Here is a 72089-nt window from a genome sequence, read left to right as displayed (position 1 = left end):
TGGTTGGCTGCCGTGCCAATCTGCTCGCCACCTGTCCTGACAAACTCCAGCTCCGGTCACCGCCGGGTCACGGTCCAGTTGTTGCTTGTAAGAGTGGGTGTCAAGCGTTTGGTACCGATGAACTGTGTTGTAGGAACTACTATCATAGCCCACAGACGTGTAGGTCTTCGACCTACTCTCAGTTCTTTAAGCACGCTTGTCCTGCCACGTTTACTTATGCACATGACAGTCCATCTCTCATGCGTAAGTGCTCGTCTCCACGTGAGCTCAAAGTCATTTTCTGCCACTAGACAGAAGAGAGACTACGAGATATGCATGCATGCCCCATCTTAATTTCAGTCGGTTTAGTTCTTATAATGGGAAAGTAAAAAAATAAAAATAAATAAATAAAAGGTCCGGTTAATGTGTGCCGGCAATCCATTTTTAGAAATATTTTTTTAGAATTGAAAAAGTAATTCAATTCCTGTGAAAGTTTTTTCTAAAAATGAAAATTATTTGTGTCCTTAGGCATACATTAGCAAAATCATAAATAAATATACTTTTGGGTTGTTATTTACATTTTGCTGTGTCTTATGTAATGGGCTTATATGGTGCAAACTGCAAAGCCTCTTTCTTTTAGGATTGGAGTGGGGATGTAATCTTTTGGGGTTTGTCTAATGCATGTATAATGTGTATTTGTGTAATTATTGGTTGCTTCTCTTCTCTCTCTCTCTCTCTCTCTCTCTCTCTTCCCTTAATGTAAATACAACAACATAGTGCTTAATTAGCCAGTGGCTAATGAGCAAAAATTGCTCTCTTTTAGTCTCACGTAGTAAAGTTCACACTTCAGACATATAAAATGGTACTTCAATTTAAAATATTGTAATAGCAGCTGAACGGGTCTCAATAGTTATGAGTGCTTGTCCGCATGATTAGTTTTTCTGGACTGTGGATAATGTAACGTATGAACTTTGTAAGGGTTGATTGTCTGTTTCCAAGAGCACGTCCTTGGTGGTGAGAGCATACTTCTATTTATGGGCCTTGAAGTCCAGCCCATATAGCAAAGAAAATATGGGCCAAATGCCTAACCCATGTAATGAATTAATTGCGGGCCAAGAGCCCACTAACTTATGAAACAAAAATAAATGCGCTAATACTTGTTGGGCCTAATATTATATATATATATATATATATATTATTATATTTATATTGTTGTGCAATAGTAGAAGCTCTAACATCAATAAACATATACAAAAGATAACAATATTTAATATGGTTCGGTAAGGACATTAATCAACACTCACAACTCACACATACAATACTCATAAATCTCACCAACATAAAGGCCTAATATACTCAATAACTCACACTCACAAAACAAACAACTCTTAACACACAACTATGGGTAATCTTTCAACCCAAAATAATCTACTATCTACTTCTAAGAGCTTTTCACCTCTCCTAGGAACCTTGGGCAAAAGCTATCAAATAGCTCTTCAAAAAAACTCACTCATGTTCTTCTAAGAACCTTTCACCCTCTCCTCGCCTAAGAGAAATTTTGGGTATAAGTCATCAAAGCCTTTGCAACCATGCCTATTTATAAGACTTCAATTTTATTCCTTGATGGACAAAATACCATTACTTCTTCAATAAGAAATATTTTCTTTCTATGACAAAGAGAATCTTTGTCTTTCACACTAAGTAAATTTCTTGTCTTTTATGCCAAAGAAACCCAAACCAAAACTAATTAGGAATTTGAGAATATATATATATATATATATATATCTTGTCAAAGATCAAAAAGTAGCCCTCAACGTTAAAACCCCATTTATGTTCAAACGGAGAAAGCTTATTGAAACATTCATATATGATTAGGATTGAACAACCATTTAAGCAAATGTCTAATGAATGTGATCAAACAGTACAAGTAAGCATGCAAGAAAGATTTCCCCTTCAAATGTAATTTAATTAATATGCATCAATGCTATTTTATCAAAATTCAAAAGATTGATACGGTCTTGATTTAAGGAAAGCAATTTGAAGGAAAAAAAAAAAAAAAACTCAGATTCCTGTATTCCTTAAATCAAACCCTCTCAATTTTGTTCTCAGTTACTTTCCTTGATAAAATAGAATCAAGTTTGACACGTTTACCAAACTTTCTATTTTGGCGATAAGAAAGGTTGGGCTACTTTTCTTTCTTTATATTCGTTTGAGCGAAAGCCAATCCTAGCAAACTCCCTTTTAAATGTCAACGTATGGAGTTGTTAAATTACCAAATGTGGTGGCAACCATCAATTTGCATTTTTTATACAATTTTATTTGGAAGAAGCTAATGGCATATCTGGAGTGGAGCAAACGTTACAACAAGTGAATTTAGGAAGAATTCAGAAAATAAATAAATAAATAAATAAAGAGGCTATTTTGGAAGGCAATCTTATTTCTTTTGGCCAAATTTATTTGTACTGTTGCTAAGACGAAAGTCGATTCTAACCTAATCTAAGTGTATATATGTGTGAAACTTCCTATTAGAGATTTGAACCCCAGCCCTTACCCCCCACACCCCACAAGCATTTATATTTATGGAGTGACCACCGCACCAAGAGTGCACGGTGGTGTGGTTTATTTATATTGAACTTCTCATTTTCTACATTAAATTAACTCACTTAGCACAAAAATTAAAAAATTTACATTAGATGAAACACATGGTGCAAAATTAAATTCTAATTAAATTCCAATTTTTACATTGAATTAATTAACTTGGTACAAAATTTTAAAAACTTATATTAAATAGGACACATGACACAAAATTAGACTCTTATTAAATTTCAATTTAAAATCTAATTGGATTTTCTCTCAGTTTTACCTATTAATACACACACACACGCACTACTTTACTTACTGATTTTATATTTGTTATTTTTGTGCCTTAAATTTGAAATTTGTGATTATGTAATTGGTTTTGATGAGAAATTTAGACCCCGGTTGATAGAATTAACAAGTTTTAAACCCAAGTTGTTAATTAGATTTATTATGAATAAACATTGTTAAAACAAACAAATATCAATATCATGTTAATATCTTGCACAGCGGAATAGTAAATAAGACAAGATATGATGACTTAGGAAAACTAATAAAACTAACTAGTTTCATAGTAAAAAACTTATGGAGAAACAGTCTTGAAAAGCAATTCACTATAGTAAAGAAAAGTTTCAAATCTAATACAAAACTTTTATCCCTAAACTCTACAATCCCGTAGATGAATTTATAGCAGAAACCTTCTACCGCTTCAAAATCTCTGAACTCTTCAATATATAAATGCCACCCTTTTGCACAGATCCCAGTACGTGACTAACCAATGATACACAGATCCCAGTACATGACTAACTCTTGCAACTTGAAGATGTTATTAGCTATAAAGTTCTTCACTTTATCAACAATGAAGATCAAGAAGTACTTGGTTACAAAACCCTAAAACGCAAAGATGTAATAGTTTCTTTTAGAGAGAATAAGGCACTAGGTCACTTTCTATATGTGTTCTCCATATATGACGGCCTTTAAAAAAAGTCTTATATATGTCTAGGGTTATTTGAAAAAAAACCCTACACATATATGTTAGCATGAGCCAAAAATCATATTTGAAATTTTGATTTCGTAGATCTTGACAGATTCAATTTCTGTTGAGTTTTCTTTATTAAGTCTCGATAGATACTGTTTCTGTCGAGCTTCTATCAAGTTTTAATAAACAGTTTTTCTTCACTTGTTTCTTGATCCAATCTTCATGGCTTTAATACTTGACTTGAACAACATATTTCTAGAAGTACTAAACTCATCCTAGATATACCCAATTACAAGTAAAATGCATTTTGTCAAAAGATTAGCCAATTACATAGAATACGTCCTTAACAGGTTTAAATGATAATAAATTGATAAACTAACTGCATAATTAATTTGGGGTCTAAATTTATTGTGTCATGATCCACTTGATCGAACAAAATTACCCCTATTCTCATTGATTCGAATCAGGGTTCCTCTTTTATTGTTACTAATGTCGGGATTGTGTGCTAAAAACGATTAGTTTGATTTGGTGCAAAATACTCCTCTATTTTTATTTGACTTACTTTTGTAGGAAAAAAAAAATGAAAAAACTTTAAGAGTAACATGCAAAATTTACTCTTAAGATTTGAGTTAATACAAAACACTACAAAGACTTTTTAAAAATATTCAATTTATTCTCTAAGTATAAACGATAGTTTTTATTTTTATTATTATTATTTTTTTATACAAGATAGAAATTCTATCTAACCTAATCTAAGTATATATGTGTGTGAAACTTTCTCTTGAAAACTTGAATTCCAGCCTTTACTCTCCGCTCCACAAACACTTATACTTGTGGAGTAACCATCGCACCAGGGGTGTGCGGTGGTCAAATGATAGTTAATACTATTTGAAAGTTTTCTTATTCCTCCAAGCCCTCTACTTTACCTTTTTTTTTTTCTTTTTTTTTTTCTTTTTTTTTTTTTTTTTTAAATATCTCTGCTTTTTTTTTTTTTTAAAATATCTCTGCTTGCTATCCATTTAACATTTGCTACCCAAACGTTTCCTCACATATATAATTGCCACAACGCGGTTACCATGAGACCAATGCAGACAAGACCAACTATTGAACATATGCTATGGAGTCCAAGTTCTTTGAAAAGATTCCATTCTAACCCACTATTGAGATACCAACTTTGAATACACTTGATGTCAAATTTCCTATCCATCCTATTAATTTGAAAATGCTAAAGATAATGAAGCATGAACATAACTAGTAACCATACAAACTAGAAATTAGGTATGGTGAGAAAGAACACAAACAATATTCAAGACCATTTGCAAGGCTAAAATGGTCATATACCACTGTTTGGCAAAATATTTAGCAATATAATACTGTTTGTGAAATATTTAGCAATCTACCACCTTTGAAACTTAAGTTTGTGAAACTCAAGTTTACCATGTAACTCGAGTTCTTTGAAAAAAATAGCTTTTAAATTTGCCATGCTATTTTTTATGGAACTTGAGTTACATCAAAAATTTGTGGAAATTTTCTATGGAACTCGAGTTTGTGAAACTCAAGTTACACAACAAACTCGAGTTTTACAAACTTGAGTTTTAAAAAAGTGGTAGATCCCTAATTATTTCGCAAATAGTGGTAGATCTATACATATTTTCTCAAACAGTAGTACTTGGCTATTTTGGCACCATTTGTAATTAGAGAATAAATTTGATATTTTTTTAATTTCTTAAATAATAGTTTTATATTAACCCAAATCTGGGTTTTTGTATTTTACCATTTTAGTCACCATTAGAATAAAGTAACAAAAGCACTAAACAAACCTTAAGAAAAATATTTAAGGGCCTGTTTAGTTAGAGTGTTTGAACAACAATTTTTAGTTTTTGAACACTGAAAACTGTGGGCTAAAAAAAAAACAACACGTTTGGTAGAAGTATTTTTTATTGGAGTGTTTGATTTACATTACTCATTTTAGAGTGTTTAAATACTGTATTTAGAAAACTCCTCTTATCAGTTTTCAGTTTTCAAAAACGTTGCTGAATAGCACTTTTGTAAATATGTTGAAAACCATGGGGCCCACTTGATTAGACAAAACAGAAACTAACTTCTCTCTCCTCAAATTAAAAAAAATATATATTAAATGGTATTGTGTTTGTCAGCTATTTGAAAATAAAACACACACATACCAAACACATAATTATGTTTTTTCACACACTGAAACATGGTACCAAACACATTTCTTGATTTATGAATACTGTAAACACGTGTGTCAACAACACTTTTCAAACCACAATTTTAACATCATTTTAAACAATGATATTAGAAATCTCCAATGATATTAGAAGTTTTGAATAAAGACTAGGTAGTCATTTAAGACTTTAAGAGCACTAGCATTCAAGGATGTAAAACAAAACCTATTTTGCGTCCTCAAGCACCACTTTATCTTTTTTACTAACTTATTTTACAATAACACCTACATCTCAGTTCTTATTTTTACATTCAAACGAATAAAATAATATAAATTTCCTAATAAAAGAAATACAAAACTAGCCTATCTCTCTTCTTTCCCATCTTCTTTCTCTTCCTCTTTGTCTCTCTCTCTCTCTCTCTTTCTCAACTATCAATCACACAAACCCAAACCAGAACAACCCCTCCACTGCCCACTACCACCACCATTTATTTACTGTCTCTCTCTTCCCCTCCAACTCTGTCTTTCTTCCTCTTTGTTATTAACTCTTGCTCTAAAACAAACCAAACAAAGCAACATCTAGCAAACCCACACCTAAATTGGCAAGCAACCCACCACCGTAAAGCAATCCAAAACCTAAACAACTAGTCGTCGCCGCTACCGCCATTGCAAACAAAACCCAAAACCCCCAGCAACCTGAAACTCAAACAAACCTTAGCAACAACCGATTCGAGCCCAGCAATAATCGATTCAAACCAACCCAGCAGCAATCGATTCAAACAAACCTAGCAACAACCAATTCAAACCACCTATTCAAACAAACAAACCTATCTATCTATTCAAACACACAAACAAACCCATCCACCGATTCAAACCACCTTTTCAAACAAACAAACTTATCCACCGATTCAAACAAACAACCCATCCACTGATTCAAACAAAACCATCCATCGATTTTAAAAGCTTAACTAGTATGAAACACTATAACTTGCTTAGACCCCCATTTTTAATTACAGCTTGATTAATTTTAAGCTTAACACACTTGATGTAAAATATATGTGATTAGCAAATTAATTAATCGAAGCACTCAACAATTGCATTGATGAACAAATCAATGTAATGCTAAAATGGAAAGGGTAATGGGTAAAAGAATAGCAAACACAAGATAATACCGAGACATGTTATCAAAGAGAAAATTGAAGAACTCGGCAAAAAATCTCTCGACGACCCTCTAAGTCGAAATGATACACTAGTGAATAAGTCGGAGTACAAGGATACCAAAAAGAACCTCCAAGCCTAATCTACCTAAATCACTTGAGCTCTCCAAGCTCTAGCTACCAATGGACTTCTTAAAGTTTTATCTTCACTAGTTATCCAAATTCCGCAATACCGCCCGATTGCATTCGCCAAACCTCACCAGCTTATTTTAGCAAATACCCGATGCTTCCCAAGTTCCAAAACACTCTCTACACTCTGAATAGGTGTGGGTTGTGTTTAGGTACAAATCTCCTCTCACGGTATAACAATAGGAGGGGGGAAGAGAAGAGACTGCAAGGATTTCTCTCTTGAGGATGTGTAGCTCTTTCTAACAAGGTAGGTGTGTTGTAGAAACCTTTCTAGGGTTTTCTTTTGAATATACTCCTTACAATTTTGTGGGTAATAAGGGTATATATAATATGAGTGAAAGATATAAGAGTCATACTTAAACATCATTCAAGCATGGAGTTCACGGGTCACTCGTGAGTTAGCCAAGTCGCGAAATGACTTGCAAAATACAACCTAGGACTTGACTCTTCAGCTTCCAGCATGCGCTTCTTATATGACCTTTCACAAGTCGTTCACTCCCGAGTCAGTCGCAAGCAAGTTGCGAACTTCACTATCATGAGCAATCTTCACCAATTTAATACTAAACCCATTACAAATAAATCCCACAAAAATACGAGAAAATAAGTTAATGCAATTACAACAGTTTTAATCATGGAATAAATCCAACATAAATGTTATGTGAAAAACCATGATTTCTCCTTTTGGCTATTTCGTAACAAAACACCTTATAATAGACTCTAGACTTAAACGTGTGTTTGGAAACAATGGCAAAACTCACTCATACCTAAATCTAAAACTTGTGACGAATTTGGAATATATATACCTATAACTCGAAAAATTTGCACAAAACACATTAAACCCTCAATGTAAAGCAAGTAATAAAAGGATAAGTAAAATGTAACAATAAATCACAATCAAGTAAACATGATGTGAAACAAATGAGCAATTTGATCAAACACCAAACAATCGTATGGAAATGACTACAATGATCACTTAGCAAAACAAATGATCATCCAAATATGCAATCAATAAAGCACAAGACAAAAGGAGTGTATGCATGTCCAACACATAAATACAATGCGATGAGAACAACAAAGCATAGATACTAAACATAACTCAAAGCACCATAAACATAAACAAGAAAACAAACAAAGAGTAAAACAAAACAAAACATGGTTTTCTTAATAAAAGGATGTTTTCTCCCCTTTGGTATATGCATCTCCCCTATAAAATTTATCCCCTATAAAATTTCTCCCCCTACGAATTTGCACAAAAATCATATAGAAATGACTATACTTTCCTATATACTCTCTAGTATACTCTTTCCCTTTTTGGCATGAATAGACAAAGGGCCAAGAAGAAAGAGGGAAAGAAAGAAGAAATGAACAAGGATAATAATGCATGAGGGGTACATGATGAATGAATGAAGCTTAAAACAAAAGACAAAACGCCTTAAAAACACAATGCTACAAAGCATAAGGTAATCATAACATGCTAATGATGAGGAAACAAGATATAGACCAAGATATGGTAAGGGTAGCAAAGGTGCGTGCATAAGGTGACTATGTGCAATGCATGAACAAGGCATGAGAAATGCACATGTGAGGTAAGGTATGTAAAATATACAACCAATAAACCATTAAATCTCCACTCCTGAAACCCAGCCACCACCGATTTAATCCAACCAAAAATGTGTCAGACAAGAAAAGATATATTAGAGAGAGAAAAAGAGAATAGAGAGAAGATGGAGAAGATGGAGAAATGGAGAAGAGTGAAATAGGGAGAGCAGAGGGAGAAACGGAGAAAGTGAAATAGAGAGAAAAGGGAGACGCAGTGAAGTGTGAAGACAGAGAAGAGGGAGAGTCAAATGAGAGAGAGAAGCGGGAGAGTTAATAAAATATTAGTTTTTAAGTTTACATTTTGTGAACAGTGAGGTTGCATATATGCAACTTTACTGTAGTAAGGATGGAAAAAATTTTAGGTTTACAAAACCAGATGGAACATAGTTTTAAGGGTTTAAGAGGTAAAATAGCAACTAGGGGATTTTTACACCCTCAAATGCTAATGCTCTAACAATATTATAAAAAATTCATAATTGTTAATTCAATCTAATTTTGAATTTGATCCTACTTCAATGTAGGCTTTTCGTTAGTGGCTATCCAATTAAATTGCGCCATTAGACACTCCAACAGACCAAAACAATATAATTATGATATTTTTAGATATTTAAAATTAACAGTAAAGCTTTAATTGATTTCAACATTGAGTAAAATTGATCAATAAAACATAAATCATGTTATCTTTTACAAGGATAATTAAGTTTAAAATTGATAGGGGTATTTTCGACAGAGGATTTAAACCCCCAGAAGCGTCATTCTAGGGTGACGACGGCACCTGCATACCCATTAGCTCCACATAAACCAACGGGAGTCCTAGGCCAACACCCTAAACAATTGATAACCCATCGAAATTAGGCCGACAGAAGCCGACGAGAAGCCCTTTAGGAGCCGACGGGGAGGGGTAACCGACGGGTCCACCGTGGCCTGGCTTGGTCCCCACGCATGCCTATACATGGAAATGCCTTGCGCAACACACCAAATAAAACCCAATACACACCCATATCTCCCTTATATGGAAAGAGAACCTGAAATCTTGGAAACCCTATACGCCAAGCCCTTTTTGCAAGGAAAGATCCCTATATACAAGGAGTTCCAATTCACCGCTCATTGCTATATAAACACTAGACCTCCTCTTCTCTCTAGTACGCAAAAAGCCCTAGCTCTCTCACTATAGAGTTCTTAGAAATTTCTCATTCACTAACTTGACATTTGATGGGTTCTTGGCCGGTACCACACCAGTGTCTTCTGTTTGGTCTATTTGTTCTTGTTCCACAGGTACCAATTGGAGCGCTTTGGAACCTACAACTCACTGATGATTTCAGAGCATCATAAAAAAAATAATCATGTGTTTGAATTCAATTAAGAAATTAATGTATTGTATCTGGGATATATTGACTAACAATCTGTTTGTCTTGAAGTAAAAAATTTACATGTAAAAATTTTCAGTAAAAATTTTCAAGTGTTTATGACAAATAAAGTTTTACAAGCAAACCACCAAAATTCACCACTAGAGTAATTGATGACTTGATGCCAATGGTCCAGTGACCAAAAATGCCGTTTCTACCACCAATACTTGCGGTTTGGTCATTATAATATTATATAAAAAAATTGAGCTTATACAAATAAATTATTATATTTTGAACTTAACTTTTTTTTTTTTTTTTTTGGGGGGATAAGAAGATAGCACTTTTATTCAATCAAAAGAAACAAAGACAGAATCCTAGATGATGGCTTGTACAATACAAGAAGGAGACTCCCCAATCCAAACACAAGAATCATCTAAGCTAAGTGAAAACTTTGCTAAAAGATAGGCAGGTCTGTTCCCTTGCCTCTGAACATGAGAAACATTAACCGAATGAAACTTCGAGTTAATCAGCTGCATACCAAGAGATTGGACTGACCACAGAGAGCACGTACAATCACCAAAGAGTCCCCAAAGAGCATTTACCTTAACTTATTTACCAGATAAATAAGTTTAAATGAACTTGTTTAATACAAATTGATTTTTTTTTTTTAATATTTATGAAGTACTGTATTTACAATACTTTCATAACAAATCTTATGTATTAAGTTGTTACTGATTTTAATTTGAATTCACTATTAAAATTATTTTTTGTCATTAATAACAACCTGTAACAACCTACCACTTAGAATTTATTGTGAAAAATGTTGTGGACATAGCATTTCTCTCTGTTTTTTAAAATATTATTTTATTTATTGTCTAATATTTGAGCTTAATTAATACTGTTATAATGAAAAAAATATCAATATTGGTTAAAATTTGGGGACATTTTTTCTACTTGGGGCCTTAGGCGACCCCAACATTTGCTTCTAGTATAGAGCCAACTCTGTATGTATGTCCGGTTCATGTGTGTGTGTGTGTGTGTGTGTGTGTGTAAATGTCATTGTCCATATAAATGAGCAAGATGAATGGTAAAGATCATGAAAATTTGACAACTAATTTTGACTGTATCTATTGTCAAAATTTTAGTATGAAAACCAAATTCTTTTTTTTTTTTATTTAGAGGGAAATTTATTACGTTAGTTGGTTTACAAAATACACATGTTTTAAATTATAAAAGAAAAATAAAAAAATTACATACCAAACACAAGAAAATATTCTCAAGTTCATTTTCAATGTCGTTACCAAACACCAGAAAATAAAATAGTTTTTCAAAAAATACTCTTTGAAAAATAAACTATTTTCCTGAAAACGTTAATACTGAAACAGAGCGTAAATAATTGTATAGTTGAATTTAATTAAAGAATTTGGGCTACACCATATAAGAAGTTTGACCTTACATTTTTCTCATTTGGTTGATGTGATCATTAGTTATATTTTAAAAATTATAACCCAAAGAACCCACGGGTCCAAATCCGTTTAGCTCTTGGTCAGACCCATGGGTCCCAAATCTGCTAGGTTTCATCCCATCTCCCAAGGTTGGTGTAAATCCTAATCTTGCTTTAATTGTTTCTCAACTCTTGAATCAAGACCGCAATGGTTGGGATATTGCTAAACTACGGAATTTCTTTGAGGATTCGGTGGTGGACATCATTATGCAGGTACCTTTGCCCTCTTTCCCTAGTGCTGATTATTGGTCTTGGACCCTCACAAATTCAGGGAAATTCACAATCAAATCTGCTTACTGGTTGGGCAAAATTTCTTCCCCTCCTTTGATGTAGGACCTCTCTCAAGGCCAAGTGTGGAAGTCTAGGTTGTATGAAAGGCAGAAAATGCACTTATAGAGAATTGCTGCAAATGTTCTACCTACCAAAGATGTCATTAGTCACTTTGCCAATGTTGAGGTGGGGTGTCTTCTCTATAACTTGTCTGATGAATCATCTCTCTACTTATTTGCACTTTGCCCTATTGCTAAGTCTCTTTGGTTTCACAGTCAGTGAGGTGTGAGAACTGACTCACTTGGTCTTGCCTCCATTCATGACCTCATTAATTTTCTTTTCTCTCCTCCTTTTGTCGAGGAGCTTACTATGTGCCAAAGGGAAGACATCTTACTTTTTGGAGCTATTTTATGTGATGTTATCTGGAAGCAGAGAAATATTTCTCTTTTTGAAGGTGTTGCTATAAAGGTTGAAGAGATATCCTCTAGAATCTCTAAATTATTTCTTGAACACAAGTCTGCTAGGCCTTTTGTCTCAAGCTAGGCCACCTTGGCTCCTTCACATCAATGGACTCCTCCCTCCATTTCTTCAATCAAGATTAATGTAGATGCTACTGTTGGCCTCATTATTCTTCCATTGCATCTATCGCCAGAGATTGGAGAGGGGAGCTGGTTTTTGTTTGTTCTAAGAGAGTGAATACCATCTTCCCTTTTCAGGCAGACACTAAAGCTATTAAATTGGCAGCTAATTTGGAATTTGAGGCGATTACCGTTGAATCAGACTTTCAAGTTGTTCCAATCTCCTTTTTGATTTGGAAGTTGCCCCCCCCCCCCCCGGGCGGCAAGAATCAAATCCATTTGTGATGTCTCTCAAATTCTCTTAGCATCTTCTTCTAAGGTTTCTGTTTGTTGGGTGCCCAGGTTGTGCAATATGGCTCCCTACTCTCTAGCAAAATGATCTATAGCTTGTAATTTTTTTTGTTCTTTTGTTGTTGGTAACAACCCCCTGCTTTTGTTTCTGTTATTTAGGGTGAGGCTGGTTTGGCTGTGTAGTTTGTTTTCTCTCTTAGTAAGTGTTTGGATCCATGTTTTGAGTTGCATTTCACGCTTGCGTTTTCCCTTTTTTTTTTTTTTATTCACGCGCAACAGCTTTTAGGAGATAGTGCACTGTTTATTACTGTTTGTGCACTGTTTATCATAAAAAATATTAAAAATAAGTCCCACAAAATTATTTACATATTTAAAAATTATTTTACTACAATATTTTTAATTTTCACTAAATTAGTTATATCGAAACAAACCCTTAATAAAATTTCTAAATCATCCAAAAAATCCGTTCAGCTCGGAATAATTAGGTGTAGCTAGTAGCAAGTATTCTCTCAAAAAAAAAATTTTAAAAAAAAGGTATCAAGTAGCAACTGTAGTTTCTAGAGATAAGGATAAAAGGTACGGTGGACAATGACATGCAATGGACAATATCTGTCAGGATTCATCAGTACAAACTTCAAAAAAAAATTATTCAAATTTCGGATTAGAATCTGTACAATATCTAGTGTGGGTCACAAAAAAATTTTACTTTTTATATTTAAATATTACTGGACAATTAAATATCCCTCTACTGGACAATATATTTATAAGTATTACATTTATTTTTTTTTTATTTTTAATTAATAAATGAGATTGAAAGTTTGTTTTTGTAATCATTAATCTTAACTTTCCATAAAAATTACATTAATTATAATAAGATAAGTATACCTCATCCCAATCCTCACATTTCAAACTATCTAAAAAAAAAGTAAAAAAATACTGTGCCAGCAAGCAGAACTAGTTTACTAAAACTGTTGACATTTTCCATAGAATTTTAAGGGAGTGTTTGGTCTAAAACTGTTGTCATTTTTCATAGAATTTTAAGGAAGTATTTGGTGAGTATTTTCAAACAATTATTTTTAGTTTTTAAACAATATTTTACGCATTTCAAAACACTTTTTTATCTACACGTATTTTTATAAATATTTTTAAATAATAATTTTCAATTTTTAAACACATATACCAAACAGAAACTAGTCTTCATTCACAACTTCACTGTTATTGGGAGGCCAAAAGACGTTTTAGTCCTTGGCATCCCCACGTTTGCTTGTTCAGTTTGTTTTAAAACGAAACCGACGTCTAACTTTGATATTCAAAAGAAGTGAGATCACCCTTAACTTTGTCCTTTTAAAAAAGTAAAAAAAAAATATAAAAAAATGCTTTTAATAATAATAATAATAAAAAGTGTACTTTCTCTGTCCCTAGTTTTTGAAAAATTATTATTTATGAGAGAATCGCTGATGGGTTTTTCTTGACCAATAAAATAATATTATTTATATAAATATATGTGTGATTTTTTTAATTAATATAGAAAATAAAAAATAAAAAATATCAAATAATGTTATATTTACATAACTAATAATATTTTATTAATTAAGAGCTAAAAAAAACATAGCTCAACAGTTCTTTCAGTGGACTTATTAATTTGTTCTAGTTTCTAACCGATGTATGATCCTATTTAGTAAACGAATTCAAACATATATTTTTAATTTTTATATAACATTATATATATTTTACGCATTTTTTTACTTATATATATTTCCTAAAAAATTAAAAACGATTTATTAAACACACACCAAACGGCCTTACTTTCTTGCATTAAAAAAAAGTGTCTGCCTGACGTTGTACGTAGTACAACAAAAAGACAATAGTACACGGATTCAAAACCCAAAAAAAAGCCGACGTCTCATAAAAGAATAAGGGTAATCTGGTCTTTCCAGTCTTCCTGAGAAGAAAACCAGTCCTACTTCCTACTAGTTCTACACCAGTTCGCATAACCAAGCTCCTATAAAAGATAACCAAACCCTACACTCTCTCTCACTTCCACACAAACAGCTTCTGAAAATGGCTTCCAGTTCCTTTGTTTTTCTCACTGCCACATTTCTTATCCTGTGCACCCTCACCAGAGCCACGAACCCAGGTCTCTTTCTAACCCTGGTTAACAACTGCCCCTTCACCGTCTGGCCAGCCATCCAGCCCAACTCCGGCCACCCCGTCCTCGAGCGCGGCGGCTTCGCTCTCCACACTCTCACCCATCACTCCTTCCCCGCCCCGACTCAACACTGGTCGGGTCGGATCTGGGCCCGTACCGGCTGCACCTACGCCAACAACCGCTTTTCCTGCGCCACCGGCGACTGTGGCAACCGCCTAGAGTGCGACGGCTTGGGCGGCGCCACCCCAGCCACCTTAGCTCAGTTCAGCCTCCACCATGGCCACACTGACCTCTCCTCTTACGCCGTTAGCCTCGTTGATGGCTTTAACGTCCCCATGACTGTGACCCCACATGAGGGTAAAGGCCAGTGCCCTGTGGTTGGCTGCCGTGCCAATCTTCTCGCCACCTGTCCTGACAAACTCCAGCTCCGGTCACCGCCGGGTCACGGTCCAGTTGTTGCTTGCAAGAGTGGGTGTGAAGCGTTTGGTACCGATGAACTGTGTTGTAGGAACCACTATAATAGCCCACAGACGTGTAGGGCCTCGACCTTCTCTGAGTTCTTTAAGCACGCTTGTCCTGCCACGTTTACTTATGCACATGACAGTCCGTCTCTCATGCATGAGTGCTCGTCGCCACGTGAGCTCAAAGTCATTTTCTGCCACTAGACAGAAGAGAGACCACGAGATATGCAACCATGCCCATCTTAATTTCAGTCGGTTTAGTTTTTAAAATGGGAAAGAAAAAAAATTAAAAAAAAATATGGTTTGGGTTGTTATTGACATTTCGCTGTCTTTTATGTAATGGGATTGTATGGTGCGAACTGCAAAACCTCTTTTAGGATTGGAGTGGGAATGTAATCTTTTGGGGTTTGACTAATGCATGTGTAATTTGTATGTGTGTAATTATTGGTTGCTTCTTTTCTCTCTCTTTTCCCCTAATGTAAATACACAACAACATGGTGCTTAGCCAGTGACTGATGAGCAAAAATTGCTCTCTTTAGTCTAATGCATGTGGTAAAGTTCAAACTTCAGATTCAGACAAAAAAAATGGTACTTAAATTTAAAATATTGTAATAGCTAGTCACTTATGAGTGCTTGTCCGCACGATCAGTTTTTAACCTATGGTAAAGGCAGGAAAGTGGAAACAGAACGTTGGGAGTTTGTGCCTTGTTGTCTTGCGGCCGGTAATTTCTCTCCGGTAACCCTTTCTCTTCTCCCGAAAAAAGCAAAAGAGAAAAAGAGAGTGAGCAGTGCGCACTGGGAAATCTCTCACTAGCGAATATTTGAGGAATATCTTGTGGGAAAAGAAATCAGAACATTGCGAGCTTTTGAGTGACAGATCACAGATGCAAGGGTCCATGGTCAGGCATTTGAAAAGACCTATCTTTGGTTCGTATCTCGAAATTTACCATCTATTATTGTTCCACAAGCGTGCTTTTGCTGCGTCTGTTGCTTGTAGTTTGCTTTATAAAAAAGAAAGTCTAAAGAAACAAACTTCACCAAAAATTTTTAGTTTTAGCACCATCGGTAGAGCATTTATTTAGTTATTTGTGCAGCTAAAAATAGCTTTTTTGCATTTTTATTATCTTTAGCATTTTGATATGTGAATGTTCTAAATGGCAGATTCAAATGTGAATAAGTAAAAAAGATTGTTGTCAAATTTATATTATCAAATTATGTGTATGTAGCAACTTTAGTAAAGGAGTCAAGGAGGTCTTTCGCGAAGTGATGAGACATTGAAATCCCAGATTTTGTGCTAGAAAATGGTTAGGCCTAGCCCCCAGCAGCTTGAATGAAAAAGATGGTGATGTTGCGTTGCTTTACACAGTGATTCTTTCCTTTGTGCTGAAAATAGTTTTTCTCCAGCAGCTTAATAAAAGATTAAAGAAGCTAACATTGGAACCTGAACTGTGAAGTGATAAGATCTGAGTTGTCAAGCACTTTGTAAGAGTTTTTTTTTTTCTTGGAGAATGAACTTTGTAAGAGTTGATTGTCTGTTTCCAAGAGCACGTCCTTGGTGGTGAGAGCATACTTTTATTTAAGGGCCTTGAAGTCCAGCCCATATAGCATAGAAAATATGGGCCGAAGGCCTAACCCGTGTAATGAATTAATTGCGGGCCAAGAGCCCAATAACTTATGAAACAAAAATAAATGCCCTAATTCTTGTTGGGCCCAATATTTTATACCCTATATATATATATATATATTTGTTGTGCAACATCAGAAGTACTAACATCAATTAAACATATATAAAAGATAACAATATTTAATATAGTTCGGCCAACGATATTAATCAACACTCACAAGAGTCACAACTCACACAAATAATACTCATAAACCTCACTAACATAAACTCACAAACATAAAGACCTAATATACTCAATAACTCACACTCACAAAACAAACAATTCTCAACACACAACTATGCGGCAATCTTTCAATCCCAAATAATCTACTATCTACTCTTCGAAGTAACGCACCATGCTCTTCTAGGAGTTTTTCACCTCTCCTAGGAACCTTGGGTAAAAGCCATCAAACTACTCTTCAAGGAAACTCACTCATGTTCTTCTAAGAGCATTTCACCATCTCCCCACCTAGGAGAAATTTTGGGTATAAGTCATAAAATCCTTTGCAATAATGCCTATTTATAAGACTTCAATTCTATTTTTTGATGGACAAAATACCATTACTTCTTCAATAAGTAATATTTTTCCTTCTATGACAAGGAGAATCTTTGCCTTCCACACTAAGTAAATTTCTTGTCTTTTACACCAAAGAAACACAAACCAAAACTAGTTAGGAATTTGAGGATATATATATATATATATAGCTTGGTCAAAGATCAAGTAGCCCTCAACACCCCAGTTATGTTCAAACGGAGAAAGCTTATTTAAACATTCATATTTGATTAGGATTGAACAACCATTTAAGCAAATGTCTAATTAATGTGATCAACCGGTACAAGCATGCAAGAAATATTTCCCCCTCAAATGTAATTTAACTAATATGCATCAATGCTATTTTATCAAAATTCAAAATTTGATATGGTCTTGATTTAAGGAAACCACTGTTTTAAAAACCGGACCGGACCGACCGGTCTGACCGGTTCAACCGGGAACCGGATGCCAATCCGGTCCGGTTAAAAGTCCCATAACCGGTCAATAACCGGTCAACAACCGGAAAACCGGCCAAAAACCGGTCAAAAACCGGGGTTGAACCGGAAATTGGAAAAAAAACGGTTTGATGTCCGGTTCGGTTTTTAAAACCATGAAGGAAACCAATATGAAGGAAAAAAAACACTCAGATACCTGTATTTCTTAAATCAAAACCCTCTCAATTTTGTTCTCAGTTAATTTCCCTGCTAAAATAGAATCAAGTTTGACACGTCTACCAAACTTTCTATTTTGGCCATAAGAAAGGTTGGGCTACTTTTCTTTCTTTATAATCGTTTCAGTGAAAGCCAATCCTAGCAGACTCTGTTTTAAATGTCAATGTATGGAGTTGTTAAATTACCAAATGTAGGTGGCAACCATCAATTTGCATTTTTTATACAATTTTATTTGGAAGAAACTAATGGCACATCTGGAGTGGAGCAAACGTTAAAACAAGTGAATTTCGGAAGAATTTAGAAAAAAATTAAATAAATAAAGAGGCTATTTTGGATTCTTTTGGCCAAATTTATTTGTATTGTTGCTAAGACGAAAGTGGAAGCGAAGTAATCTATGGTTAGTTTGTGTTAACAATATAAAGTGATTTTTATGAAGGGCATCTAGTTCATCATTCATAGCTTGCTGCCAAAGAGGGTCAGTATGGGCCTCACGATAGGTGTGAGGTTCATAGAGGTGGCAAGGGCAAAAGAGCAGTGATAATCAGAGAGATAAAGGGGAGGAAAGCTTACCCGAGTGGAACGATGAAGTTCAGGACCATCAGGAGACTCAGGAGAGGGTGGTGCCACAGGATCCAAGACAGGTGGGTCATATGCCAGGGATAGAACCGGAGATGAGTCGTCTGGAGAGGCAGCCGATGTTGAAGAATTCTCCACAAGTTCAGGATAGAGAGGGAGGAAAAGATCAGTAAAAATGGGAGACTCAGAGGAAGAGGATGTAGGAAATTGCTGAAGACTCATGAAAGGACGATGTTCCCAAAACTCAACATGACGGGAGACACGAAGACGATGAGAAATGGGATCATAGCAGCGAAACCCCTTTTGAGATACACCATAACCAAGGAAACAACAGAGACGAGCACGAGGTTGGAGCTTTGTTCGTTCATAAGGAGGAAGAGAGACAAAGCAAGCACAACCAAAAACCCAAAGAGAGGAGTAGTCGGGGGTTTGACCATAGAGAAGCTCAAATGGTGATTTGTTGTGTGTAGTTGGTGAAGGGATACGATTAATGGTGTATACAGCAGTGAATGCAGCTTCACCCTAAAAGCTAGCATTATCTGATCGAAAAACTTTGACGGTGCGATTGAACTGTGTTTCAATCATTTTATGAAATGTTTGGTAAATAGACACAAGTTCAGACCTATGGTGAAGCAGATAAATTCAAGTATATCGAGAAAAATCATCCACAAATATGACAAAATATCTAGATCCCCCCTCAGTAGGAACAGGTGCAGGACCCCAAATATCAGAATGTATAAGATCAAAAGGTGCAAAAAAAAATGAGTCACTATTATTAAAGGGTAATTTTGTTTATTTGCCAAAATGACAGGAAGTACAATCAAATTTTCGAAACTGAACTGAACCTAAATGACCTTGAGAAGCTAACAACTGAAGACGAGATAAGGATGGATGACCAAGACGAGCATGCCATAGATCAAGTGAGGAGGTAGCAGTGGTAGCAACTGTAGAAATAACTTGTGAAGGAATCTTCAAGTCATGAACCTCAAATATGCGACCAACCTTACGGCTTGTCCCAAGCACTTGACCTGTCCGGGGATCCTGCACATCCACACCATGATTAGTAAATAGAAGATCTACGCCTAATTCACAAAGTTGACCAACAGAAAGCAAATAGAGGAATAACTTTGGGATATGAAAAGTGTCACTAAGGGATAAACAAGGAGAAGAGATTGTTCCTTTATGACTAACAGGCGTAGGAGTTCCATCAGCAGTGTATATGGTGATTGGATGTTCTAAGGGTGTCTTATCAGAAAATTGGGATTCATCAGGAGTCATATGGTTACAACAAGCAGTATTAAAAAACCAAGGTTGTTTACTTGAGGTGACAGAAAGGGCAGTGGAAGTGCGGGATAAAACCTATTAAACAACTGCCTCAATATCAGCCGTAGTAAGTGAGGAAGCCAAAGATGGACCTGTAGGAACCGATGGATCAAAAGGACATACAGCAGCTGCCCGAGGAAGAGAAGCTTTATTCTACTCTTGCATAAATTTCTGCAGTTTACGACAAACTGAGATATCATGGCCTTTAGCACGGCAAAACTCACAGCGAGTACCTTTGGAAGACTGAGAGGTGGGACGCCCAGAGTTTATCCGTGGAGGAGCAATGAATGCAGCAATGGGAGGCTGTGGAGATGGTGTAGCCAATACATGATCAGATGATGACATGTGATAAGTAGGCCGACGGTTTTCCTCAGAAATGAGCTCCTTGACTGCAGCATCAAGAGAAGGAGTAGGAGACCGGCTAAGCATAGAAGCCCTAGTAGGCTCAAAGTCCTTACGCAAACCCATCATGAAGTGCATAAATTTACGGTGATCTCAATATTTGACAAAGAGCTCAATGTCCTTAGAACACACTAGTGGAGGATCTACAGCAGAGAGTTGTTCCCACATAGTAGAAGTCTGAGAATAAAAATCAGAAATAGACTGACTTGTCTCTTGGTACATTTGATAAAGTTTTGATTCAATGTGGAACTCCAAGCTGGAATCATTAGTACAATTATAGCGATCAGCCAAAAATTTCCAAGCAGCTTCAGCAGTCTCAAGACGAGGAAGAAGATTATGAATAGAGGGAATAGAGGTATTGATAAACCAAGACAAGATCTTACTCTGAATACTCTCCCATTTCTCTAGGCGCTCTTCATAATCATCTGTTGTAACTATAGTCTTGGAAGATTCTTCAGCAGCTGTGGCTGTGCACTTAGGGTTTGGTACTGGCGTAGGAATTAAACCAGTCACATATCTCCACAGTTTATGACCCTTGAGAAAGACAGTCATATTCTGAGACCATGCATGATAACTAGTAGGACCATCCAACATAATGGTGATAGGACGTATGATGTCTCGTTCATTTTGTTGAGCCATAAGAAAATGACCAAAAAATGAGATTTAGAGACCTCAAATGCAGAAACGGAGCCCAAAATCAGAATCTACGAGAAAAACTGAGCAAGATAGGTCCTGTTGAAATTTTTTTACTTTGGTCCAAGTCAACGGCTCGGTCAACGGCTCAGGATACTAACGTGGAAGGACGTGGAACGGAGCAAGCGCGTACGGTGCGTGAGGCGCGTGGACTAGCGCGTGTGAGGCCTGGCGGCGTATGGAGGCGCGTGGAAGGCTGTTTCTAGCAGATTTTTGTTGGGTTTTGCTTAGGATTGGATGATCTGTCAATCTATGCCTTGGCTTTGGCAGTTTGATCAACAAAATTGACAAAATTAGAGTGTTTTAGGGGCTGTGGGTGTGAGGACGGTGACTCGCTTCTGACAGTGACTACTGGATGAAGGCGAGGGCAGCGGAAGAACGTCGGAGATGTCCACTGGAACCAGGAAGTCAGAGGAATGGCTCTGATACCATGTTAACAATATAAAGTGAGAGAGAATGACTGAATAGTCTGTATATTGATATGCGTAAAACAAAAGAGAGCCTTATATAGGCTAAGTATATGTGCAGTACAAGTAACATGAGTGCAGTACAAGTAATATACTAGGCTAAGCCTAATGGGCTAATTCTAGCATAATCTATATACTAACAGATTGTTTTCACCATTCACATTTTAAAGTACTCGTAATATAACTTAAAAGTTTATAAACAATAATAATCAGGCGAAAACCACATTTTCGTGCCTATATTTTCATGTGATTCCCACTTTGATTTCTATTGATGATCATTTTGGGAATCCAAACAGAAAGAAAAAAACCCAGCAACGTGGGCAGAAAAGAGTTAGTAAATGAATAGAAAAACCATTAAGCCCAAGCAGCAGAAATAATGAATTACAAGTCCATAAAATAAACAAATGGGCCTTGAGGAAGCAAACAGGTTTAAAGGAACCCGGAAAGAGAGAAGTAGCAGACCCATGGACAGTATATAATTTAGAAAAGTGAGAATGGACCATTGCAGGTCCAAAGCAATGTAAGCAAAAATAGTAAGGGGTTAATGGCAAACCCATGAGCCCCAAGGATGAGAGATAAGGTAATTGGGCCGAGAAAGTTCAAAGAAGTTAGTAAAAGCCCATGGGAATAAAAAGTTAAGAAAAGGGTTAAGGAAGCCCAAGGAAAGCAAATAGGCGAAGGATGCTCAAGAGAAAACAAATGGGACACAGGAGCTCGCATGTAATATAATAAAAGAACCAATGGTCATACTAAGCCATTGGAAGAAGAATAAATAGTGAGCCTGGAGAGGCCTAGCAGGATTGGGTCAAATAGTGTCGCAGTAGGAATAACAGAATGGTATGGCAGGAAATGATAGCAGTAAAAGAGTAGGCTGAAAGAAGGCAAAGCCTACCATCAAATAAAGCCGAGCCCCTAAAGGGAGCAGGAAATCAGAAAACAGCTCACATAAGAAGTCAATGATGGACGGTAGACTGTGCAAGCAAGTCTCCAGACCACGGTGAACACATGAGCAGCAGACAGATTTTGGACATACATAAAAGAGAGGCACGTGCAAGGCCCAGACATCACCAGCCTGTACCTGGCCAATACAAGACACGGTGAGGTCATGGGTCAGAGTAAGAGGGCATGGTCTAGCGATGGGGAGAAGGGAAAACCTATTCTGAAGTTCCTGCTTAGACACTTTTAGGAGAAATGTCCTACTAGGATGACAAATCACCCTAAAGAAGTAAAGATGAGTTGGAACCACTAGGTGCATGCCATGAGGGATAAAGAGAGAGAGAGAGAGAGAGAGCACCTATACCATAGCAGGTAAAGGTGCCACGACAAACAAGCAAAGAAAATAATTTTCTTTGTCTAGTGATGGGTAGTGGTACAGCCAACACAGACGAACCAGTGGTGGTTGGCAAGTACACCCAGACCAAACAAAGATGGTTAAAGGCTAAAATAGTAAAACTCGATCATGGCAAGCACTATAAAAAGGGGCCCTTGCCGCGCACAAGGGGGAGCAGATCACGGTGACAAGAACCTCTAGAAAAAACCACTAAATAGAAAACAAGTATTGAGAAAAGAAAGGAAAAAAGAAAGATAAAAGGAAAATCAGAAAAGAAGGAAAGAAAAAAAATAGAGAGTTAGATCGACAGGCATGCACCAATAGGTTGATTCCCTCTCTCACTCTCAAAGTCCTGCTCTCTATTAAAGAACAAGAATCTTCACTGAACATAAACCATTTAGGCCCATTCCTTCAAAGCAGTTAACTTCTTCCTCTGAAGAGATTATTTGCATTGAGGAAGTGGTTTCCCTTCTCGGTTTCAAGCTCCGAAGTGTTACCCAGTGTGGCAGATTGATTCTCCCCTTTTTTTTAATTCAAGAAACCCATTATTATTATTTCCCCATTTATTTCTGTTACTTTTTTGTGTACGGGAGTACTTCCTACTACTCCCTTTTATTTATTTTGTCTAATATTTCTTGTATTACATTTAATATATTTGTCTGCCATAACTTCCCCGTAGTAGCTCTGCCTACCATGGGTATGTGATCAAGGCCTGGCAAAAAAGGAACATAGTTTGCGCACAAGCTGGACCAAAGTGAGTTGTAGTTGGATCGATTTCAACTCCTTTACTCAGAATACTTGAGCCTAATACCGCAGGAGGCAGCCTAGCCCAATATTGTAAAAAAGGCCCACAATAGTCCCTATCTTTTATTTTCACCGCTTTTAGTCTCTATTTAGAAAAACGCCATCAATTTTAGTCCTTTCCATCAATGCCCTAACGACAAAGTCCTAAGTGGCAGACGGAGTGCATCGTTGGCACACTAAAGGCTGACATCAACATTAAAATAATAATATAATATATTATTTAGCATTTTAAAAATGCCACGACATCTTTTAGAAATAAAAAATTAATTTATGAGTTTTAACTAAATGAGAAAAAGGAAAAAAAATATATATAGATTGAGATCTAGCTTTATTTTGAGTAAGAACAAACAAAAACACAAACCCAGCCATTGTTTTGTTGGCAACCAAACACAATATCAACCACAATTGTTATCAGTGAAGCCGCCTAGAAGTGGAAGTGAGCTTGGAGGAGTAAATTTGGTAAATATACTAGGTACCCAATTTTTACTACAGATTAGAGTACTTGTTTTGGTCCCCACTCTCATGGAAATTGGAATAGAGAGTGGGTTTGTAAAGGCCTTCTTCAAGATCATAACCATGCAATTGCAACTAGCAAACTTATTTTTTCTTTTCTCCCTTGGGACGAAGGCCCATCATTTTTGGCATACCATTTTTCACGGTGGTTCACAGTATAGAGGAACGATGCATGGTTTTGTAATCCGCCATGAAAGATTTTCTGAGAACTACAGGATGTAAGCAAGGAGCCACTTTGTGAAAGGGATGGAAATCCTCTTGATGCATGTTTACTTTGTGTTTGATTTTTTGGGTTTGTGCTCTTTGGATTTTGAAAATTTTGGGTGCTCAATCTAGGTTTTTTCTCTACTTACATTAGATTTTTTTTAAATCATTTTTTTAAACCAATCTATGGTATTTCTGGGTTTTCTCTAATCGTGTGTGTTTCAACTGATATTATGTTTGGTTGCCAACAAAACAATGGTTGGGTTTGTGTTCTTACTCAAAATAAAGCTAGATCTCAATTTATATTTGTAGGGACTCAATTTGGAAAAGCCTTCTAAAATGAAAAGGAAAAAGGGTCTAACAAGCCCAAACAATAAATTTTTAGAGAGTGAGTTCAAGAACTAGGCCCTAACAAACGGACAACGCCCAAAATAGGATTTCCACCCGTTGAAGGCCGGCACACTAAGGTTACTCATCAAGGTTTCTCCTCGGCGTTCATCCGAGGATCCTCTTCAAGGAGATCCCCCCCCTTCATCACTGTTCTGTTGGTTCCCCTTATATAGCCCTCTTCTCACCATCTCTTTCTTCCACCTGTTGATCATCCGTGCGCTTCCCTTCTGACCGTCTGTCCCATCTGCTGTGTTATCAGTAATCATGTGATTTGTAATGGCCAAGGTTACCCTGTCCAGGAGTCACATCTCCATTAGTGTGGTTAGGGGATTAGGTGAGCGCATTTATTGTAGAGATGACAACCTGTCCTGGGCTTGTTCCACCACTTGGTGTTGTCCTCGGTCCACCGAAGACAGAGTCATCCTCGGTGGGGTCCTTGCAGCTCAGGCCTTTATACAACGTCCTCGAGTGATTCTCCATCCTCGGCATGGGCCTTGGGTCGGATGTAAAATGGGCTGAGGTTATCAGACTTTCAGGCCCCACAATAGCCCCTCAAAATCCTGCTGCCCGTACACTCGAACGGGGAGGAGGGTTTTGATATCCCCGGACCTTTTTCATGATTCGCTCAACATTGGTCGACGTCAGTGTTGGAGTCTTTTCGCCTGCCCAATGGACGTTTCTGGCATCTCGATATTCGGCATGCGTTTGCATTAAATTCTCTGCAGCTCTATGTTCCCCACGTCCAACGGTGTGATAGCAATCAATCGGTGGGGATTTCCTGCCTTTATGGGCGGGAAGTTCTGCCTGGTTAATTTTAATTGGGAATATAAATACTCATCTGAACCGCTTGGTCTCTTATTTGTACATTCAAGAACTTCGGCGCGCACACTCTGAATCTGGTCTAATCTCCACACTAACCAGTGCCCCTTTTTAGCATAAAGAGTCTGTCTGATGAGAATCTCCCCATTTCTGTAAGTCTCATTCTCTCTGTAGTACAAACTTCTCTCTCTTATTCCTTTTTCTCTTTTGTTCTCTCTCTTTCGGGTCTTTGAGTCGTTACTAGAGATGGGTAAATTTAAGAAGTTAGTTGAGTCTAAAGAGATGATAGAGAAATTCATTGCTGATTATGGGATACCCAGTAATGTCGGCTTGAGGTATTGCGAGGAAGGAGAGTGGTACACTAAAAGGAACGAGGGCAAAGTTGTGATTCCCATAGTAGCCTTCGTAGAGGGAGGCATGAGAATCCCTATAGGGCTAGTGATGAGAGGTTACCTTAGGCACTTTCGGCTAGCTCCTACCCAGTGCGCCGTTAATATGTTTAAGATACTAGGGTGCGTAGATGTCCTGAATAAGAAAATGGGGTTGAGATTAACCCACCATGATGTGAACTGGTGCTACAATCTTCAGTACTTGAAGGGTAAGTCATACTATATGAAGACAAGGGATGATAGGGTTCGGCTTATCCAGTGCCTCCCCGATTTTAGTAAGGGTTTGACTCAAGATTTTCTCATAGTGTCGGGGGAGTGGCACGACGGTCTCCACTGCCTGATAGTAGAGGGAGAGCCAGGTAGGGTATTTGAAGTAGGAGATGGTCTAACTTCTTTTCTTTTTTCTTTGTCGTATATCTTATTTGTTTTATTGATCATAGGAGTTTTGTTCCTCTTTTCTCAGATCCGCACGCCTTTACGCGTCATTTTCACCTGGTCAACAAGCAGGACCTGGAAGCCGTTCTTAGGGTGGAGCTCTTTCTGAACGAGACCAATAACCAGGTTAGAGCTGCCCATAAGATCCTCGGATGTAATTCGGCGCAGCAGTCGTTTCCGGTCCTAAAGCACGTTATCAGGGCTCGTGATCCTCAGCTTAGGCAAATCACCATGGTAGAGGACGAATTTTCATTTCCGAATGAACTTCTATTCCGGAGGGCATCCCGTTGGCAGGTTCTTCCTCATCCCATCAAGCAGCATAGGCCGAAGAAGGTAGCTCGAAGAAGGGGGGAAAAGTGGTTGAACTAAGCTCGTCCGAAGATGAATTTGGTGCATTTGACCGAGCCGATCAGTCTGAGGATCCCTCCGGTGATTTAGGAGACCCCCAATTGTAGGAAAGCCGACCTCCAGCCCCCAAGGGTTGGAATTCAGATGGAGATGGGTTCCAAGAGACAGCCCTAAACCAGCCTTCTTGACCTGCTTGAGGGCAAGTCTGGGAAAGGTGTGCTGAGTAAGTCACAGCCCAAACCCCCTCTACCTCTGCTTAAGCCTTCACCTGCGCAGGCCAGGTCATCCTCCATCCTTCCAATCTCAGACTCTCGGCCTGAGTCTTCCGATCCAAAAAGAAAGAGGCCCTCCAAGGGCAAAGACCTAGTGGATGGGGGCAGATCCCATTCTTTTCCCGAGGAAGGTGAAGCCCGCCGACCTTCTAAATAATTAAAGCTTGGTGGTCAATGTAAAGGATAAGAAACCGTTCAGCAATCTGAGCCCCAGGCCTGGCTGCCATGCTCCATGGGCAACATTTGATGGATAACGCTACTCTCCGGGATTTCTGAAAAGGCGAGGGGGCTCATGTAGCAGATGCCCTTGAGAGGTCCCTTCTCCTCCCCGTCGACATGGCTGAGCTTGGGAGCATGGGGGGGCAAGAGGTTGCCTACGACCTTAAGAGATACCTGGGCATGGTAGAACCTTTGGTACTTGTCTATTTTGTTTGAATTTTATCGCCTAGCACCACTCTTCCCCTTAATGGCATACTTGTTTTGGTTGGCAGGCTATCCAGGCTGTTTTCAGGTTGGACGAAGAGGCTGACTTCCAGAGTAGCGCTCTGGGGAAGGAGCGCGACAAGTTCCTAAAGGCTGTGAGTACCCTTAAGAAATCTGAAGCAGATCTTAAGAATGTGATTAACAGTTTGGAGGAGATGACAAGGGCTAGAGATAGTGCGGCTTCTGACCTAGCCACTGCTACGAAACAAGCCGAAGACCAGACGAAGCATTTGCAGGACGCCGAGGGCCAATTGCGGGTTGCTCAAGAGGACATCGCCGACCTGAAGCAAAAGTTGGCCGAGGCGATTGGGGCAAAGGGTATTGCCGAGTACGCCAGGGATGAGGCCGTGAGAGCCAAAGATGAAGCCGTGTTTGTGAGAATAGACGCCGAACATTCCGTAGAACAAGTGGAGGAAAAGGCCTTTACTGAGGGAGTGGCTAAAACAGAAGCTACCCTTAAGGCTCAAATTCCTGAAGTGTGTAGGCGCTTCTGTTCCCAGACATGGAATGAAGCCCTCAACCAAGCAGGGGTTAATGCCTCATCTGACCTTAGGAGAGTGGAGAGAATGTATTACCCCCCTGCAATTCACGAGGTTATCCCCATTACTTCGGAGGCGGAGTCCGCTTTGCTAGCGGTAGGAGAAGGTCAGACTAAAACTGCCGAGGGCACACCTTCAGCTGACAAACCTGTCGAGGGAGCTGAGCTCCATAGAGCGTTGGATGGGGCGGGAATTAGCGGTCAAGAAGTGCCCCAGGGTATAGTGAAGCCTCCTTTTGATCTTCAAGCCCCACTCGTTGCCCCTCAGATCCCTCATGCCGGGGAAGGATCCTCCGAAGTAGCCTCTCGAAGGCAGGGTCCCGAGGTATGAGTCAGAGTCGTCCGACAGGCTCCTCAAGGCAAGCTATCCGCCGATTTAGGGGAGTAAGCCATCTCATTGGACTACCCTGTTCTGATGGCGTGGACACTTCTGTTTGTTTTCTTTTTCGTTTTATTTCGCTTTCCGCCTTGGCGACATTGTAACAGAGTCACATACTTTCTATTTGAAATACATGTTCAGTAGTTCACTTTTATTTCTTCGATTGATACTCCCTTTTACTTGTTATACGTTAATGTTTCGCTTAATACCTTGGCTCTGTCTAACACTTAGAATCTTTTTTGAAGTAGTTAGTTTCCCCAAAGGCTTGAGTCCGAGGACCATACAAGGCCTTGGTTCTGTCTAACACTTAGAATCTTTTTTGAAGTAGTTAGTTTCCCCAAAGGCTTGAGTCCGAGGACCATGCAAGGCCTTGGTTCTGTCTAACACTTAGAATCTTTTTTGAAGTAGTTAGTTTCCCCAAAGGCTTGAGTCCGAGGACCATGTAAGGCCTTGGTTCTGTCTAACACTTAGAATCATTTTTTGAAGCAGTTAGTTTCCCCATAGGCTTGTGTCCGAGGACCATGCAAGGCTTTGGTTCTGTCTAACACTTAGAATCTTTTTTGAAACAGTTAGTTTCCCCATAGGTTTAAGTCCGAGGACCATGCAAGGTCTTGGTTCTGTCTAACACTCAGAATCTTTTTTGAAGTAGTTAGTTTCCCTATAGGCTTGAGTCCGAGGACCATACAAGGCCTTGGTTCTGTCTAACACTTAGAATCTTTTTTGAAGCAGTTAGTTTCCCCATAGGCTTGAGTCCGAAGATCATGCAAGGCCTTGGTTCTGTCTAACACTCAGAATCTTTTTTGAAGTAGTTAGTTTCCCTATAGGCTTGAGTCCGAGGACCATACAAGGCCTTGGTTCTGTCTAACACTTAGAATCTTTTTTGAAGCAGTTAATTTCCCCATAGGCTTGAGTCCGAGAACCATGTAAGGCCTTGGTTCTGTCTAACACTTAGAATCTTTTTTGAAGTAATTAGTTTTCCCATAGACTTGAGTCCGAGGACCATACAAGGCCTTGGTTCTGTCTAACACTTAGAATCTTTTTTGAAGCAGTTAGTTTCCCCATAGGCTTGAGTCCGAGGACCATGCAAGGCCTTGGTTCTGTCTAACACTTAGGATCTTTTTTGAAGTAGTTAGTTTCCCCAAAGGCTTGAGTCCGAGGACCAGGCAAAGCCTTGGTTCTGTCTAACACTTAGGATCTTTTTTGAAGTAGTTAGTTTCCCCATAGGCTTGAGTCCAAGGACCATGCAAGGCCTTGGTTCTGTTTAACACTTAGGATCTTTTTTTTTTTTTTTGGCATGATAACAGCCCCGGCCCTGTTTCACTGGGAGTGGGCCATCCTCGAGCCGGATCCTTGACCATGCGGTGCCCTAGGCAGGGGTGGTTCAGACTTCTAACTTTACTCATGGCATTAACCCCGCCTTCAGTTCAAGCTTTCGCCCTCCTCAATTACGAGGCGTCCCTTGACTACTCGCATTCTGCACCTGACGTTTCGATGCCTGACGCGCGCCTTCGTTAATATCCTCGTGGATTGATGCAGATCCAACGGTTTACGGCCTCCTTGGAATTTGGTTAGGATTAATGCCACTGATAACCCTTTTTTCGAATTCTGTGTGGATCAATTCCCACCAGCCTCCATATTATATATAAGGCTCTCTGGGGGGAAACGCTGTTCCACACTCCATAAATCCTCTAACAAAACAGGAAACACGTCCCTCCAGCTCTCCGAGCCCTTTCAACAACCCTGCCGGGGTTATGACAAGAGTTTGAAGAAACGGGGCGGCCCTGGATGGGAGTAAGGGCACACAGGCCAAAGGTCCTCCCTTCTCGGCCGAAAGCCGTTATGGCTATAGCCCGCGCCAGACTTCCAGCGCGGCAGAGTTTAGGCGTCATCTTGATGGTGTCGTGCATGGCGGTTAGGAGGGGAGTCCCTGAAGTACATAATGCTTTACCCCGGGGCGCACCTATACCTGCTCTTCAGACCGGCAGTGACTCACGCCTGGCCTACCCATCGGTGGAGGCTCGCAAGGTTACATTATGTTCGGTGCCCGGGTGTTGCCGTCTCTAACGGCCGACCAACATGGGGCTGGAAGAGAATCAAAGGATCGTCACGAAGAGGGATCGTTAGGTGCCCATGCATCTGCTCTTCTCTTCCCGCCGGCACCATCCGCACCGGCCCGGGGGTTGTTGGCAGTCTTAAAACAAGCCTGCCTCAGCCCCCTTCCCTAAAGTTAGTTTTAAAACAGGCCCGTCTAGGCCTCTGTTTGTAGCATTAGCTTTAAAACACGCCTGTCTGAGCCTCTGTTTGTATCTTGTATTTACTTTCGATTAATAAAACGTTGTTATGTTTGTTTCCTTCTCCTATTCTCTGAATCTCTTACTTTCCTGCATCGATCATATTTTGTGCAAAAGCGTTATTGTTGGTTGTTATTTCGTTCTTTTTTTTTTTAAGTCGGGGTACCTTACGCAAGCCCCCAACGGTGGAAATCGCTAGCCGTTGCGCCTGCTAACACCCTAGTTCTCCCCACAGACGGCGCCAATTGTAGGGACTAAATTTGGAAAAGCCTTCTAAAATGAAAAGGAAAAACAGTCCAACAAGCCCAAACAATAAATTTTTAGAGAGTGGGTTCAAGAACAACTAGGCCCTAACAACTGGATAACGCCCAAAATAGGATTTCCACCTGTTGAAGGCTGACACACTAAGGTTACTCATCAAGGTTTCTCCTCGGCGTTCATCCGAGGATTCTCTTCAAGGAGATCCCCCCCCCCCCCATCACTGTTCTGTTGGTTCCTCTTATGTAGCTCTCTTCTCACCATCTCTTTCTTCCACCTGTTGATCATCCGTACGCTTCCCTTCTGATCGTCCGTCCTATCAGTTGTGTTATCAGTAATCATGTGATTTGTAGTGGCCAAGGTTACCCTGTCCAGGAGTCATATCTCCATTAGTGCGGTCAGGGGATTAGGTGAGCGCATTTATTGTGGAGATGACAACCTGTCCTGGGCTTGTTCCCCCACTTGGTGTTGTCCTCGGTCCACCGAGGACAGGGTCATCCTCGACGGGGTCCTTACAACTCAGGCCTTTATACAACGTTCTCGAGCGATTCTCCATCCTCGGCATCGGCCTTGGGCCGGATGTAAAATGGGCCGAGGTTATCAGACTTTTAGGCCCCACAATATTATTTTTGGTTTTTATTTCTGTTTTTTTCTTTCTTTTTTTTCATTTAGTTAAAATTCATAAATTAATTTTTTTATTTTTAAAAGATGACATGACATTTTTAAAATGGTAAATAATATATTATATTATTATTTTAATGTTGACGTTAGCATTTAGTGTGCCAGCAATGCACTCCGCCTGCCACCAAGGATTTTGTCGTTAGGGTATTGACAGAAAGGACTAAAATAGATGGCGTTTTTCTAAATAGGGACTAAATGGTGAAAATAAAAAATAGAGACCAAAGTGGAAATCGCGTGAAAATGTAGGGACCAAAATGTGGTTTTTGCCTAATAATAATAAAAAGTTAAGCATATATCCTATAACACAATATCTTGTAACATCTTGTAACTCAATTGGCACTTTTATTGTATTTAAAATTGAGATGTTTAGAATTCAAATTCCTCATTCTCCAACTATTGAATAATTATAAAAAATAAATAAAATAAAATAAAGAAGAAGAAGCATGTAAATATTTCTTAGGTATAGTTCACAAAATGCAATATATTAGATACTTCGATTAAATTTAAACTAATATTGTTTATGTTTCATTAATCTGTGCAACCATATATTTAAATTAAATTGACAAACTGTTTTTTTTTAGAGAACATTTCAACCTATGGCATCCACTCTTAATGATAACTTTTTATCATCAGACTAAGACACCAATCAGTTTTTTATGTAGGCGGGGATTGAACCCAAATTTCTTATTCAACCATTAAAGACTTTACCAGTTGAGCTACTTGGAACCCACAAATTGAGAAACTTGATGTGTAGGGTATGCTTAGAACTATCATATATTAGTCAATGCAACCGTGTAAAATATTTCTTGGGTATGCTTAGAACTACCAAACAAGTTTGCTAGATATATCCCTATCATTAAGTACTAACATGAAAAATTTAGTATAGAATTTAACAACAAGTGGCAACAAAAAAAGGATAAGAATTATAAATTTTATCAAGGACAATGTTTTCCTCAAGCTAGCTTGAAGGAATCTCCTCCAATTCACTACATGACAATTTATAAAGTTTTTCACATTTATTAAATAAGTCACAAGCGAAAAACCCATTTTCATTCCTACATTTACACGTGATTCTCACTTTGGTCCCTATCTTTTATTTTCTCTGCTTTTAGTCCCTAAAATAAAAAATGTAATCTCGTTTTTGTCCCTATCATCAATGCCCTAAGGGCAAAGTCCTAGGTGGCAGAGAAAACACCCTATTTACTGACGTGGCACTGATTTGGCACTAATGTGGCGATTAAAATATTATTTAGCATTTTTATACGCCATGTCAGCATTTTAATTTTTTTTTTAAAAGCCACATCAGAAAAAAAAAAAAAAAACTTTAAATCTAATTTATTTAAAATTTTAATTAAAATTTTCTTTTCTTAATATTCATGTTCTTCAACTTGTTCTTCGTGTTCTTCACAGACCAAACCTAGCAACCAAGAGCTCAAACCTATATCAGAAGAACACAAACAAAAACAAGAAGAAAAAAATTAAATTAAATACTAACAGGAAATTTTCTTCATGTTCTTCCCAAATCCAAGAAGCAACCAAACCAATCTCTAGTAAACACCAAATCCAAATCCAGCAACCAAACCCAATCTCCATCAAATCCATAAAAACAAAAAATAAATCCAAGAAACAAACACATAAACACAGTAACTAACCCAATCTCTAGCAAACCCATAAACCTAGAAATTTTCTTGGGAAACAAACACACAAAAAAACTCATAAAATCAAAAAACTCCACATCCTCTCGAAAAAACAAAAACAAAAAAACCTAGAACAAGAGGAACAAAGTTTTGCAATATGAGAGAGGAGAGGAAAATCGGACCACAGGTGAAGCTGTAGGCAGAGGAGATAAGGCTTGGGGTGGCTCATCCATGGCAGATCGATAATAGGTTTGCCGCCATGGCCAAATCTCCATAGCTTTCTTGTTCTTCTTCCTTAAGACCCATGGTTGAAAATCCATCTTCCCCACCAACCCATGGCTAAAGAGTGAAGACCCATGGCCACACCCCACCGATCTGAGCCCAAATTAAACCCACAACCACTGATCTCCACCTCAACAACCACCACCACCAGGGTCTAATCCTAAACTACTTGCCACCACCAGCAGATAGCACAAATTACGACCACCGGTGCACTGTGGTGAACCACCGACCTGTGATTCATGGAGATTTTAGATCGATGAAGGAAGGGATTGAAGAGGCAATATAGCACATTAGCTGGATTTGAAGAAAAAGGGTTTGTTTTGTGGTTCAAGAGGTGAAGTTGTTTGGCCAAGAAGTCTTAAATCTATTTGTTTTGGAGTTCTTAAAATCTATTTGTTTTGCTAAAAATTTCTTCAATTTGGCTCAAGAGACATTGAAGAGGAGAGAGGTAGAGAGATGACAAAACAAGAGAAAATTTTAATTAAAAATTTTAATTAATTAGATTTAAGGTTTTTCTTTAAATAATTTTTTTTTTTAATTTTTGTTGTGGCTTTTAAAAAAAATTAAAACGCTGATGTAACATATAAAAATGCCAAATAATATTTTTTAATAATATTTTAATCGCCACATTAGCGCCACGTCAGCTAATAGAGTGTTCTGTCTGCTACCTAGGACTTTGCCGTTAGGGCACTGACGGTAAGGACAAAAACAAGATTACTTTTTTTTTTTTTTTTTTTTAAAATTTTAGGGACTAAAAGCGGTGAAAATAAAAGATAGGAACCAAAGTGAAAATCGTGTGAAAATGTAGGGACGAAAATAAGTTTTTTGCCTAAGTCACACGATTCATTTAAAAAGTCATGTGACTAAAAATGCATGTAAATAGTATTTTTAACTACCATATAGTGAGTAAAAGGATGTTTCCTTCAAATCAGTTCGAAGCTATTTTTTTTTTTTCTTTTATCAATGTCCAACAAATAATTAACTTGGTGTTTTGGCCACAAATTGTTCTACTTGAAAAAGCAAGAAGGAGAGAGTTGAAATTCTTAAAATTATATATTGGTGTTTTTTTTTTGGGGTGGGGGGTTCAACTCATGGACGATGCTATAAATTCACTCATAAGACTTCACAAGTCTAATATGCGAGAGGAGCGAAGGATAGTCACTTTTCCTTCATCCGACATGGTCCCCATAAAGTGAAGCTGAAATCAATCACAAATGTAAATTCATCTGACATGGTACCCACAAAGTGAAGCTAAAATCAATCACAAATGTAAATTCACTGGGAAACATCCAACTACACTCTCATATGTGGCAACTTCCTACAGGCTGGAACATCGACTTAACATAAGAAAAAAGATAAATCATAAATTACACCTTCTAACTTTACCTAAAATTTAAATTAGTCATCTAACTTCTCTTTCATTCAATTCAGTCATGTCATTATTCTTCACCGAAATTCAAAATTGCTTCATTAACTTTCAATTTTATTTAATTCAAAACTGCACCATTTTTGGAATACAAAGTAAGGGAAAATTATACTTTTTCACCATAAACTATACCACATTTTACACTTTGCCCTATTTTACATTTTGCCTATTGAGCTATTGAAACACACAATTGACCCCCTAAAGTTATAACTCTATAACACTTAATTCCTATTGTCTTTTTTGGGGTTCAGTCTAATAGAATTTAATATTAAAATGTCAATTTACCCTTCATTTCAAAACAGACAGTAGAAGGTAAAATGGTCTTTTAATACTAACTTTTGCTAGACTTAACCCCTAAAACAAATGGCAGGGGTTAAGTGTTATAAAGTTATAATTTTAAGGGATAATTATGCATTTCGATAGTTTAATAGAATTTAACATTAAAAAACAAATTTAACCTCCCTTTCAAAACAAATAGTAGAGGGTAAAATGGTTTTTTAATGCTAAATTTTGTTAGACTTAAACCCCAAAATAGATGGTTAGTGTTAAGTATTGTAGAGTTATAACTTTAAAAGTTCATTTGGTTGGGGGTGAAACATGGAGGATAGAAAATAGGGGAGAGAAAAGTGGAGAGAAAATTGATTTTATAAGAGTTTGGTTGGAGAAAGGGGGAGGATGAAAAATTGGTGGGGCCATGTGTTTTCTATCCTAGCCTACTAAAATTCTACTTGCTCAGTTTGTGAAGAAAATAGAGGGGGGAGGAATAATTGCATTAATGATTGAATTACCCCTATTTTTTTTTTCTTTTCTGGGCATGGGACTTGCAAGCCTATTTTCCACATTTTTTTTTCTTTCCTGGGAGTGGACCTGCTGGTTGCTCTGGTTTTTTTTTTTTTTTTTTTTTTTTTTTTTNTTTTTCACCCCAACCAAATACAAACTAAGGGCATGTTTGGTAGACTGTAATAGGTATTGTAATGTAATAGTTATTCCTATGGTTTAACTATACAATAGTTTGGTTATGATTTTATTACATGGAATAGTCATTCCTTATGAATAACTATTCTTTAAAATGAGGAATAACTATTCCTCTCTACAAGGATTGTAATAGCTATTCCTTAGTAGATGTAATAATTTCTAACATTAATATATTTCCAAATAAATAAACTTTCCCCTAACAATTATGGAAATAAAAAATCATCAAAAATAACTCATCTCTCTAAAATTTAAAATATATTATTTTCTAGGAAATATATTTGTATAAATGAGATATTTCCTAAAATAGATCATAGATTTTATTCTAATGTTACAACTCACAACTAAACTAATGAATTGGTTTAATTATTCCATTACAACACCTTTTATTCCTGGTAATAAAGATTACCATTCTCGTTGTAATCCACATTCAATGTACTAAACATACCCTAAGAAAACTAAAAAACCTCTTATATACTCTCACTTTTTCACCCCTACAACTAAACAAACCCGAAGAGATAATCATGCATTCCGTGAGTTCATGGATACAGTCTAAAATAAGGTATAATTTAAGGTGAAATTAAAAAAAAAATGTAATTACTCGAAAAAGTAAAAAAAAAAAAAAAAAAAAAAATCCCCACAAGCATAGACATATAGCACTATAAGCCTATATTGGATCGTATTAAAGAGTAGAGTCCGGAATCCGAACCTTCTAAGTTCTATCCATCTATATAAAGGCACAAAAGTGTCGGCTTTATAATTTATATAAATTTCTTTTTGCTTTCCTCTTTTTCTTTCTTTCTCTCTCCCTCGCTCGTCGCTTGCAATCGCAGAGCTATTGTAAGCTCTCGAACCTTCTCTCCTCCATGGCGGCGTCCCAAGCAAGCCTCCTCCTCCAAAAGCAACTCAAAGGTATATAGAAATTTCAAATTCCTTGTTCCTCCTATCTCTCACACACGTACAAAATTGGATGTAGGTTTTCAATTTTGATTGATTGCGAGCCGTTCATCGGTTTCTGATTGATCTTATTGTGTGGTGCAGATCTTTGTAAGAACCCGGTCGACGGATTCTCGGCCGGTCTGGTCGACGAGACCAATATCTTCGAATGGAGCGTTACAATTATTGGACCGCCGGATACTCTTTAGTACGTGCTTTATTTCTTTTTATTTTTATTTTCTGAGCGTAAATTTTGTGTCTTTTTGGATCACTATCTTGGGGGATTTAGGTTTTTTTTCTTTTTTTGGGTATTGTGGGCAGGATTTTAATTTTTCTTTTGGTTATAGGATTGAATCAAGGGTTGGATTGTGATTTTCTTGGGGGAAAGTTTGTGCTTTTGATTAGTTTTGGAATTTGGTTGAATTAATTGGGTCTTTCGTGATTGTGGATTCTTTTTTAATTTGATGTGTTGGTTTTAGGGTTCTAGCCTAATCATTGAATTGATAGAGCTTTTGGAATTGTTAATTGTAGGAAAAGGAGAAATCTTTAGAGGGAAACTTAGGTAGCCAATTCTAATCTTGTTACTGGGTCATAGTTTTGAGGTGCTTTTGTTTCAAATAATTTGTTGTGCTATATATTTGATGAGTTGGTTTAGGGTTTTAGCCTAATCATTGAATTGATAGAGCTTTTGGAATTGTTAATTGTAAGGAAAGGAGAGACCTTTAGAAGGAAACTTAAAACATCCGATTATAGTCTTGTTACCGGATCATAATTTTTAGGTGCTTTTGTTTCAGATAATTTTTTATTCTATATTTTCTTGGGATAATAGCTTGTTAATTAGATTGGATGCTTTGGGCTAGGAATTGTTGAAAGTTTCATGTTTTGAAATAATCCTTTTCTTGAGTATTGGCTTTTGTAAAGAAGACAGTGGACAAGGGGAAGATAAGGATTTTTAGTAATGTGAAAAAGTATACCTTTGATTTGTTCCAAGTTCAAGGAATGTATCAATTTCTGCTCAAACGGCACCTTCTCCACCTATATATATCAATTGCTGCTTGCTTCATTTGGTTCTTTAGTTGGTTACTTGTGATTGTAGGATTCACGTGCTTTAAAGATTGGTTGAGGGGTTGATTTTGGAGTGTGTGGCTTTTTATATATCTACCTAATGTTTTGCTTTCAAATAGAGCTAATGCATAGGCTAATGTCACACTGTTGAGTTTCAAACTAATGTTTAAAGCTATGAGTTGTGTACTTATTATGATTTTTAAGCATTACATAATTGCAGTGAGGCGGGATTTTTCAATGCTTTATTAATATTCTGTGAGTGTAAATTTTGTGTTCTTCTGGATCATTCTCTGGGGTTTGAGGTCTCTTTGAGATGTTGTGGGCAGGGTTTAAAATTTTTGGTGATAGAATTGAATCAAGGGCTGGATTCTTATTAAAATTTTTTTTGGGGTAAAGTTTGTGTTGTTTTGGAATTTGCTTGAGTTAATTGTGTGTTTGGTGATTGTGGATTCTTTTTTTTTTTTTTTTTTTTTAATTTGATGTGTTGGTTTTGGGGTTTTAGCCTAATCATTAAATTGATAGAGCTTTTGGAATTGTTAATTGTTGGAAAAGTGAAATATTTATAGGGAAACTTAGAACAACCAATTCTAATCTTGTTATTGGGTCATAAATTTCTAGGTATTTTTGTTTCGGATAATTTTTTATGTTATATTTGCTTGGGATAATTTATTGTTAACTAAATTGGATGTTTTGCGCTATAAATTATTTAAAGTTTCATGTTTTGAAACATTCCTTTTTCTTAAGTATTCTTTTTGTAAAGAAGAGGGTGGATAAGTGAAAAAAGTATTGTTTATTAATGTGATAAGGCATACCTTTGATTTTTTTGAGTTCATGGAATGTATCAATTTGATGCAGGACAAACCAGAAGTTTGCTACAAGAAAAATAAATAATAGGAAAATAAAGGATAGAACCTAGTAGTCGGCACCTAGGCGTGCTTAGAGTTAGCACCGAGCGAAGAAAAACCACTAGAAGTAGGTTATCACCAAACCAAAACACCAAAAGGAACATTTATTCATCAAAATAACTCTTCCTTGATAGGAGTACAATGCTTAGCTTTTATAGGAATACTAAACCCTAATCTAACTGGCATAGAAAATTCTAATTGCCTTATTACAAAAATAATCCTAGATTTTAATAAAATACTAAAAATCCTAATTAAATAATGGGACTTAAAATAAAATAAAACTGACCAAAGATACAATTGACTAGCAAAATTAAATAATAATAAGTTAAAATAAATATCTCTTTGTGTCTCTTGCATCATCCTTCCCCAGTTAGAGAAAACTTGACCTTGAGTTTTGAAGTGCTGAAGGATCAAAATTCTGGCACGTAATCCTTGCTTTAGTTTAGGTGTCACCTTAGGAAGCACAGAGAAAGAGAAACCTTGCATTCACTAACCTCTTATGGAATTACAAAATCAATGTGTGGAATTGGCACAATCTTATCCTGAACCATATGAACCATAGGAAGCACCATGGTGTCAACCTTATTGACTTCATCAAGTTGTAGATCTTCATGCACCATAAAGGATTGGTCAGTGGCACATTCATCAAATTCAACTTTCACATCATGTGGATCCTCTAATATGACACTATCTTGTGGAACCTTCTCTTCATCAAGTTTAATGAAATTTGTCTCTCAACAAGAGGCAATATACCTGACTTTTCAACAAGTTGAATTAAATCTACTATGCATGGTTCAAATATTTTACCATGATGTTTAGGCTCTTCAGAAGGTTTTTCTTGCTGTGCATGATTGTTGAAGCAAAATTAGTGTTGGCACTTGTACTTCTGATTTAACACAAAATTTTGGGGTCTCAACAATAAGGTCTCTCACGTGTGAAGCTATGTCTTTGAAGTTTGGTCGCCTTTTAAGATGCCTTGAAACTCAAGTTGAGTGGTTATGTGTTGAACCTTTGCAGACATATTTGTTTAGGCCTTGTATGACTTTCATTAAGCTTTCTAGGGTCATGAAAGACTGCATTGGGGTGGGCTTAGGATTAGAAATTGCACTATCATTCATAATATGCTTTTCAAATTGTGCAGTTGGTGGGTTGTCTTGCCTTAGATTGTCTTTATGATTTTTGAAATTACCATGTTGGTTTGGGGTAGATATTTTGCTCGAAAGTATTGTGATAAATATTGATCGTAAATTTTTTCTTTCATGTCCTTCCTTAGCAGTAATGGTAGGTTCGTATTTAATAAGCGATTATATATGAGGTTCTCCCAGAAAATATGATGAATGCTTGTACAATTTCTAACCTCCATGCTGTCATAGTCAAAGGTGGTTCCTTAATTGAAGCAAGTGATATGTGTCAGAGTTTTGATCCTTCCCCACTTCAAACTCAAGGTCGAGTTTTGTCCGACTAGGGGAGGATGACGTGGGATGCACAAGGATTTATTTATTTATTCTATTGGCCATCAATTTTGCTTTTTATTTTAAGCCCTTGTATTTAATTCAGTTAATAGTATTTTTATGTAAACCTAGGGTATTTTTGTCATTCAATAAGTAGGGTTTTCTATGTCAGTGTGAAACAGGGTTAGAATTCCTATATAAGCTAAGCGTTGTACTCCTATCAAGGGAGATCATTTTGATGAATGGAGGTTCCTTAGGTTTTTTGGTCTGGTGCCAACTCCTAGTGATTTTTCTTTGCTTGTTGCTGACTTCAAGCCTAGGTGCTAACTCATAAGTTCTATCCTCTATTTTCCTATTATTTATTTTTCTTGTTACAAAGTTCTGGTTTGTTTTGCATCACAATTGCTTCTCAAATGTCACGTCCTCCCCCCCATAAGAAAAGGTAGAGGTTAAAGTTGTGGGTTCAAAACTTACTAGGTGCATGTGTAAATTTACCAATTAAAAAAGAATAATAATTCAATTGCTGCTTGCTCCAGATGGTTTGATTGTAGCATTCAAGGGCCTCTAAGATTGGTTGAGGGGCCAGTTTTGAGGATGTGGCTTATGAGATATCTACCAAATGTTTTTCTGCCAAATAGAGCAAATGTATAGGCTAGTGTTATGCTGTTGAGATTCAACCTAGTGTTTAAAGCAATGAATTGTTTCCTAATTATGATTTTTACACCTTACATAATTGCAGTGAGGGAGGATTTTTCAATGCCATTATGAGCTTCCCATCGAATTACCCAAACAGCCCTCCGACAGTGAAATTTACTTCGGAAATATGGCATCCTAATGGTTGGTTACTTTTCTTACTCTCATCTGTTTGATCTCTTTGCCCCAGTTGATTAGCAGATTACACTGGCTGATTTGGTTTCTGCATGAGTTGCAGTTTATCCCGATGGCCGTGTATGCATATCAATTCTTCATCCTCCTGGTGAGGACCCAAATGGCTATGAGCTAGCAAGTGAGCGCTGGACACCGGTGCATACAGTATGTATCTCTCTCTTGGTTCCATTGACAAAGTTGGGGATCTGAGCTTGGGAATTCCCCACTTTCCAACTTCAGGGTTAGGGAATATTTGGCTAATTCAATATTCTGAAGTAAATGCGGAGCAGTTGGTTATATATCAAAATGTTATTAATAGTTAATTGAGTTTCAAATTTTCAATGTAGATGTGAAAATACTGGTCAGAATTCCCTGCCTTTTATTTTTTTTTTTGGGGGGGTGAAGAGTTGGGGGTTTTGGGGGGAAGGTGGGGTTGGACTAGCGGGTTGAAGACAATAAAGTGGATAAATAATAATAAGCCAATAATTTAATATGGTTATGCAAAATTAATTATTATTTATAAGAACTAAGAAAGTATGAGGTAATAAGCTTTAATCATATTTATTATGTACTCGACAAGAAGTTGCAAATGTTTGTTGGATTTACTATTTTGTTTTTTTTTTTATAACAGTTGATGTCAGAACCTTATGGAGTGAGGCCATTTAGAATATAAATCTACAATGCATAGTAGTTGAATTCTATCACTCCTTTATTTAACATCATATGTTGATACTTACAGAAAACCTACTGATTTTAAGTTCCTCATCTTAAGTGCATCTCTAAAATTGAACTATCATTACATATATTTGCACAGTTTTAAAGGTTTCAAGGCTTACGCTTTGAGTTTCATCTTGAATGTTCGGGACACTAGACCATGGCTTAGCTTCTTTTGTTTCACTCAAAAATATTTTCTTGTTTGAATTCTTTTGCTGTTCTTTATGATTTTCTATAAGAAAATTTATTAGAAGAAAGGGATTGTTGTTCTTTATGAATATAAGTGAGTAAAATATATTTTATGCTTATAGGAAAATATAGTATTTGTCACGGATGCTATTTTTGTATATCCTCCATGTAGGACTTTATTTTTCATGAACTAGAAGTTCATATTAATCTAATAGGAGAACGTCGAGATTTTTAGTATTTATTTTGCTTCCTTGATTTTCCTTGAAACAAACACAGCATTAAGAAAAGGCTCTTTCCTCTATTTCATGTCATTTGGTTTCTCTTTTGTCTCTTGTCTATTCTTTTCCTTCATTACATTAGTCTTTGTTGGTTAAGAGTTGTTCTATATTGCTTCCAAATTTCTTAGAGTTTAACTCAATAATACCAACCTTGTCCCAAAAAAAAGAGGTTACTAATAGAATTAGAATATTGGAGAAGTCCAGTGTCTGAAAACCAGTCAACTAAGAAATTTTAACATGATGGTTTCATCTCATTTAGTCATATTATGAGTTTTATTGTGTATGCACCTAGATTATGAGACTTATGGCTTAACCCTGGGCTCAACAGAGGGCAGAAGCTCTATACAGATCTCACCCTATAAATCATTGCTTCCCTCCTTAATGACTGATATTTACCATAACCTTACATTTTTTAACGTATTTTTGTTATTGTTTCAGGTTGAAAGTATAGTTTTAAGTATAATATCAATGCTTTCCGGACCTAATGACGAATCACCTGCAAATGTTGAAGCTGCTGTAAGTGATTGTTGGCTATTGATTTTTCTTGTTCTATTTATAAGTAAAGAACTATGATGTGCAACATGTGAATATGCAAATGCTTCAAGTTAACATAATTGTAGTAGTATATTATGTGGACAGATTATAGGCAAGGTTGCAGACTGTGCTTAATTTTTTTTGTTAGATAAATCCTTTTTAATTCATAATGTCGGTAGCCCTGTGATAGATTGCTTTAGTCAGCAAACAGCTTGACCAAATGAAGAACATGCTAAGGCTCATCATACATGAGGCAGATAATGGATTTGCAGGAAGTCCACGGCCAAGGAAAATTTAATCTAGTTGGTTACAAGCATCTATGGAGGGACTAATTTCTCTTTAGAAGATCTTATACAATGTAGGATGGATATCATTTAATGAATAAGAAGAATGAAAATGGTTTGATTTCTTGATTTTAGTTATTCAGATGGTGTGCTCGTGTAGGTGGTGTAGAACTGATCAAAGAAATCTCGTGCTTGGTAGAGGATCTTTAAGAGAGTTGGTTGTGGACTACTTCTGTCTTTGCCAATTAAATGTTATATTCCAGACACCGGAGATTTAAGTGAGTTTGTGTAATGCAAGAGACTGAAACTTGTACTGATGGTCATTCAGAGAAGTACAGGCTTAAATGATGGAGATTATTTAGTTAATGAAGGAGGATAGTCTTTACTGATTTCTTGATTTCAGTTATCTTGATGATGTAAGAAAAGCTTTAAAAGTTCTCAAGACAAGAAGTTCTATGTAATCAGGTGGTAGAATTATCAAAGAATATCGTACTTTAGTACAAGATCCTGAATGGAGTGCTCTAGTGGGGGGTTATTTCCTTGATGCTGAGGAGTGTCTAAATGTTGGTATGTACTGATTGTGGGGTATACAAGCAATAAAGTGAAAATAGTAATTACAAATTTTGATATATAAGATGTTCTCATGATTGCATCTAGGGTTCAAATGTGCCCAGTCAAGCTTTGCCTTGCTCTCATGCTTCACTTGTTAAAGATCATACAAGCTTGAGCTCAAATCAAGTTTATCTTAAGCTTGAGAACCTAAGCTTGAGGCATTGTAAGCTTGTTGAGTTCATGAAGAGCTTGACGAGCCCATAAATTTTCTAAAGTTAATAAATTATAGCCACTCAAGTACCAAATGCCACGAAAATAACAAGCCCACGGGCTAAAGAGGGTTAGGGACTCACCATGGTTGCAAAGTATATGTCAAAGTTGAAAATTGAAGAAATTATTTATAATCAAGTTTTTAACAACAAAAAATATGTATAACCTAAAGAATCTTGAGCTTCTTGTTTAGTTAAGTAAACAAATATGCCTGAGCTTTTACAAAGTCAAGATCCTAGTTGCTCATTAATGGCTTGGTTCATTTCTTCTTGTGTTTTCATAAGTTGAAGCCAGATCTTTTCATGTATTATTTGGTTGGATTTTCTGCTTTGATCCTCTTGAGTCCTTAAAACTAGTTGACCATTTGGCATATTGTTGTAATTCTGTTTCTCCTTTCACAAAATTGATATTTACTGTGATTTTGAAGTTTGTGGTTATTATGATTATGTAAGTTGCAGCTTCCTCTATTATCATATTTCCTCCTCAATTGTTCTTTTCAACTCCTTCCATCTATTATTGGAAGAACATCATTTTCCAATATATATGGCCAAAGGATTTATTTATAAATATAGCCACATATTGTTTGGTACCACAAAGTGAATTTCATAATTTGCATCTTTTATTACAGAAGGAATGGAGAGATAGGAGAGACGAGTTCAAGAAAAAGGTCAGCAGATGTGTGAGAAAATCACAAGAAATGTTATGATCCAGCAGGCCACCAATGCTTCTTCTCTGCTTGTGGGTGCCAGAGGGGTCTTAAACTATGTTGGGGGGGACTGGACTTGTTCACCAGCAAATGTGTTTGTCCTTGTACCATGCCATTGAAGTTCTCGCGCCCGTTTATTTAGTTCTTTTGTTTTGTCTAAGAATGGTCGAATTGTATGACTTGGAACATTTATGTAATTCAAAAATGCTTTGGTTAGTTTGATGACAAGCATTCTTGTTCGATACTTAATGTCATCTGCTCGAGTAACTTTGGGACTTTTACTAGGTGTGGACTTCAGTCCAGACCATATTTGGAATGGTTTTTTGTTTGGTTGTGTATGTTTGTCAACATGGCAAAGTCTGTAGACAAACCAGCAAAACTGAGAGGAACCCCTCTCCCTATTATTTGGATTTTGGAATGCGCCTGTTCTCTAGTGCTGCTCTTCTTTCTCAATCTGTTAACTGTGAGTATACAAACAGTGTGTGAGTATACAAACAGTGCATGGTTGGAAGTATAATACGAATGCGGGAACATTAAAACGTTTCTATTGATGCCATTCCTAATTTTAAGGACAAGAGTGAAATCAGTTGTATGTAAAGAAGAACGACTGGTGTTAAAAAATCCAAAAAAAAAAAAAAAAAAACTGGCTGGTGTTGAAATAAAAGTCTATTGGTGATCGCATTTGGGTTTCTTTGAAGTTTGAACATCATTTGCAAATTGCACACTGAGTTGAATCAGACTGAGGAGTATGGAACTGGTAGTACAAAACCGAAGCGGTAGGAATTTGAATATGTTGTGAGAGGGAAGTGGTGAATTAGTAAGAGAGGCGGAGGGCTTCTGCAACTCCATTGATTTCAATCTGTGGTTTGGCTGACCATGAGAAAATGAAGAGGGGAAGGTCTGCAATCTGAGAAATTGAGATTGAGAGAATAGGGATTGTCAAATAGTAAGATTATAAAAATTCAACTTTAAAAAATTAAAAAGAAAAAGTTTAATTTCAGAAACTTAGTCTGAGGTTTTGGCTAACATTAGCTAGGTTTAAGACATTTCAAACTTAACCAATTTGGTTTCTAAACACAACTTGGTCCTTAAACATCATTAAGCTCATTAGTCATTCTAATCCCTCTCTTCTCTCATCTCCACTTATCTCATTCTCTCCCTAACCCTAAACTTGGATCCCCCAAAACCTCATGGCTACCGCTAGCAAGCCACAACCATTGTGAGCATCTCTCTCTCTCTCTCTTTCTCTCTCACAACCATGGAAGAGCTCCATGAAGCCCATGTCACCACTGATGGCAATTGAGCTCAACGATATCACCACAACCGTTGGCTATCGCTTTCTCTACCCTATATCTCTATTATTCTCTTCTTTATTTTTTCTCATTTATTTTCTCCTATTGTTTATGGCCGAAACCCTCTTTTGTTTATGGTTTTTGGTTTGGTTAATTTAGGGATTGGGTTTTTGGTTGGTTATAGGGATTTAGTGATTTTGAATTGGGTTTGTAAAATGGTGTACTAAGAATTTTTTATTTTGAGGAGCTTGGCTATTAGGGTTTGGAAAAAGGGGATTTTAGGGTTGATTTTAAATGGGTATGGATGTATAGTTCATATAAATGTTATTTATGCCATGTGTATGTGTCTAAATTAGTTAGTGTGTGTAAGATTTGTTTGTGGTGGTGGGCTTTTGAACAATTGTGGTGAGGCGGTGGTTTTGCTGATTTAGTATGGGTTTGGTATACACACGGAGAGAGAAGAGAGAATTAAAGCAAGGAGAGAGAGAAGAAATGTGTTAGAATGACTAATAGACCCAATGGTGTTTAGAGACCAAGTTGGTTAGTTTTGGAATGTTTTAGACTTCGTTGTCATTAACTCAAACTTCAGGGTAAGTTACCAAAATTTATCCAAAAGAAAATAGTGATGATGTGTAAATTTAGGAGGTCTTCAAAGCATACGTGACTCAATATAAAAAAAGTCATCAAAAGCTCGATCATTCTCATCCCGTTTAACTTGTCTTGTAATACTTTGCCCAGCATGAGTTTTTCCCACCCTGAAGAGGTGACCGGGCAGGGATAGGTTTTGCTCACCTTGCCCTGTCTTGCCCCACCTAGAATATGTGTGTACACGAATATAATTTTTTAAAACTTGTTTTATTTATAATGTATTTTTTGTACATATTTTATTACCATACTAAAACGTTTTTTCTCTCTTTGCACTCTCACAACTGTCCCTTTCCTTTTTGTTTCACCTTTGATCTGAGTCATCTTACCCTGCCTTGTCCTGTTGGCATCCCTTACTTATTAAGAGAACATACAATGAAAAGAGAGATTTTGAGAAAGCGGATACAGGAACATGAACTTAACCATGCCCCCAATCAATAGTAATAATTCTGACTCTCGCCCTATGGACTCTTTATTAACTTAATCAAACATTGTGTTGGCATGTCGAAGCTATAATATCAAATGCAGATCAAACATTCAATAAATTAGCATGCCAATGCAAGCAATGACAATTAAAATTTCTTTACAAAGTCATATATGTGTGCATTGATCTCCTCTGGCTTTACTTGGTTGATAAAGTGAGCTACTCCTTCCATCACAACTACATCTTGCAAATTTGGAACATCCTTCTTGAAGCCACCATCGTGTATATATTCCTTAGTACCTGGCATATGGTAGACAATGTCTAGGTCACCCACCATAAACTTTGCTGGTACTTTGATTTGTAATCCAGTCCACGGTGCTGTGAGCTCCCAGGTTCTGCAAGAGGAGAGAATCAATGTTTTTATGTCTCACCCAAACTAAAAATGGCTACATAGACACTTATAATTTTGTGGTAAGTAATGTTTAAGAATGAGTTAGTGGAAACCCTACACTACTCTTAAATAATACACATAATACTCATCCAAAAGTCAATAGAAAGAAGCAAGAAACCTACAGGTTAGTAGCTCGATAATAGTTCAATCCTCTAGTGAAAGGACGAAATGACGAAATGGGTAACTAAACATAAAATTCTAACTATATAATTAGTTGTCAACGTTTTCAAACTATATTTTTTACTAGCATCTCGAGTTTCAAAGACTCGATTTTGGCCTATAAATCGAGTCTTAAAGACTCGATTTTCATGGCCTAATCATATCCGATGTGGCATATTTTTTCACGTGGCGATCACATGAAAATCGAGTTTCTAAGACTTGATTTCTAACACAAATTTTTTTTTTTTAAAAGTTCTAAGTCCATGTACCAAAATACCCAAAAACAAATTTCAAAAATCCAAAACACATCAATCTCAATCCAAACTTAGATCAGAGGGAGAGAAAGAGCTCACCTCACCAGCCAGGTGCGGTCGGAGCTAGCGCGCGGCCCGGGCGGCGCTAGGCCTGGGTCACGCGCGGTGGTCCGATCTGGATCTTCTCCTTCTGGTTTTTTTTTTTTTTTTTTTTTTTTTGGTTGTTCTCTGTTCTGGTACCTCTCTTATTTGTTGATATTTATAAGGGTTGGAAATCGAGTATTAGAAACTCGATTTCCATGTGGTCGCCACGTGGAAAAATATACCACATCGAATATGATTAGGCCATGAAAATTGAGTCTTTGAGACTTGATTTATGGGCCAAAATCGAGTCTTTGAAACTCAAGATGCTAATAAAAAATATAGTTTGAAAACGTTGACAACTAATTATATAGTTAGAATTTTATGTTTAGTTACCCATTTCGTCCCCAGTGAAACCTTTTTGGTTGAATTTGCTCGTGTAATAATCAATATCTTCTTCTATCAACCATGAGGACATGATATCTGGAGTTCGCAATCCGCTAAATCCTATTTATTTGGGTATAAATAGAAGATTTGGACCAAAAACTGAAAACATCTTCTTCATTAGAATTGCAGTATCGACACAAGCAAAATCTTTTTCAGCCTGTCCAGGTTCCTACAGTAGTGTTTAGCAGTTCATTGAAGATGAAGAATAATGACAAGATAATCATGGACTACAAACTACTATTAACACACAAATTTGAACACCATGGAAATGAACAAGTGTATTGCCTATGTTTGGTTGAGGTGAAAAAATGGAGGATGGAAAATTGGGTAGAAAATTGATGTTTTTCATTGTTCAGTTAACAATGGAAAACAAGGGGAAAAATGGTAAGACTCAAGTGTTTTCATCTCGGACTTATCAAATTGTTTTTACCCAAAATCAGAGAGAAAACTTGGGTGAAAATGAATAGTCAAGTCAAAATAATATAGTTGCTAATTCCTCCCCGCACCCCACTTACTGTCATTTTTATCCTATTCCAACCACTTTTTTAGAAAATTCACCCAAATTACATCTTTAACCATCTCGTTTTTATTCTTAAGCAACCAAAGAAAATATAAAGATTGAACTCTATAGGTACTCAAGAATTCTTTGCCTTTGGTTTTGGCTTTTTTGGCTTGATTGCCTTGCCTTGCCTTTGGCTTGAATTCTTTTGTCTCACATTGGAAAGATGTCTTTCCCTCTTTCTACCTTATAATGGATGAACCAATAGAGTAAGAGTACCATTAGTTTGGTCTTGACCTCCTTGACTCAGTTTGGTCTTAACCAAACTAATGGTACTCTTACTCCATTGGTTCATCCCTTATAAGGTAGAAAGAGGAAAGACATCTTTCCAATGTGGGACAAAGAATTCAAGCCAAAGGCAAGGCAAGGCAATCAAGCCAAAAAAGCCAAAGCCAAAGGCAAAGAATTCTTGAGTACCTACAAAATCCATACTCCATTAACATGGTTTTAAAAATGGTACGGTCAAAAAATTGTATTTGCTCTTGGTTCTTAGTTTTGGTCGGTTTTAGGAAGTCTCGCCCAGGGGAGTCAGTTCAAAATCAAGGCCGATGAGACAGGTTTTATCGAACCGAATTGGTGCCCAATTCCTATTGAACCAATACAATTGGCTGGTTTAGTTTGGTTTTTTAAAACTATACTCCACTTTTGAATTGCCTATAGTCCTTTCAATCAGACTCTCTCTCTCTCTCTCTCTCTCTCTCTCTCTCTCTCTCTTTTTCTTTTTTTTTTTCTTTTTTGAGAATCATCGCAGATCTAATTTCACTAATAAATTTATTTTGCGTACTCCACCCATTTTCAACACCAAATAATCAAAACAATTGATACTCTATTCCAAAAGAAGGGGGAAATGTCACTTATTCTTATCATTTTGGGGGTTGAATATTATTTCTTTAAAATCAGGAGCAGTAAATATAATTTCACTATACTCGAAAGTGTCAATGTAATTTTTTCGAATAAATTGGAGTTTTGATGATTTTATATTAATAAAATACTTGTGAATTTAAAATTTAATCTTAGTTTCGATATTATGTAACGTGATTCTAATCTATTCATGAATTTTATGAATAAAAGAAATTTCACTTTTCATATTTTATTCAAATCATTTTAAAATGAAAAATAAAATCCAATTTCTTTATTTTCAAATGGTGCACGATAGATGATTGATTGATTGATTAGGTTAACAGAATTACCTGAGACCAGCAATAATAATAGTCATCACCAATGAAGCTCTCAAGCCATCCACAAACTTTATGGCTGGGTTCCTGGGAAAAATGGCACGCTCAAGTTGACCACAGCTTTCACTCGGTCTGGCCTGAACCAGCAAAAGTGCCAGGCCATCTTAGCTCCCAAGTCATGACCCACCAAGAAGACCTGATCGATACCCAAATGGTCAAGCAGGCCTATAAGGTCACCGACAATGTGGAAGGAGGTGTAGGAGGAGGCAGAGGGCGGGGCATCAGTGTCTCCATATCCGCGGAGGTCGGGGGCGACGCAGCGGTAGCCATTGGAGGATAGGAAGAGAAGCTGGTGGCGCCATGAGTACCAGAGCTCAGGAAAGCCGTGGAGGAAGAGTATGACTGGGCCTGTCCCTATTGACGCTACGTGCATGTTTATGCCATTTGTGGATATTGTTGTGTGCTCTGTCTTCTCCATTTTTTATATCTGAGTACACAAAACTGAAAACTGAAAAGTTATCTGATTACTAAAAATTGAAAACTAAAAATACGTAACAAAACTGAAAATTAGGTCCGTTTAGATAGAATTTATTTTGTTAAAATTGAAAATACTATAATAAAATAATATTTATTTTGTTAAAACTGAAAATATTATAATAAAATAATTTTTAAATGACTAAATAGTATAGTTTGTTATTTTTCTTTGTCTTGGTTTCATGGTCAGGGTCTCTGCTATATACTAATATATAGTGTGGGGCTCGTGGCATTACTTTGATTTCGAAGGTGATATGATGTTTGAGACATGGTAAACAGAGGCGGCTCAACTAATTTGAAGTGCTAAGGTGATATTTTGAAATGAGGTCTCTTTGTTATCATGTTTTTTTTTATAATTTTTTTTTTATTATCGTTTAAATAATATTTAATAAGTATATAATATCATAATTTTTATTATAGTAAAATGTGTTTTTTTTTTGGTAATACACTTTCTTTTTTATTATCGTTTAAATAATATTTAATAAGTATATAATATCATAATTTTTATTATAGTAAAATGTGTTTTTTTTTTGGTAATACACTTTCTTTTTTGAAAAAAATGCTAAAGTTATAGTAAATTTTATTATATTAAAAAAATACTAATAATGTAGCAATAATATGATTAGTGACATTTTAAGAAAATAATAAACAAGTATTTGAATGAATGATGTTAGGGTATTATAAATTTTATAACATAAGGCATATAAAGATATATCACCAATTACAAAAAAAAAAAAGTAATTTAAAAATGCATGTTATAAGTTGTTTACGTTCACAAATCATATTAATTGTTACATCAATTTGTAAAGGTTTTGAAGTAAAATTTATAATATTTTTAGTATTTTTCTATCTGAATTATTTTTTATAATTAACAACACATATTTCTAAAACTCACATATTTAAAGTTGTATTATCTCTAATATTACTCAATTCTTTGAAATTTCTTAAAAGTAGAAAATAATATGTAAAACTATTTTTTCCCTATATTTTCAAATATATATATATATATATATCAATTTTTGCCCAAAATTTGGGGCCTTTCTCTAATAGGGGGCCTAGGCCTAGGGCCGGCCCTAATTGTATATGGTTGTTAACATCACATATGACAATAGTGGTTGGGCATTGCTTAACAATATTTGATTGGCAATTTTAATCGGCTAGAATGTTGCACAAGACAAATCCTGCCACACAATGTATGTCTTATATCATAACAATATTTAAATTATCAGAAAAAAATTGGTGTAAAATTGGTGTAAAGTGTATATGAAAACACTTTAAACTTAGCATGATAACCCTTACAAAACCATGATAATATCTATATATATATTCTAATATCTTCCTTGCTGATATCGGCCCGAACTATCCAGTACCCACTAGGTGTGCAAGAATGCTACTTGCTATTTGTTTATGGGTTATGATCATGTGTGGAGAGAAAGTGTATTGAGTCACATCCAATCTTTTGGATTTTTGATTGGGCATCTATATATGTAGTTGGTTTAAGGGTGTATTTGTTTGGAGGTGAAATAAGATGAATAGAAAATTTTGAAGAGAAAATAGGAATGAAAACCTTTTTTGGTGGGTGTTTGGTTGGAGGGAGGGGAGGAAAAAAAATTGGTAGGGCCCGGGTGTTTTCTTTCAGGGCCTACCAAAATGTTCTCTCCAAAATGGAGAGAAAACTGAGTGGGAGGAATTTAATAGATAAATGACGAAAGTGCTCATGTGCAAGTGCACATGGGTTTGTCCAATCCATTGCTTTTTTTTTTTTTGGTTTGGCTTGTACGTTGTCTATTGCCCTCTTCCTTCTTCTTCTTCTTCTTTTTTGCTTTCTTTTGTGATTTTTTGTTTTTGTTTTTTTTAGATGTGATTTTTTTTTTCCTAATAAATTTGAGCGATTGCTTCTTCTTTTTTGTCACTTTTTTTTTTTTTTGTTTTAACAGGGCATCATCTTATAACAAGGGTATATGAATAAATTTATACAAATACATTTTTTTCATCCCTCCACTTTTCCACTCCCAACCAAACAAAAATGAGAGAAATTAAAATTTTTTCTATCATCTCACTTTTTCACCCTCCCACCATTTTCTATTCTCCCACTTTTCCACTTCTCCAACCAAACGGACCCTAAAATGTTTAACCTAAGATCAAAATCTAAGGCTCTGTTTGGTTTAACCGATCACTCTAACTCAGTTTCTATCAATCTATTCTTATAACTCAAAATTCAAAACTCATATCTCATATCTCATATCTTAGTTCTATTGTCACCATAACTCACTCTACAATTTGTTTGGATACAATTTTTTCATCACAAAAACTAAACTCTAACTCCAACATGTGGAGCCCACAAGCCACAGGGTTAGATTTTTTTCAACTGCTTTTTTTTTTCCTTACACACGTGACTCTACTTGGAGAAGATAAAACCCACACCCAAACCCAGCTCCACCACCACCACCAACGGCAAACCCATAATTGACCACCATAAACACCACTAACAACCACACAAAATCCAACCATCAAACACACTCACAACCAAAAAGCCAAACCCACCAACACACAAATGCACAGAAAACCTAAAACCAAACCCAAACCCACAAACATGGCAAACCCAACTCAAATCCGAGCCTTCATCGGTGGAATTTTAAGTTGGAGTCGCTGGAGTCGCCGAAGTTCGTTGTGAGGAGTGGTTGGGATTTGGATCGAGAGGAGTAAAATTATCGGTGACGTCGATGAATTCCTCTTTTTCTTCTTCGTCGTCGTCAGAGATTTCAAGTGGTAGAAGAAAAAAAAATATGAAGAAGGAAGAGATCTAGAGTGGGAGCCATTGGGATATAGTAGTTAAGGAGAATAGAAAGAAAGAAAACTAAAAAGAAAGAAAAGAAAGTCTAAGAGAGAGAGTCATTGGGTGCAAGGCTTGCATGACATGACAAGACAAAGCTGTGGGTCCCATAAGTTGAATGAAATTACCATATTGCCATGATGACTCATTTTTCATAACTCAGAAACACCTAAAATGTGTTTTTATTTTCAATAACTCATCACTCATTTTAGTGAGTTATGAGTGATGAAAACTAAAACTAAAAAAAAATCCAAACAAGCACACTAGGTGTGGGACCCACCATATTTGAGTGATGGGTGATGAAAATTGAGTAATGGGTGAATGAGAACATGAAATCCAAACACCCGTTAAGGGTTCCGGGTCCTTTAATCTAGACTTTATCAAATTGTATTTCAAACTAGAAACACCTAAAATTTGTTTTCATTTTCAGTAACTCATCACTCATTTTGGTGAGTTATGAGTGATGAAAACTGAAACTAAAAACAAATCCAAACAAGCACACTAGGTGTGGGACCCACCATATTTGATTGATGGGTGATGAAAATTGAGTAATTGGTGAGTGAGAACATGAAATCCAAACACCCCTTAAGGGTTCTGGGTCCTTTAATCTAGACTTTATCAAACTGCATTTCAAACTAGAAACAAAAATTAGGAAAGGTGTTAGGCATCTTACAATGTCTCCAAAATTATGGTACCCAATATTGGGATTATCCATTTAAATATTATGTGATGCAAGATAAATAAAGCATTAGACCCAATACTTAAGGTACATCAATAAGGCATTGAAGAAAGTGAGTTACAGAGTAGGAGGAGATAGCTTTAGGGGGTGCATGCCAAAAATATGTAAGTTGCTCTCTCATTTCTCTTGTTGAAAGTATGTTCCGTTCTACTAAATGCGTGGATGGTAATTATGGAAGCTAATCAATTAAGAGTAGTAGAGACTAATGGAGAAGAAGACAAGTATATATTAAACTCTAGTTGTTGGCCCTTTGCTAAACAGGAAGTTCTAGTATTGTTGGGTGTATAAGAGATGACTTTAAGCTAGTTTATGAACAAACTTGTGGGAATGAGACCATTTGAAAGGTGAATAACGTTTGGTAATGGGTTAAGAGATTTGGTAGTGAAGAAATCAAGAAATCAAAGAGGTTCTAAAGAACCTACAAGAATATGGTAATCAGGAGATTTAAGAAGTTCCAATGAAACTTGTAGGAATATGATGATGAATAGATTAAAGAGGCTTCACAAAAATTTGTAAGAATATGATGAAGAGGTTTGTCTAAGGCTGCTAAAAATATGTTGTTAAGAAAAGCAAGAAAGTTCATGCATGGATTCTGAATAAGTTCTAAGTGAGTTCTTATATTATTTGCTCTGATTTTGCATAGAGAAAAAGGCATGCGTATGAGATTTTCCAAGGAGGAGTTTTGGCTATGAGATTTGCTTTTTCTTTATTAATTTAGGAATTTGTTTGGAACCATATAATGATTGCTTTTTTGGTTATAATTGTCATTGTCCCCACCATTTAATGCACATATGCTTTGCAAGGGTAATAGGATGAGGTGGACTATTTTTTATGAAAGTGTAATCCTAGTAACAAATCTAAGATATACCAAATTGCACAAAGAAAATTAATGATTTTGAAAATCTGAAACTCCTTCGAGACATAATAATTTTTTAGCTCAAAAGTCTGAAGGAAGAATTTCAATGATGACTCAAAGTAACCCTACAATTATGAAAATCAATATGGGAAATTGCATTTGATGTTGCAATTATTCGCTTTTTGTTTGGACCATTAGAGCATTCCCATCAGATGTGCTATGCCAAATACCATTTTACTACATCAAAACCTACTTTATCAATTTTAAGATATCATTTTACAATTTACCGTTCACCATATCTTCTATTTTTCAATTCTATACATTAAAATAATATATACAAATACTAAAATTAAATTAAAAAAAAAAAAAAACTAATCATAAATGTATTCCCACCACTCTCACCCACTCACTGCCACCCTCACCACAACCCACTACTAATACAAACCCACCACCACATCCCACCATGGTTACAAACCCATCACCGCCAACCAAAATCAACCAACCACTATTATAAAAATTGCCACTAGTACCCAGAGAGAGAGAGAGAGAGAGAGAGAGAGAGAGAGAGAGAGAGAGAGAGAGAGAGAGAGAGAGAGAGCTGTGGAGGATGATTATGGCTCCGACAAGATTGGTGGCTTCGGTGAGAAAGAAGAAAGGGCAAGCAAAGAGAAGAACTCAGATGACAGAAAAAGAAGAGAGAGAGAGAGAGAAAGATTGGTGGCTTCGGTGAGAAAGAAGAAAGGGCAAGCAAAGAGAAGAACTCAGATGACAGAAAAAGAAGAGAGAGAGAGAGAGAGAGTCTGAGTGAATTTATGAGAGAGAAAGGTCGGTGAATAAATAAATAATAAAAAATTTTGCAACATGCTATAGTGTGGTTTCATTTATGAAACCACACTATAGCATGTTGCAAAAAATTTTGAGATTTGGAACATCTCATGAAACTTGAATATTGGTGTTTGGTGTGTCAAATGTCAAATATTTGACATTTGACACACTTGATGGTAATGCTCTTACTGGCTTATTGAATTGCTTTTAAAGTTGGATATTGATAGAAAAATGCACTACTTGGTTTTTATTGGATGCATAAGAAAAAAAATGATGAGCTCATGTATAAGTGATAATAATTAATCACAATCTGTCACGTTATAATTGTGACAAAAATTGTAATAGAAAGTTGTGGACAATTTATTGGACTATTACACAATTTATTTGCCAGTGATGTGAGTGAGTTGTGAAAAAAAAATGGTGGACCCATGTATAAGTAATAACAATCGCTCATAATCTATTTCGTCAAAATTGTGGCAAAAATTATAAGAGAAAGTTGTGAAATAGTTTATAGTCCTAGAACCAATCTTTAGATTATGCACTTGTTGGTTAATAGTTAATAGTCCTAGAACCAATCTTTAGGTTATGCACTGGTTGGTTTTTTTTGGTAGATGCACAACTTACCTTACTTTCTAAATTCTTTTAGCTTGTCTTGGAAGTTCTTTGATCTTGTAGCTTTTGTAATGTTAAATGTTCCTCACGTTTTGTATTTTGAAATTTCCCTAAATGTTCTTTGAATTCGTTGAAACTCTAAATTCTTTTTGCTTTTGTCCTTTGCTCTTGTAGCTTTTGTAATATTAAATTTCCATCATGTTTTATATTTTGAAATTTCGCTAAATGCTCTTTGAACTTGTTGAAACTCTGCTTTGCTCTATTACTTTTGTCAAATAAATGGAGGGATGATTTCATAACAGTCGTATTCATTTCCTCCAAATAAATTCTAGAGGATGTTGAAGAGAAAACTTCTCTTTGGTTTTCCATCATTTTCTTTGTTTTTTATTATATATATATATATATATATTAAAAAAAAACCCCTAATTCAAATGGAAAAAGACGTCATTAGATGAAAATTTTATTTTGAGATAACGAAGAAATTAAAAAAGAAATTGGTATTTTAAGGAATTCGACAACCAAATAACAGAAAAATTTAGAGAAGCATATTATGTTTCTGTAAACAAAAAATAAATAAATACCATTTTTTTTTATCTCTTTTCGAAGTATATAAATAGGAAAAAAAATTATATACAACATGGCATGTAAAAATATTGATATATTTTATTGGTTATTGCAAAAGGCCAGCCGAGACAATATACAACATATGATATGGCAAGTAAAAAAAGGAAAAACAATTAATTCAATACGCCTATCCTGGAACAATTTCAAACGCACAAATTACTAACCTCACCATTCAAAGTAAGTAGAGATGTACACAACTTTCTGATCTAACTGACATCATGGAACAAACACGTATTATTGAAAATATAATTTACTAATTAAGCCACATATTAAAGACTATAGTGATTGAAATGACAATTGTGTGGTCTCAAAAACAAAATTTTTGTCTTTTTTGGGTTGGGGGTGTTCATGATAATTGGAATTTGGAAGTACAAGCCACAAGAGAAATCAAAAAATGTTGGTAAGGCATGGTGCTCAATTTTTCTGGCAAAGATAGCTTTTTTTTGAATTTGATCAGTCTTGTTTGGGTGGGTTCACGTAGCTCCCAATCCTTACCACGATCCCGTCAATGTCACGCACATACCCAACTTTCTGACCCCATTCTTTTTTCTCTGGCTCGCTCACCGCCACTGCACCATTTTCCACAGCCCTCTGTTCCAAAAATCAACTGTTACATTACATTACATTACAAAATATATTTATAGTTGGCCTTCAATGCATGCCTCATCCGCCAGTGACTCAGCCATAAATGATTATATATATATATATATATAAAATGAGTACCTAAGGACCTGATTTTGATGAACATTCTTTTCCATAGGTTACACGAACGAATACAAAATTGATCATATTATATAGTTTGTATCTCTTAAAAGATCTGTAATCAATCTGATTTTTGGTACTCTGTTTGTTAGGGAACATGCCATGCAAATACAATTTCATGAACCAAATTACAACCACTAGAGCTATATTTTCATGCAAATCACACAAACTACTACTACAACCATGCATATATACCTTGTAGGCAGCATCAACATCTGGGTACGCAAAGCAAACCTCAATTGGCTGTCTCTCGCCTCTGGAACCAGGGGTCTGAACCCTACCGGTTAGATCATCGGTCTCATGTTGGTGCAGCGGAGTGAACGCTATTGTGGTCTGCCCACTTTCAAGCTCACCCCATCTACCAAAAAATTTAATCATCAACCAAACCCATTAACATATTTTGGACCATTAATCATTAAATAAATTATCAGGGTTTAGATTTTATTGGCTCATACCTGTGTGATTCGTCTAAGCGACGAACATTGTGGCCAAAGGCTTTGGCATAGAAAGCTACTGATTTGGCCACGTCTTTCACATACACCACCGTGTAGGCAAATGCTGGGCTAACGTTGGACGCCATAGATGTTGTTCTTTTTAACTTTAATTTGCTGAATACCAATAATATTGTTTAACTGGCTGGTATGAATATGATGGTACAAATTTGATGTTTGAGCGCTTCTTATTCTGGCATTTCTCGAGGCTTTTACACGTGGCAAGCGATTGTAGAAGGTGAAATTTGCACGTGGACTCATGCATGTTCTGAGAAGGTCATTGATGTCCACCTGGCATCAGTGCTTCACTTGGTCCAAATAGATGGAGCTCAGATTTTCCCAGTTACATCCAAAATATGAACAGACTTTAATAAAGATTTTTTTCCACGTATACTAATCCTTTGCATGTTCTGAGAAGGTCATTGATGTCCACCTGGCATCAGTGCTTCCCTTGGTCCAAATAGATGGAGCTCAGATTTTCCCAGTTGCATCCAAAATATGAACAGACTTTAATAAAGATTTTTTTTCCACGTATACTAATCCTTTTGCTTTTTTAAGTTTTTGCTTGTTTGGATCTTACGTTTTATTTACCAAATCAAAGCTTTTTTATTTGAAATTAAATGGTTTGGATTTAGTTAATAACTTATTTGCTTAAAAGCCATTTTCTATATGAAGTAAAAATAGCTATCAAGCTTCCCCAAAGAACATACATTAACAAAACAAACTAACCAGTGTAAGAATCTCTCTACATTAAATCCTTATTAATATTATTTTATGTTTAAATTGTTAAACATATAAGGTGAATGTCTATATTTAAAGCTACAATTTCACATAAAATAAACCTTATGAAATTTTTTGTTACATTAAAACCCCTCAAAAACTGTGTTTTGGATCTTACGTTTTATTTACCAAATCAAAGCTTTTTTATTTGAAATTAAATGGTTTGGATTTAGTTAATAACTTATTTGCTTAAAAGCCATTTTCTATATGAAGTAAAAATAGCTATCAAGCTTCCCCAAAGAACATACATTAACAAAACAAACTAACCAGTGTAAGAATCTCTCTACATTAAATCCTTATTAATATTATTTTATGTTTAAATTGTTAAACATATAAGGTGAATGTCTATATTTAAAGCTACAATTTCACATAAAATAAACCTTATGAAATTTTTTGTTACATTAAAACCCCTCAAAAACTGTGGATTCTAGTTAACTTAACTAATAAAATCTTTAATGGTTGAATAAGAGATATAGAGTTCAACCCTTGCCTACATTAAAAACTAATTAGGGTCTTAGTCTGATAATATAGAGTTAACATTAGGAACAAACGCCATAAGTTGAAACTCTCTTAAAAAATAAAAATAAAAATAAATAAAAAAACAAAAAAAAAACCCAAAGATTAAGTGTTACATTTTATTATTGAAGTATTAATTAATTACTTAACACGCCTACTATAATGCATTTGAAGAACGTATAAGATACATCAATCTTTTTAATTTCTTAAAAAATCTTACACTTAGGACAAAATTTAGTTACAAAATTGGTTGTAACTTAAGACTACAACTTTCTTTAAAAAAAATTAAGATTACTACATATTTTGAAAATTTAAATGTTAGATTGTATATTCTTTACGCTCTTAGTACACATGTCAAATTTTGTTCCAATTGATTGTTATTTACGATATGATCTATAAACTTATATTAGATGTATAATTTCAAACTACAAAAATTAGCAATTTAAACAATTTATTGATGACATAGTTATTGATTTTTAATTTTCTAAAAATTTTGCAAGTATGGAAGATATAAGAAAAAAATGTAATTCAATAGTTGATTGTCAAAATTCACTTCTAATAAAAAGATATTAAGCAAGGCTACAACCAGTTTTAATTGTAACTAAATTTTCTCATTACACTTATACAATAGTCTTTTAAATCAATATTAAGCAAATCTTCTTTATGCGTTCCGATTATTTATTTTGAGTACTTTCTAAGTCTATTTCTCTTCTTTTAAACCAATTTTCGCTCCCGTACAAATTTTGATGAAATATATATTAAAACTCAACGCTATAAGATTTCTTGGCAGAAAAATCTTTGTTGTACTAAATTAACTTACAGCCATTAACCATATGATCACTTCAATATTTTGGTGCCCCTTACCTCCATGTTCCTAGTGGTCTGAAGCCAGTAAGCCACCCCGTTCAAATGGGATTCTGGGCCATTATGGAAACCCATCGATTGTTTCAATAATACTAGTATAGATAATGAAGGGTTTATTTTCAAGAACATGAAACTCTGCCCCAATTTTTTTTCAAGAATCCTAAAATTCCAATAGTAAGAGTCCTTGAAATGAAAGATGCTGGATATATTATAGCAGATATGATTATGGTTACGTGGAGATGCAGTGGTTTAATTCAATAGTTGATTGTCAAAATTCACTTCTAATAAAAAGATATTAAGCAAGGCTACAACCAGTTTTAATTGTAACTAAATTTTCTCATTACACTTATACAATAGTCTTTTAAATCAATATTAAGCAAATCTTCTTTATGCGTTCCGATTATTTATTTTGAGTACTTTCTAAGTCTATTTCTCTTCTTTTAAACCAATTTTCGCTCCCGTACAAATTTTGATGAAATATATATTAAAACTCAACGCTATAAGATTTCTTGGCAGAAAAATCTTTGTACTAAATTAACTTACAGCCATTAACCATATGATCACTTCAATATTTTGGTGCCCCTTACCTCCATGTTCCTAGTGGTCTGAAGCCAGTAAGCCACCCCGTTCAAATGGGATTCTGGGCCATTATGGAAACCCATCGATTGTTTCAATAATACTAGTATAGATAATGAAGGGTTTATTTTCAAGAACATGAAACTCTGCCCCAATTTTTTTTCAAGAATCCTAAAATTCCAATAGTAAGAGTCCTTGAAATGAAAGATGCTGGTTATATTATAGCAGATATGATTATGGTTACGTGGAGAAGCAGTGGTTCTAGAGAAGATAGCGCAAGCAAAAGCTGATAAAACCAGTGTGTGTGTGTGTGAGAGAGTGTGTGAGGCAGAGAATGAATGAAAAGCAATAGGGGAAATCTCTGTTTGCTAACTTAAGCTTTTAAATGTAATTTGGCTTGAGGAATTGTCAGGGTGTTTTTAAATTAGACTTCTACATGTATATACAAAAGGCGGAAGAGAATGTACAATATGAAACTTATCTGGGTGTTGCACAAGTGACTTCTCAGTATTGATCAAAAAATATTAATGGACCTTATTAATAGAATAGATCTCTTGCTTACTAATGGTCAAATTTAGTTTGCCAAAGAACTTCCATTTCATGCTTCTCATTGGAAGCCCTGCACCCACTCCACTCACACCCATCTAAAAAATAATATGAAGATGTTTAAATGAGACAAGGAAAAGACAGGAGTTTAGCAAAATCTTTAAACACTGTATTTTTACCCCCACAATCAAGTAGCATCAAAAAATTTTCTATTGAACATAAAAGTTTACCAAATTAAGAAACCAATACATACACTGTTTGATCTGAAAGTACATTATCGTAAATTTCTGTTGGAAACTAATACTAGCACTAAGAAGATTGTCGAGTTCATGGAACTAATACTAGCACTCAGAAAATTCTCAATGAACTCGGCGGCTGCGTAGATTATAACGTCTTGTATTTGAAGTGGTCATGATTGAATTTTCTCCAACTTCTTCTGGAACTATGAAGTCAGGGTCTTCAAATTTGCTTACATCTTCCGGTAAGTCGGTGTCAATCCATGTTGACCAGTTTACATCACTATCCATGTCCCATGCCAACTCCTTGTATCTTTGCATGCCATTAATCTTCTCAATTAATGTTAGTAGCATCTGATGGTTCAGCACTTCGTAGTCTCTGCATGATTTACAAAGCACTCAATTAAATTTGGAATCTAGAAATGGATCTTCTTAGTTCTTACCCAAATTTTATTTATTTTTTAATTATTTCAGCATACCTGTATGTGTATATGGCATGTAGAATCTGAATTGAAGCAAGAAGCAAAAAGAGTGACCTGACCAAATTTATTATCCATGATTTTTGTTCAATATTATCATCCGTTGCAAGCCGAAGTATTGCAACTTCAATGATGAATGTAGCACAAAGTCCTGCAGAAAAAATTAATTTTATGGTAATATTGGTTTCCAAATTTAAAAATGATATATATGTGTATATATAAAATAAGGAAAAGTAGTTAGACATACCGATATATAGCCAGGGTCTGACTTTGTATGTTTGCTTCGTGCTAGTGAACATGTAGATGATAAAGATTGATATACAGTACACAAAGAAAGCTTTGATTAATCGTGATTCAAGCAGCATGGCATTGTGCAAAGCAAACAGCTTATCTACAGCAATAAACATGCTTGCTTGCTTTGATTCAAAAGATTCCTAAAAGCAAAGATGGAGATTCCATATGTCAAAATAATTAATACTAATCCAAGCAACTACTTTGCTTTTATTAAAAAAAAAAACAAAAAAAAAGGTACAGTTCATAAGAAAATGCTAACCTGAGCAGCCAAAATTGACTTCGAATTTTCCATCAAGTTGTCATGAACTCTCTGAATCTGATCTTGCCGCCGAAGAAGCTCTTCCTGTTGTCTGTGGCCATATTCAGCTAACTGTTGCAGAGTACTCCTGTAATTCATTAGTAAGCAGAAAAATATTCACTGAGATTCAATGGTTTTAATTTAATTTATCATTTAGTTTCCTATTTTACCTGCTCTCCTCCAGTGCTTTGGATTGAAATTTAGTTAAAATTTGAAGACCCTCAAGTGCTGTGGATTGCCCATCTAAAAGTTGTTGCTGCTTGTCTAAGGAAACCCCTGCCATATTCCCAATGTCGTCCGCTTTGCTTTGCAGACTTCTCATCTTCATAGACATTGCATCGCCAACTTTAGTTATCCCCTTCTCTAATTCAATGGCCTCATTTCTTAAATTATCTATTTCTTGGCCCAAAATGGTGTAAGAATCTTTAAGAGTTGCCATCCCATCCACCAAACTTCTTCTCATTTCCACTTGTCCTTCTTGCAACTCTGATTGAGAAGCTGCAAGCTCCTTCGATTGCTCATATAAAACTTCTGACTGCTTGAGAACAACATCTATATGATCTCCTACATCCTTAGTTGTTGAAGCTACTAGTTGAATTCGAGTATCAATGGAACTCAAAGAATCATAAATTTCATTAGAGTTCTGCAATAGAGATTCTGTTTTGCCTTCTATAATTTCTAATTTTTCTTCAGCAAGTTGGGCTGAAGTTTTCAATTCATTTACCAATCTCTCTGTTTGTTGCTTGAATGCGTGAACCCTAAAATTAGCATCCAAAAAAAATAAAACCTATGTTTTTAGGTTCATTTAGACAAGAAAAAGAAATTATTTAAACTGTGTGAAGAAATAACACTTACTGTAACTGATGGCAGATGGAGTTAGTTTCAAGATAGAATTCAAGATAAACCTTATGCTCATCTTCATTTAAGTTCTTTAAGCATTTAACCATGGCAGATTTTGGGTCACAGAAAGGAAAAGGTGGCCTGCCACAGTCCTTTTGAAAACAATCACCAAGATGCCAAGCAAATCTAGACCGTTTCTCTTCCACCGCAAAAATCTCTGAGCATCCGGCAAAGAGATGCTGGTAAGCATTTTGCCAACAAGAGTTTGTACCAACCAATTTCTTCTTGGCACTTTCTACTAGCCTTTTTCCATTCGGATCATTAAAACCTTCCATGGAGAATTCAGCAAGGCCAGAATTATCCTTTGTACCAGAAGCTTTCTCATCAAACTGATTCTCTGCAGAAGGAGAGAACCAACCCCATGACTGGCACTTCAATGAAAATGAGGTTAAAATTAACAGAAGAAGAAGATGACGATGAGGACCCATTTGAGCTTTACACTGAATGTTTAAAGACTCTAGTCGTTCACCCAAATTATAAAACCTGCGTAACAGAGTTCAATCATATAAACTTAGGCTTCCACTACAAACTACATCCACAAACACATACATTGATATGTTCTCACTCTGCATATATATTAGCGGGATAGAGACCAACAGACTTGGGGGGCAAGAAAAGAAAGCAGAAAAATGTTCAAACCGAAAAGGACAGGTTGAAAGATAAAGTAGTTTAAAAAATTATATGTAGAAGGGCAACAAGTGGACATAAAATTATTAAAATAATCATTATTTATAAATATTTTCTTTCTTTATTTTTCTAATTAGGTATGCAAACTAAAAGAGTTCAGAGCCTGCAGAGAACCCAAAAACAATTTTCCAATGGTTTGGGTCGAGTTTATATTCAATACCAATTAAGGGTTCCAATTTATTGTTGTAAATATTTATTCCAGTCTTCTACTCCCACTAGTATAAAATAAAATAAACAAATGGAAAAAAAAAAGAAAAAAAAAAAAAAGGAAAATCAATTAACACGCACCGCCCTCATATTTTTTTTCCATCTGAATTGTTTATATATTTATTCATTGCATATTCGCACTCAAAATTGATAATCTCAAATCGAACATCTAAAATTTTGTGCCACTCAAACAATTCACTAATTTTATTAAAATACAATTTTTTGAGATGAAACAATATGAAAATTGTGGTTGCTGATAGTGTACCTAGTGCACTAACATTGTATAATTTCAAATAAGAATATAAGCACTGCACAAAAAAAAACACACAAAATATCAAAGAGAGAGAGAAAGAGAGAGACCTTGGTTGGGAATGGGAGTTGTTATGATGAAGAAAGAGTAAAACCTCTGTGAATTGTGTTTGACCGAATTTTTTTAGCCCTCGTGTTAAAAGCGAATCAATGAGACACGGCACACACAGACATGTTATAGAATTATATAGGAATCCGACATAACTTTTCCAAACAAGGAAAGTTGCTAAACCATATCATCAAACGGTACATTTACCTCCAAAAGGCGCGTAACGGTTCGTGTTCAGTTCGGCAGTTGTTGACTTGTTGTTTGATATAGGGGTGAGCAGTGAGCCAACCTCACCGACCAAACCGCACCGAACTTTGGGCCGACCGAAGGAGCCGATGCCGGTGAACGGAACTTGATGACCCTTCCGACGCCGGTGCCCACCCACAAACCGTACCGACCGTTTCATATATATTATATAGAGATAGAAATAAGGCAAAAAAGAGAAAAAAAAATGCTTAATAAATTACTAGAAAAAAAATCATCCTTATGCCCCCCAACTCAGAAGGTAATATTTTTTAGGTAGATTACACTTTAGCGTCGCCATTGATGCTTCAGTCTTCCGCATTTGCAGAAGAGAGAGAGTCAGAGTTAGATTAGAGCTGATGAAGAGAAAAGTAGAAAATAATGATCTAAACAGAATAAATGACAGTGCCAGGTTTTGTGGTTATTGTGAAAAAAAAAATGTGCCACAACTCGCGATCTAAGCAGAATAAATGACAGTGCCACGTTTTGTGGTTAATGTGAAAAAGAATAAAAGAAAAGAAAAAAAAAAAAAATTTGTGCCACAACCCGCCACGTTGCAAGTTGTGACGTAAAGTTGTGCTCAATTATGTGGTACTAATACAACTAAAAAAAGTTAGAAAACTGAAAATTGATCCTCTGTTTAATTCTGTCCGTGGATCTGCACTAACGGCAAATGGAACGGTGGAGATGGAAGCCAGTATCATGGATGGAAATGGAAGACAATGCAGTGCCATTTCGGGTTTGACCACGGTCAAGAACCTAGTCTCTCTTGCCTGACTCAAACGTTTTGGGCCCTGTTTAATTGAGTAGTTAAGATATATATATTTTTCAATTTTTAAACAATATTATACGTATTTTTATATTTTTTTTACTTATATGTATTTCAAAAAATTACAAATAATATTACTTAAACTCCTCTATCAAACGGACACTTGACTTCTAAGTTATCAACCATTTTTTAAAAAAATTTATTTTATTTAATTTTATAAAGCTTAAAGTGCCACATTGATTTGAAAAAACAAAAACAGAAACCCACTGCACATTTTTTTTAATAATTTGTGATCATACTGATGCGAATGCTCTAAACTTTTGTGGTTCACATGATTTACACTTTCCAATTGGCTTGCACTAGTACTGACCTTTTTTTTTTCTCACTAAAGCACTAATGCTGGCTTAACTTAAGATATTGATAATATAAAATATAAAAATATTTCTAATAAGATTATTCATTGTAAAACATTTATTTGGTCAAAAAAATTATTATCTTATTGTTATATTTGGACCTAATTGTGATTGAGTAATGAGTCTTGATGTAGTAATAAAAATCCACGAAGCATGTCTCGTCCTTATATGTCGTCCAAAGAAAAGACGGACTTAGGAACATGCTCGTCCATAACATGCTCATCCATCCGTCCTTGGAACAGGGACAAAGTTGTTATGTCTTGAGCATGTTGAGTCTTAGACAACTCAAATTTCTATCAGGCATGCAAGAAGTCAGATCATTACGAGCTAAACCCAAGGGTTGTAGAGCGCAGACACAAATAATTTAACTTCCATAGCAGTTATGGAAGTTACCCCCGAATTTTTCGCACTCCTCAACAATAGGAACGGTTACCAAATAAATAACCATTCCCCGCATGCTATATAAATTATTACCAAGGAGAGGGAAGGTATTCTGATACTTCCAATATACTTGGAATTATAAAAGAAAACAACTAACTTTGCCATCAAAGGTTTCTTGGTTGGCTTCCACCAGTCTTCTCTGATTCTGTGTTTGTTTTCTCAGGACTCGATCACTAAATCATCAACGTCCGAGACTTTTAGCCCACTGATATCATAGGATTCATCAAGTCTAATGACTAACATTTTTTTATATATTTCAACCCGACAAAATCAATGAAACCGACCACAAAAAACGGCATCGCTATAGGTCGAAAAACTGATACTTGTCAGTAATCATCGGTTCTGGTTATGGGAAAACTGATCCCTATCGGTTCAGTGATAATTTTAGGAAAAAATCACATTGATCGAACTGCCCACACCCCTAGTTTGATGGGCAAGAGTTAGGTGTTATTCCTTAAGTTCCCTTTTTAAGATTCTACTATGTAGATTTTTTTCTCATGGGATGGAAGTGTACTTTTAAATTAAGTAGCCACATAGCATAATTTTAAGAGGAAAACATAAAAAACGGCACATAAGGTGCTGTATCTAAGTTTTGTCCTAGTTTGATATATCTTATCATACTAGCTGGTATTTGTCATACCGATCAGTGAACCAATACACCCAAAAAAAAAACCATAGAAAATGTATTGCCCCAAATACCGAATGTATCGGGAAAATGGGCATTTCAATCGGTAAATCAAAACCAGACCGGCACAAATTTTAAGAAGTTTTTCTTATTCTTCTCTCGCTAGTCTCCAGACCAGAATCAACATCCTCTTCTTCTTCTTCTTATATTCTCTGGATTAGCACAACCGTCTTCTTCTATTTCTCTTTAGCGGACCAACTGCCACCATCACCATTTGCATCAGCTTGCTTTCTCTTCATGCATTAGCTTTAACTTGCTTTTCTATTTGATTTTAATGAGCGTTGCTAGTGCCACAACTTGTGGCACAACTCGCCCATGTGTCGAGTTGTGGTTGGTGGAGGGATAATGGTGAGTCCATTACTTATTCAGTAGTATAACATTACTTAAAGTTACACCGGTCATTAGGAAATATAAAAAAGTGGTCAATTTTACCTCAAAAATCTCTCACATTAGTAAAGCTAACATTGTCTAAATATCCATTGCTATTACAATAACCGTGTAAATATATACCGTTACTGTTTATTTTGTATTTCATATTTCATTATCTCATTAGATATGCTCTCCAAACACATAATCCCCACACATACTCACCATAAAATACTTCTATACAAATTTGCCCCCAAACAAAAATTTTACACACAAACTTAACATCAAATACTTCAACTACACAAACCTATAGTCAAGACCGACCCCATAAAGAAAAACCCATATCTCAACTATACCATTGCAATGAACACAATCACTGCCACTATTGCTTCGACCAACTCCACTTGACTCCAAAACATCTAGCAAGAAAGTGACTTGGGCAATTGAGATGTGTGTATGCGTGCGCGCGCGTTTTAATATTTGACTTTTGTATTTGTTTTGGGTTAGATTTGATTTGGGTATTTGATATTTGAGAACTTTGTGGTTTGCTAGGATTAATGATAAAATGTATAGGTTTTGTTTGGGCGTTGCATTGAGCTTTTGACTGGCTTCTTTTTATTTTTTTGTGCTTGTTTGGCATTAAGCTTGGTGATTTTTTTTTTTTTTTTTTGAGAAACTTAAGCTTGGTGATTTGGTTGAGGAAGAAAGAGATATAATTTGGGAAAAAAAATATTTTAATAAAATGTAGTATGAAATAGATATTCTGACGTGAGATGTTTTTAAAAATTGTTGTGTAAAATAAAAATAAAATAAATTATTATGATACCGCTTAATGTTGAAAATTGAAAACTGAAAACATTGTAACAAAATAATTTTTAAATATATGAATAATACTGTAGGATCCATTTTTAATAAAAATTTTGCTAAAAAAAAGATTTGTAGGTCCCATAGACAATGCATAAGATCTATTGAAAAATGCATTTTTCAATTTTACGCGTGAAATTTTAGCTACTGTTGCCGTGGGCCCACAAGCTACAAATGCCAGCCGTAGACGTTGATTTAAAACACAGTATCCAAACGAGTACTAAGCTTTGTCTCACGATTGGACACAACCTAACCACCTTCAAAAAATAAATAAATAAAAAACAAAAACACGACCTAACCCTTTTGCAAATTTGGCTGTTAAAATTCTATCTTTCAATAATAAAAAATTGACTAATAAAAAATAAAATACTCGCCGGTCAAGTTTTCCACCGAACACGTATCAAAGAGTAGGCGGGCTCAGAGAGACACGTGCGGCCCCGCCCACTCCATTCTCTCAATTTCTACCGTTCACAGAATAAACAAAGACGAATCTTTCTCTCACAGAAATGATCGCAATTCATAATAAAAAGCTCAATAATAAATACAACACCGAAAAAACCGATATGGCAACACACACTCTCTCTCTGTTTCGCAGAGTGCCAAATCTACCAAACCCTAGCTCCGTGTGATGTGATCCTCCCAATATAGAAATCGTTCTTTACAATTTCGGGACTACGAGAAGATTTCCAGGTCTGATTATCCTAGTTCGCTAATTTCTACTTCGTTTTGTTACTAGTTTGATCGTTTTGTTACTAGTTTGAAGAATTTGCTTGGTTTGTTTGTTATTTTGATTGAATTATTCTTGGAATAAATCGTGTAATTATGAATGCATTAGCATGTGTGATCGCGAATTAACACTGACATTGGAGCCTGTTGTTAATCGCAATCCGCTGATTGTACATAGAATGCGAATAAATTAGTGTTCTTTTTTTTTTTTTTTTGTTCACTAAAAAATGGTTAGGCTTTTGGTGTGTTCATTATAATATATATGTAATTTGAGATGTTTATAAGTTTAAATAACTATTCAGCTTTGTGATTACTAAATGTTTCTGATAATTTCTGGCTTTCTTTCTCTTTCTTTGAAGCAAAGAAAAAAAAAATTTAATAGGAAATATCTTAAGTTTTTCATTTCTGTAGTATTTTCATTGTCTATTGTAGTGAAAATAAAGATTTTTTTTTTTTTTTTTTTTTTTTAATCTAGTTGCTACACTGAAAATTTATTTAGAAAAGAAAAAAAAAAAAAATTTGTGCCACAACCCGCCACGTTGCAAGTTGTGACGTAAAATTGTGCTCAATTATGTGGTACTAATACAACTAAAAAAAGTTAGAAAACTGAAAATTGATCCTCTGTTTAATTCTGTCCGTGGATCTGCACTAACGGCAAATGGAACGGTGGAGATGGAAGCCAGTATCATGGATGGAAATGGAAGACAATGCAGTGCCATTTCGGGTTTGACCACGGTCAAGAACCTAGTCTCTCTTGCCTGACTCAAACGTTTTGGGCCCTGTTTAATTGAGTAGTTAAGATATATATATTTTTCAATTTTTAAACAATATTATACGTATTTTTATATTTTTTTTACTTATATGTATTTCAAAAAATTACAAATAATATTACTTAAACTCCTCTATCAAACGGACACTTGACTTCTAAGTTATCAACCATTTTTTAAAAAAATTTATTTTATTTAATTTTATAAAGCTTAAAGTGCCACATTGATTTGAAAAAACAAAAACAGAAACCCACTGCACATTTTTTTTAATAATTTGTGATCATACTGATGCGAATGCTCTAAACTTTTGTGGTTCACATGATTTACACTTTCCAATTGGCTTGCACTAGTACTGACCTTTTTTTTTTCTCACTAAAGCACTAATGCTGGCTTAACTTAAGATATTGATAATATAAAATATAAAAATATTTCTAATAAGATTATTCATTGTAAAACATTTATTTGGTCAAAAAAATTATTATCTTATTGTTATATTTGGACCTAATTGTGATTGAGTAATGAGTCTTGATGTAGTAATAAAAATCCACGAAGCATGTCTCGTCCTTATATGTCGTCCAAAGAAAAGACGGACTTAGGAACATGCTCGTCCATAACATGCTCATCCATCCGTCCTTGGAACAGGGACAAAGTTGTTATGTCTTGAGCATGTTGAGTCTTAGACAACTCAAATTTCTATCAGGCATGCAAGAAGTCAGATCATTACGAGCTAAACCCAAGGGTTGTAGAGCGCAGACACAAATAATTTAACTTCCATAGCAGTTATGGAAGTTACCCCCGAATTTTTCGCACTCCTCAACAATAGGAACGGTTACCAAATAAATAACCATTCCCCGCATGCTATATAAATTATTACCAAGGAGAGGGAAGGTATTCTGATACTTCCAATATACTTGGAATTATAAAAGAAAACAACTAACTTTGCCATCAAAGGTTTCTTGGTTGGCTTCCACCAGTCTTCTCTGATTCTGTGTTTGTTTTCTCAGGACTCGATCACTAAATCATCAACGTCCGAGACTTTTAGCCCACTGATATCATAGGATTCATCAAGTCTAATGACTAACATTTTTTTATATATTTCAACCCGACAAAATCAATGAAACCGACCACAAAAAACGGCATCGCTATAGGTCGAAAAACTGATACTTGTCAGTAATCATCGGTTCTGGTTATGGGAAAACTGATCCCTATCGGTTCAGTGATAATTTTAGGAAAAAATCACATTGATCGAACTGCCCACACCCCTAGTTTGATGGGCAAGAGTTAGGTGTTATTCCTTAAGTTCCCTTTTTAAGATTCTACTATGTAGATTTTTTTCTCATGGGATGGAAGTGTACTTTTAAATTAAGTAGCCACATAGCAGAATCTTAAGAGGAAAACATAAAAAACGGCACATAAGGTGCTGTATCTAAGTTTTGTCCTAGTTTGATATATCTTATCATACTAGCTGGTATTTGTCATACCGATCAGTGAACCAATACACCCAAAAAAAAAACCATA

The 72089-nt window shown here is 35.9% G+C and overlaps 4 protein-coding genes and 1 pseudogene across 5 annotated transcripts; 2 read left to right on the top strand and 3 right to left on the bottom strand.

Moving 5' to 3' along the window:
- The first annotated feature begins 14645 nt into the window (after nucleotides 1–14645).
- Nucleotides 14646–15705, top strand: LOC112019497 (osmotin-like protein). The gene has a single exon (XM_065776176.1). The coding sequence runs from the start codon at nucleotides 14716–14718 to the stop codon at nucleotides 15466–15468; it is 753 nt and encodes a 250-aa protein (XP_065632248.1). The 5' UTR covers nucleotides 14646–14715; the 3' UTR covers nucleotides 15469–15705.
- Nucleotides 15706–36805: 21100 nt separating this feature from the next.
- On the top strand, nucleotides 36806–45042 carry LOC112026130 (ubiquitin-conjugating enzyme E2 7). Its single transcript, XM_024058808.2, has 6 exons — nucleotides 36806–36954; nucleotides 37084–37186; nucleotides 41139–41236; nucleotides 41331–41431; nucleotides 42886–42963; nucleotides 44716–45042. Exons 1-6 carry the CDS (start codon nucleotides 36909–36911, stop codon nucleotides 44791–44793), a joined length of 504 nt encoding a protein of 167 aa, XP_023914576.1. The 5' UTR covers nucleotides 36806–36908; the 3' UTR covers nucleotides 44794–45042.
- Nucleotides 45043–47231: 2189 nt separating this feature from the next.
- LOC112026117 (uncharacterized) lies at nucleotides 47232–50758 on the bottom strand (annotated as a pseudogene).
- Nucleotides 50759–57398: 6640 nt separating this feature from the next.
- LOC112026116 (uncharacterized) lies at nucleotides 57399–58686 on the bottom strand. Its single transcript, XM_024058799.2, has 3 exons — nucleotides 58521–58686; nucleotides 58261–58423; nucleotides 57399–57894 (listed from the first exon to the last, which is right to left on the bottom strand). The coding sequence occupies exons 1-3, from the start codon at nucleotides 58643–58645 to the stop codon at nucleotides 57757–57759; spliced, it is 426 nt and encodes a 141-aa protein (XP_023914567.1). The 5' UTR covers nucleotides 58646–58686; the 3' UTR covers nucleotides 57399–57756.
- Nucleotides 58687–62027: 3341 nt separating this feature from the next.
- Nucleotides 62028–65949, bottom strand: LOC112026149 (protein GAMETE EXPRESSED 1). 2 transcript variants are annotated; one of them, XM_024058833.2, is made up of 7 exons: nucleotides 65505–65949; nucleotides 64001–64528; nucleotides 63316–63903; nucleotides 63107–63233; nucleotides 62801–62987; nucleotides 62554–62704; nucleotides 62028–62453 (listed from the first exon to the last, which is right to left on the bottom strand). In XM_024058833.2, the coding sequence occupies exons 2-7, from the start codon at nucleotides 64471–64473 to the stop codon at nucleotides 62198–62200; spliced, it is 1782 nt and encodes a 593-aa protein (XP_023914601.1). In that variant the 5' UTR covers nucleotides 64474–64528; nucleotides 65505–65949; the 3' UTR covers nucleotides 62028–62197. The 2 variants fall into 2 exon arrangements, with proteins under 2 accessions (XP_023914601.1, XP_023914602.1); XM_024058834.2 differs by lacking the exon at nucleotides 65505–65949 and adding an exon at nucleotides 65300–65498.
- Nucleotides 65950–72089: the final 6140 nt, after the last annotated feature.

The sequence above is a fragment of the Quercus suber genome, unplaced genomic scaffold (assembly GCF_002906115.3).
Source record: "Quercus suber isolate HL8 unplaced genomic scaffold, Cork oak 2.0 scaffold_129, whole genome shotgun sequence".
NCBI classification, from domain to species: Eukaryota; Viridiplantae; Streptophyta; class Magnoliopsida; order Fagales; family Fagaceae; genus Quercus; species Quercus suber.
This window is presented reverse-complemented; position numbering and strand designations above follow the sequence as displayed.

What these genes read in the sequence shown, in the direction of transcription:
- LOC112019497 (XM_065776176.1), top strand. Translation starts at nt 14,716, where the DNA reads ATGGCTTCCAGTTCCTTTGTTTTTCTCACTGCCACATTTCTTATCCTG.
- LOC112026130 (XM_024058808.2), top strand. Translation starts at nt 36,909, where the DNA reads ATGGCGGCGTCCCAAGCAAGCCTCCTCCTCCAAAAGCAACTCAAAG. An exon ending in GGACCGCCGGATACTCTTTA is followed by an intron (nt 37,187 to 41,138) that starts GTACGTGCTTTA and finishes ACATAATTGCAG; the next exon opens with TGAGGGAGGATTTTTCAATG. An exon ending in GCTGGACACCGGTGCATACA is followed by an intron (nt 41,432 to 42,885) that starts GTATGTATCTCT and finishes TTATTGTTTCAG; the next exon opens with GTTGAAAGTATAGTTTTAAG.
- LOC112026116 (XM_024058799.2), bottom strand. Translation starts at nt 58,645, where the DNA reads ATGGCGTCCAACGTTAGCCCAGCATTTGCCTACACGGTGGTGTATGTG. An exon ending in CGCTTAGACGAATCACACAG is followed by an intron (nt 58,424 to 58,520) that starts GTATGAGCCAAT and finishes ATTTTTTGGTAG; the next exon opens with ATGGGGTGAGCTTGAAAGTG. An exon ending in ATGTTGATGCTGCCTACAAG is followed by an intron (nt 57,895 to 58,260) that starts GTATATATGCAT and finishes TTTTTGGAACAG; the next exon opens with AGGGCTGTGGAAAATGGTGC.
- LOC112026149 (XM_024058833.2), bottom strand. Translation starts at nt 64,473, where the DNA reads ATGGGTCCTCATCGTCATCTTCTTCTTCTGTTAATTTTAACCTCATTT. An exon ending in AGTCAATTTTGGCTGCTCAG is followed by an intron (nt 62,988 to 63,106) that starts GTTAGCATTTTC and finishes CTTTGCTTTTAG; the next exon opens with GAATCTTTTGAATCAAAGCA. An exon ending in CAGACCCTGGCTATATATCG is followed by an intron (nt 62,705 to 62,800) that starts GTATGTCTAACT and finishes TTTTTTCTGCAG; the next exon opens with GACTTTGTGCTACATTCATC.